This window comes from Perognathus longimembris, chromosome 6, assembly GCF_023159225.1.
Source record: "Perognathus longimembris pacificus isolate PPM17 chromosome 6, ASM2315922v1, whole genome shotgun sequence".
NCBI classification, from domain to species: Eukaryota; Metazoa; Chordata; class Mammalia; order Rodentia; family Heteromyidae; genus Perognathus; species Perognathus longimembris.
Window position 1 is genome coordinate 70852372 of NC_063166.1, and position 70685 is coordinate 70923056.

The 70685-nt window shown below is 48.8% G+C and overlaps 2 protein-coding genes and 1 long non-coding RNA gene across 7 annotated transcripts; 1 reads left to right on the forward strand and 2 right to left on the reverse strand.

Moving 5' to 3' along the window:
* Nucleotides 1-3192: 3192 nt before the first annotated feature.
* On the reverse strand, nucleotides 3193-20083 carry LOC125353463. 2 transcript variants are annotated; one of them, XR_007211330.1, is made up of 3 exons: nucleotides 19405-20083; nucleotides 4094-4633; nucleotides 3193-3361 (listed from the first exon to the last, which is right to left on the reverse strand). It is a non-coding gene; the product is annotated as an uncharacterized LOC125353463 (long non-coding RNA). The 2 variants fall into 2 exon arrangements; XR_007211329.1 differs by lacking the exon at nucleotides 19405-20083 and adding an exon at nucleotides 10472-10992 and having other exon boundaries at nucleotides 4094-6223.
* Nucleotides 20084-26399: 6316 nt separating this feature from the next.
* Nucleotides 26400-36875, reverse strand: LOC125353462 (BLCAP apoptosis inducing factor). Its single transcript, XM_048349165.1, has 2 exons — nucleotides 36778-36875; nucleotides 26400-28386 (listed from the first exon to the last, which is right to left on the reverse strand). The coding sequence occupies exon 2, from the start codon at nucleotides 28210-28212 to the stop codon at nucleotides 27949-27951; it is 264 nt and encodes an 87-aa protein (XP_048205122.1). The 5' UTR covers nucleotides 28213-28386; nucleotides 36778-36875; the 3' UTR covers nucleotides 26400-27948.
* On the forward strand, nucleotides 29909-32578 carry Nnat (neuronatin). 4 transcript variants are annotated; one of them, XM_048349162.1, is made up of 3 exons: nucleotides 29909-30405; nucleotides 31402-31477; nucleotides 31703-32578. In XM_048349162.1, the coding sequence occupies exons 1-3, from the start codon at nucleotides 30334-30336 to the stop codon at nucleotides 31930-31932; spliced, it is 378 nt and encodes a 125-aa protein (XP_048205119.1). In that variant the 5' UTR covers nucleotides 29909-30333; the 3' UTR covers nucleotides 31933-32578. The 4 variants fall into 4 exon arrangements, with proteins under 4 accessions (XP_048205119.1, XP_048205120.1, XP_048205117.1 ...); XM_048349163.1 differs by having other exon boundaries at nucleotides 31402-31482; nucleotides 31703-31939; XM_048349160.1 differs by having other exon boundaries at nucleotides 31402-32578.
* Nucleotides 36876-70685: the final 33810 nt, after the last annotated feature.

A 70685-nucleotide genomic window follows, 5' to 3' on the forward strand; every position in this document is an offset into this window, starting at 1 on the left:
CAGCCTTAAGGACCCCTTTTCAGGCACAGGAAGGGCACCATGGGTATTTTCCCCAGGCCTTTCTTTCTCCCCAGAGCCATCCAAAATCAGACCCATTTTCTTCCTTTTCAGCCTGCCTGAGCTGGTGTGTGTAGAGAGGGAGGGATCCCAGCTCACCTCCAGATCTTTCTTTTCATGCTCTCCCTCTCTTCCTGGTGTCCTCTTTCACGCCTAGAAAATTCTAGGGTTCAGTCTTGTTACCAAAAGCCCTCCCTTGATCACTCACATTTTTCTTGCTACCCACCACTTGAATCTTCCCTTGATTTTCTCCACCCATCCACTCTCTTCCTCCATTGCCTCTGATAGCTAGCTTTTAGCCCTTAGCCCCTCAAAACAGTTCTTGCCACAATAGTCCTCTGATTGCTAAATTCTAAGGATTTTGTTTGCTGCTTATTTTTCTGTGATTCAGGGCATATAGCTGTGTTGATTACTTTCTCCCTGAAACCCTTCACTACCTTGGTTACCATGGCAACTCCCTCTCCTAGTTGTTTGTTCCAGCTTTCAAGCCTTTCTTTTGTCTCCTACCCACACTTCCATCAGTCCCCAGTTTGTGAAATGTCTCTGTAACCCATTCTACCCTGGGCCCTCTCCCATCTTGTGCATGTTCTTCACGGTGATTGCAATCATTCCTGAGCTTCCTTCCCATTAACCTTTGCCCCCGAGTTGATCCTTCCGGCCAAGTCTCCCCCGCCCCCCCCCCCTGCACCCCATGGATCCGGGTGAGACACAGCTGCTTGCTGTGTCTTATCAGGATATGCCTCTTTCTCTTAGCTCTGCCTCTGTGGGACTGAACCCTCAAGCTCACTCCTGCTCCTTCTCACTTCCCAGGGCTTTGCTTGTGCTTCCTTTCCAAAGCCCTTCTGGTCCTCACCCGACTCATTCCAGAGCACTTTTAAGGTGTCCGACCAAGGACCACCTCTTCTGCAAAGTTCTATGCATACGGGTGTTCTGCTATACTTTCCACACCGCATCACGATGCCCCTTTAAGTTGTGTGTAGTAAAGTTCTGTTTTGTGTAGAATTTGAGGTGCTATTTCCTTGCCCAAACTTCAGCAGTGTGAAACCAGAATATTTCTCCTTGTTCTGGGGGCTGATGGGTCTCAGTTGCGTGGCTCTTATTTAAAGCTTCCCATGCATGCCCAGTCAATTGACAGCTGGGACTGGAGCCCTCTTTGCAGGCTCAAGGCCTCAATGCCCATCTGGAGGAGCAGAGCCTGGAGGCATGGGAGGGCAGCACCGACCATGCGTGTACTGTGTGGTCAGACCTCGCACCGCACACAGTCGGGCTGCAACACAGAAGATCCAAGACCAAGTGTGTCAACAGCGTGGGCAGAGCTGCAAGGCTTTGTACAACATGGTTCACAGACCCTAGAGTGTCACTAAAGCCACTAAACCCCCAGGGAGTGAATGACCCCTCCCTCTCCTTTGCAGACTAACTAGCATGGTCAATCTCTCCCAGTTCAGCCAGAGCTCTGGGAGGACTTGTGTGTTACAGCAGGAACACAATGTGAAAGACAGTCATTAGCTCCAGTCTCAGACAGGGTGTTTGCTGCAATTGCCAGGCTTTTGGAAGGAAGAAAGAATCTAAAGGACTCAGAACTTAAAATGGATGCCATTGACAGGAGATAGTGAAGATGGTAGATGCTGTCATTGTGTCTTGGAGGGGATAATAGCCTTACCAGCTCACAGGAGGAGAATCATGGAGAGATGTGCCGAGTGGGTTCTAGGTCTAACCTCTCAATACTTGGGGTGTCTTGGGGGCAGAGGATACAGTGGCCCCCTCAGGTGTTGCCTGGAGGTGAAAAGTTCCTACCACAGGTTGGGAGGTGGAGGTGTCCACCTAGCTTGGTGATGGAGCGTGTGTGGGGAGCAGAAGTGCCTGGAGTCAGGACTGGGGTTCAGCAGGGATGCCTCAGTTCAGGAGATGGCAGTGGGCTAGATGGTGGTGACCCAGCTGGGCACAGAGCCCTGGGACCTGGACAATGGCAGATCATAGAACAACCTTGAGGAGGGAAGGTGCAATGGGGCACAAAGAAGCTATATGTGTGTGTGTGCGTGCGCGCGTACGCGCGTAACTTGCTAGGCCTGGGGGCATGGACCAGATGGTAGAGTGGCAGCCTTAAAAAGTTCAGTGTCCGAAGTTCAAATCCCAATGTGTCCAAACACAGGAAGAAATAAAACCTCCATAGGAAAAGCCCATGTGACTGCATCACTCTTGATGTAAGTTTGTGCTGCTGAGCAGAAGGGACGTGGTGATCGCAGAGTACACACTTGAGGTCAGAGTGGCCTTTTGCAGGAGGTGCTGTAGCGGCAGTTTCTGGGCAGCCTCCGGGCTGACTTCCACTTTGCATTCTCTCTCTGCTGCACCGTTGTCCTGAGCTCCCTATTTCCACCCTCACCGACCTCTCTTCCTCCCCTCCTCTGCACTCCGCGCTGCGCTCAGACCTGCAAGCACTTCTCACCTGGACAACTCTGTGCCTGTGGGAATTCTCTTGCCTCTGGGATGTGGGCCCCATCGGAGCCCACAGTGAGATTAGGTATCCCACCTCATCGGCACCACTGATGGGCTGGGCTGGGCCCACACGGGCCTTCCCCCAGGCCTCTGAGCTTGGAACTGACACCGCAGAACACTCAGCAGGTGCTGGCTCCGGGCGGAGCATTTACTGGTGGTGGTTCCTTCAAGCCCACCATGCGCGGGCACCGTTCATCTCTCTGCCTCACAGTGAGCACAGAAACGCATAGACCAGGCAGTGGGTGGCAATCACACCCACCGGCGTGGACTCTGAATCACTGCCACCTCTCCGCTCATTAACTCTGTTTACTTAGAGTCAAGGTCTCTCCATGTTGTGCAGACTGGCCTCCAACTCGCACTCCTCCTGCCTTCCCAGCCTCCCGAGGGTTGGGATCACTGTGACATCTTTGTGGGATGTGAGACCTTGGCGGCCATGAATGCCAGTCTTGGGAGAAGCAGGACCCAGAGGTAGAAGGATGGCCAGACGTGGAAGGGAAAAGGGAAGATCTTCAAAGTTTTCCCTAATGTGCGTGTGTGTGAGCCATGCTCCCCAAAGTTGTTCCCCAGCTCCAAGACCCCCTCTTCCTCCCCATATGAAGAAGGTCAATTCTACCGGAATATAATGTGACACCTAAGAGAAGCTAAACAATAAAGAACATTTATTCATTTCAAGTAGGAAAAGTTCAGAAGTCAGCAGTTCCGGGTAGATGGGCTGAGTCAGCAGGGAGCTATGAGCCTTGCCTGTGGCCTTCTCCTTTCCTAACAGGGCAGTCACCAGAGCGTCAGCACCGGATTTTTCTCTCAGCACCATCTAGGTAGAAAGGAAAAGGAACAACCAAGCAACTGTACCAAGGGTGTCTCTGTGATCAGCACAGGAGGCACTTGCCCAAGCGGACTGAAAATGGTTCCTTAAGCCCCAAGTTGAAACTGGGCCATGACAATTGTCTAAGCAGCTGTCCCACAGGGGAGATATAGGGCTTTGGGTCACTTGGAAATTACTACCTCCATCTCCACATCTCCCAACACAGTTTTAAAGGACTTTTGTTGGTGGTAGTGGTGGTAGTGGTGGTCATGAGGCTTGAACTCGGGGCCTAGGAACTGTCCCTGAGCTCAAGGCTAGTGCTCTACCACTTTAAGACACAGCTCCACTTCCAGATTTCTGATGGTTAATTGGCGATAAAATCTCATGGACTGTCCTGCCCAGGCTGGCTTTGAACCACGATCCTCAGACCTCAGCCTCCTGAGTAGCTAGGATAACAGTCATGAGCCACCAGCCCCCGCTTAAAGGACTTACATTGGTTATATTTTTAAAATTAAGAAATTGACTTGCACTATCATGTGTCCACAGACACTCCTGTCTCCCCAGTACTGCCCCTGGCTTCAATACCCCCTTCTTAGTGCTACCCCCTGACTCCTGTATCTTCTCATCCACACCACAGTGGATAATAACCTAATATTCACACACCACAAAACTTCAGTATCAACATCAATCTGAGTGCCTATCTATGAATTTACAAACTTTAGAAAGCCCATCGGTGGCTACCTCTGGGGAGAAGGAAGGATACAGGATGGCAGCAAGCAGCCAGAAGGGACTCCAGCTCCAGCTGTAGTGTTGTGGTCTTTTAAAAAGGCGAATGTATTCATGTTTCGCTTCTGTCATTAAACTTTAATTTGAAAAAATTCCCATTCATTTTTGGCCAATTATGCCAGCTCTGTGTTTGGCCAAGCTCACGTGTTTGTGCCCAGAGAGGAAGAATCTTTACTTTGTATGTGTCTGTGAATGAAGTATGGTGATTAGAGAGTAGATTAAAAATAAATGTAGCAGGCAAATGCAAAAGAAGAAGGGGTTGGAAAGGTGCAGAAGAAACTCATTCACAACCATAACAGAGGCTAGAAAGAACGCCATTAGGAACGAATCAAGTTCTTCACGGAGTAAACTGCAGTATGTGAGGGAAGGACACGAGGTGATTGGTTTAGAGCTCTATTGGATTCACAGACTGAATGGCACAGTATTGTATTGATGTCAGTTTCCCTCAAATTAATCTCTGAATTCACCCAAGTTGACAAGCAGCTTTTAAAATTCCTGTGGAGGAGCGAGCGAGGACAGCTGAAGAGCAAAGACATGAAATGTGGCATTTCACTAACACATACAAGAGCTGGGGGAAAGCTATGGCAATTTAAAAAAAAAAGCATAAATAGACCAGTGAACCAAACAGGGGGTTCAGAGCCCTCTAGACCTGGGGCTCAGTGGGCAGGGGAACTTTAGTGAAGGCAAGCAGAGAATCTGTGAATCCTTAACCCATTGTGCTTTGATAACCACCTGTTCCTTTACAGAAAGGTAGGTCCTATCTCAATTCAAGCATCAAAGTACATTCCACACGCATTAAAGGACGAAATGCAGAGATTGTAAAATCAGTGGAAAAGATTAAAAAATATATTGAAACCTGAGGAAGAGAAGTACTTAAACACAACACATATTTAAAGAGGAAAGGAGGAGATTCATAAGTTTGATTGAATCAAAATTGGCAACTTTAACAAAGAGTTAAAGGTAATAGATAGGATGGAAGAAAATATTTGTCTCCAGTCACAAAAGATTAATATTCCGATTCTATTAGGACATTCCACGAGTCAATGAGCTAAAGACAAGCGAGTGTTTAAAATGGGTAAAAATAAACATGCAGTTCAGCAAAGAGAAAACATGTGTCCAGTACACACATGAAAATCCTCACTAGCTAACAGGAAAATACAAATTTAGAAAAAGGATTTAATATTTTTACCCCATCAGATTGGCAAATAGTTGAAACAAGTGCTTATGGTATTATGGTAGGGATTCAAATCTCTGCTTACCCTTGGGCTAGAAGCTGAAATGGTAGAGAGAGCTGTGGAGGACACTTTGGTAACCTCTGTCGGTTCAGACAGAAACGGTCAGACTTGAGACCCACCATTCTTTCCCCTCCTTAGTCAGTGTGGGAAGTAAGTGCAGAGACTGGTCGTTGGAGAAGAAAGAAGGAAGCGACTGAACGACTGAACATTCATGGAGCTTAGAGAAGATGAGATGTGGGACGTTGTGGCAATGGAAAGGATGGCCATTATTCAAGGGAAGAGCTTCATGTATTGATATTGATATGCTATAAAAATAAAAGATTAAATGGAAAAAATGAAGCTTTGACTAAATTCTCTAATGTGAAATGGTTCAGATTTCCTGTACCAATGCTAGGTCCTGTGGAGAGGGAGACATATACAATAGTTAAAGGGACGGGAAATGAGGCCTTCGGTGGCTGGCCTACTGAGAGACAGCGGCTGCCATACCCACACCACTCTACTTCTAAAGAGCAGAATGGATTCATGCTTCGCTCATTTAATTGAAGTATAATTTGAAAAGGTTCTAATTTGTTTGCAGGCAATTACGCCAGCTCTGTGTGTTTGGCCCTGCTCGCATGCTTGTGTCCAGGGACGGAGAGCATTTACTCGCATGTGTGCCTGCAAATCAAACCCTGTGATTAGTAAACAGGTTGAGCTGGGCTATGGAAAAACAAGGGACAAACAAGGAAGAGCAGAGGGGGACCAGACACGGTCAATAGCAGAACCTTTAGCACACCTGAGAATCTATCAAGTGACAGGCAGGACTTTAACCAGAGAAAACCATAAAACCCTAGAAGACATCAAAGATGACCTGAACTGAGAGAGCCGTGTGCTTTAGGAAGAAGACTGTTGATAAAGATGGCAATTTCCCCTCAGATTTAGCCACAAATCCAGTGCAATCCCAATTAAAAATCACAGCAAAAATTACTCTAAATTTTGATGGGCTGGCTCTAAAACTTAAGTGATGGGACAAATATACTATAGAGCTGAGACAATTCTACAAAATCAACAGACAGTTGGATGTTTTACTTTGAGCAAGGTAAAACCCTGGAGTAAACAGATGTGTGGAACAGAGACACCTCCAACTTTGACCTGCTAAATTCCTGCGATAGGATTTAGTGTCAGACAAAGGTAGCAATTTTAAGGTACTAGGGGAATGACAGACTAATAGGTTGTACTGAAAAACTTAATTGTCCATTTTGAAACATACTGAAATTAAACACCAGCATGACACTGAAAATAAGCATCCCATATTGTAAAGTCCTTAAATGTAAAAATTGAAACGTGATATCAAATATAAATACAAGGAAGAAAACTATGTTTTAGGAAAAACACAGGAAAGATGGCTGTAATTTTAGTATAGGAAAGGCAAGGTTCTAAATCTGACAGACTAAACACTTTCGGGCTGGGAATATGGCCCAGGGGTAGAGTGCTTGCCTCACACACATGAAGCCCTGGGTTCAATTCCTTAGCCCCACATATATAGGAAAAGCCAGAAGTGGCGCTGTGGCTCAAGTGGTAGAGGGCTAGCCTTGAGCGAAAAGAAGCCAGGGACAGTGCTCAGGTCTTGAGTTCAATCCCCAGGACTGGCAAAAATAATTTTTTTAAAAAGGAATAAAAACTTTTTTAGTGAAAGACACAAGACAGGTAAAAGACAAAGTTAAGAATGGAGAGGATCATGTGAAATATATATATATACACACACATATATGTATATACTACATATACTTGTGAGTTATATAAAGAATGTGTAAATAATTTTTATACTGTTTCTTAGAAAATGAATGGAGGGCTGGGGATATGGCCTAGTGGCAAGAGTGCTTGCCTTGTATAGATGAGGCCCTGGGTTCGATTCCCCAGCACCACATATACAGAAAATGGCCAGAAGTGGCGCTGTGGCTCAAGTGGCAGAGTGCTAGCCTTGAGCAAGAAGAAGCCAGGGACAGTGCTCAGGCCCTGAGTCCAAGCCCCAGGACTGGCCCCCCCCCCAAAAAAAAAAAAGAAAAGAAAATGAATGGAACTAGGAGTCATCACATTGGATGAAATAAGCCAGTCCCACAAATACTAATATGTTTTCTCCTGTTTGTGGAAGCTAAGGGAGAACAAAATGACAACAAACAAGGTCATAAAAATAAAATGGGGATTACAAGGGAGGTAGAAGAAGGAGAGAATGTGGGAGGAATAATGGGGGGGGGGTAAGAAAGTAATAGAATGCATATATACATGAATGCAAATGTCCTAATAAGGCCTTTTATTATGTATAATGTAATATATATCAATACTTTTTTTTTTTAAAGAGTCCCTTTGGATCAATAAGAAAAAGACAGCCCAGAAGAAAGAAAAAGGTCCGTCACAGATGATTCCAGTAGGAGTAAACCATGAGCAGACCACAGTGTGACCATTCACTTGGAAAGCAAAACTTGAAATCAAGCAGCAGCCAGATTGCTGCCTTCTAGATCTGGAAAGTTTAAAAGTTGTCAATGATCCCATAGAAGGAGGATTCCCATTTACTTGTGAAAATATTTGAAACAGATCCAGCCACCCAAGAAGAGCTTGGGAACTATCTGATAAGGATCCAGAACTATCTGATAAGGATGCAGAGTTTCTGCTCCACATAAGCTAGAGAAAGCTGCAGGAGGAGGCATAAGTGTAGGAGTTCCCTTCCTCACAGAAAGTACAAAAGTAAAGGTCTAGGGGTGATGCAGAAGAGGAAACACTGAACACTCTGAAAGGATCATGAGGGTGGTGAAAGGACCAAGCAAGAGCCAGCATATTCAAGGAGCTCAAGAAACTTACCCCCCACCCCACCAGGTTAATAACCCAATCAATAAATGGCCAAAGGAGTTAAAGAGAGGCCTCTCCGAAGAAGCAAGAATGGTCAATAAACACACGAGGAAATGCTCACATTCCTGGCCATAAAGGAAATGCAAATCAAAACAACTTTGAGATTCCAACTCACCCCATTATGATTGGCCAGCAAGGAGAATTTGAACAACAAATGCTGGTGGGGATGTAGGAGAAAAGGAACCTTATTGCACTGTTGGTGGAAATGTAAACAAGTACAACCACTCTGGGAAGTGGTTTGGAGATTCCTCAAAAAATGAAACAGAGGGCTGGGGATATAGCCTAGTGGCAAGAGTGCCTGCCTCGGATACATGAGGCCCTAGGTTCGGTTCCCCAGCACCACATATACAGAAAACGGCCAGAAGCGGCGCTGTGGCTCAAGTGGCAGAGTGCTAGCCTTGAGCGGGAAGAAGCCAGGGACAGTGCTCAGGCCCTGAGTCCAAGGCCCAGGACTGGCCAAAAAAAAAAAAAAAAAGAAAGAAACAGAACTTCCCTATGACCCAGCCATACCACCCTTGGGCATCTACCTAGAGTATTACAAATCAGGATATAGTAGAGACACCTGCAATCCACATTCACTGCTGCACTATTCACAATGGCCAAGCTGTGGAAACAGCTCAGATGCCCTACAACAGATGGGTGGATCAAGAAAGTGTGGTGTATATATACACGATGAAATCTGACTCATCCATTAGAAAGAATAAAATCATGTCATTTGCAGGGAAGTGTATGGAACTAGAATCATGTTAAGTGAAGTAAGCTAGGCTCAGATAGACAAAAACACATGCTCTCTCTCATATGTAGAAGCTAGATCTAAAATACAACTAGGCATGATATCATATACATGGCTCAGTGCAATTACACACAAACAGACTAAAGGAAGACATGTCTCAGAGAGGAAGCCGAAGGCATAACTCCTCGGAACAACTAAAGCACTGTTTATCAAAAACAATAAATACCTGGATATGGAGACACTTTTTTTGAGCATAGACAAAAAGGGGACACAAGAATGGAGGGAGGAAGGTTAAACAAATGTAGTCACTGTATTCAATATACACAATATAAAAAATGAAACTTGTGAGTAGGAACAGGAGGCAGGAAATGAAGGCAAGCAAAGCAAGGGATGACACTACCCAAGAAGCATTGTATTCATTATCTGACTATGGAGTTGTAACCCCTTTGTACAACTACTTAATAATAACAATTAAAAGATTTGTTTTGGGCTGGGGATATAGCCTAGTGGCAAGAGTGCCTGCCTCGGATACACGAGGCCCTAGGTTCGATTCCCCAGCACCACATATACAGAAAACGGCCAGAAGCGGCGCTGTGGCTCAAGTGGCAGAGTGCTAGCTAGCCTTGAGCGGGAAGAAGCCAGGGACAGTGCTCAGGCCCTGAGTCCAAGCCCCAGGACTGGCCAAAAAAAAAAAAAAGATTTGTTTTAGGGCTGGGACTGTGGCTTAGCAGTAGAGTGCTTGCCTAGCATACATGAGCCCTGGGTTTGATTCCTCAGCACCATCTAAACAGAAAAAGCCAGAAGGGAGGCTGTGGCTCAAGAGGTAGAAGCAAAAAGAAGCAAAAAGAAGCCAGGGACAGTGCTCAGGCCCTGAGTCCAAGGTCTAGGACTGGCAAAACAAAAACAAAAAAAAGAAAAGATTGGTTTTAAAGAGCAGCATTGTGAACTGACTGGAGTGGATTTCCTACATAGGAGATTAAGAGCACAGGACAAAGCGTAAAAGCAGTGATGGAGGGAGTATATTCTTCCTACATTTACTGTGTTCAGTCCCTTCCTCCGTGGAGGGGAAAGGGACTGGACCTCAGGTGGCTGATGGAGATGGCGGCTGCCATACCCACACCACTCTACTTCTAAAGAGCAGAATGGATTCATGCTTCGCTCATTTAATTGAAGTATAATTTGAAAAGGTTCTAATTTGTTTGCAGGCAATTACGCCAGCTCTGTGTGTTTGGCCCTGCTCGCATGCTTGTGTCCAGGGACGGAGAGCATTTACTCGCATGTGTGCCTGCAAATCAAACCCTGTGATTAGTAAACAGGTTGAGCTGGGCTATGGAAAAACAAGGGACAAACAAGGAAGAGCAGAGGGGGACCAGACACGGTCAATAGCAGAACCTTTAGCACACCTGAGAATCAATTTATCAAGTGACAGGCAGGACTTTAACCAGAGAAAACCATAAAACCCTAGAAGACATCAAAGATGACCTGAACTGAGGGAGAGCCGTGTGCTTTAGGAGGAAGACTGTGTGATAAAGATAGCAATTTTCCTCATACTCATCCACAAATCCAGTGTAACCTAACACAATTTTCTGGCACAAGCTTTCTTGAAACTTGACAGGCTAGTTTTAAAATTCATGTGGTAGGTCTAACATGCAAGAATGACCAAGCCAATTTTGGAAAAACAACAAAGAGAGGGAGATTTGTCCTGCCAGTTAGCAAAGCATATTATCCACCTCTGAAACAGACAAATAGATCAGTGGACCAGAAAGAGCCCTAACACAGACCAGCATTGGGATTTTGTGTCAGATGAAGGTATCAATTTTAAATCAGTGAGAAAATGATATATAGTTAAAAATGGTATTGGGACAGCTATCAATCCATTGTGAGATGGAATAACTGGATTCATGTTATGGAATTAAGCTTTCTTATATGTTATAAAGCTCTAAATATACATATAAGTAAACTATAAATATTAGAGAAGAAAATATAATAAAAATGCTAATGACCTTGATGTAGAATGGCTTTCTTTTTCAGATACCATTTTGATTTTAAATATAATTTTATTATTATTAAGGTGTTATACAAAGGGGTTATCATTTTGTAAGTCAAGTAACAAGTACATTTCTTTTTTGAACAATGTCATCCCTTCCTTTGCTTTGTTCTGCCCATAGCTTGCATCGCTTTTTCTACATAGTGTCTATTGAATAGCATGATTGCATTTGTTCACCTTTCCTCCCTCCCTTTCTGCACCCCTTCTTTGTTACCCTAAAAAGAAAAAAACCCTAAAGCAAAAACAAACACCACCACCATTGCTACCACCACCACCATCAGTAATAGTAACAAAAACAAACCCATGTTTCCATTTCCTGGAAATTGTTTCAATAAATAGTATTTTAAATGTTCAGGAGTTATACCTTTGGTTTCTTTCCCTAAGGGCATTCTCCTTTAGTCTGACAGTTTGTGTGTGGATGGAAAAGGCTTTTTTCTTAAGAGTGCCAAAAGAGGCATCAAAGATTGATATACTTGACTATACAGAAACTTATATAGTTTCTCTCAGACAAAAGGTGCCATTTAATGAAATGACAAAAATACAATGTAAAAAATATTTTCATTATCTCCAACAAAGGATTAGTATATAAAACACATGTAGAATCAAAATCAGCAAGCAAAGGGCAAAATACTTCATACAAAAAGAAATGAGGGGCTGGGAATGTTGCTTAGCAGTAGAGTGCTTGCCTAGCATGCACGAAGCCCTGGGTTTGATTCCTCAGCACCACATAAAGAGAAAAAGCTGGAAGTGGAGCTGTGGCTTAAGTGGTAGAGTGCTAGCCTTGAGTACAAAGAAGCCAGGGACAGTGCTCAGGCCCTGAGTCCAAGCCCCAGGACTGGCGAAAAGAAAAAAAAGAAGAAGAAATGAGCAGGGTGTGGTGGCACATACCTGTCATCCTAGCATTCAGGAGGCTGAGGTGGGCTGTAGAGAAAACTCTGTCTCAGAAAACCAAAATAAAATAAAGAGAATAAAGGAAGAAGCAGATAAAGGACATGGAAAGGCAATCCAGGAATATAAGTAGATAGTAAACACACAACAATGTTACCCTTGCTAGTAATTCAGGAAAATGCACATTAACACAAGACACTATTTCAGACTGATGAAAATGCAAAACTTGGAGATGTTCAGTCAGGATGCTGGGTTAGAAAGACATTCTGGAGGACATGTTAGCAGTGTCTATCAGAAGCTAAGGTGTGTCACCCTATGAACCATCTGTCCAAGTGTGTGTCCCAGAAGAACACTTGTACAAGAGCAAAAAGGCCATCTAATACAAAACTGTCCTTATGTTGAGGTTTGCCTTAATGGAAGGATGCTGGAAGCATTTTAATCCTCAATCAATAGGCAACAACTAAATAAAACATGGTATAATCTGTTATGGTGGTCAGTGGCCAGCCGCAAGGATCACTGGAGTGAGCCCAGATGCCAAAGTTCCAAAGGCCATGGGAGGAGGTTCGGTGAGCTCAGGAGCAGCACCTGTAATGTGCCCACCCCTCCAATCTGTGCAAACAGAAACAATAGAACAGGGGGCATAGGAACACAATGTGGACAAATAGCAACTGCCCCTGAGCGGGGACCCCCAGGCAGAGGTGCAAGAGGCCAGCAGAGACTTCTTTATCTGCAACACTCGGCTTCTATTGAAAAGAAAATGTATTCATGTGTTACTAATATAATTAAAGTTTAATTCAAAATTTGAATTCATTGGCAGCCAATTAGCTCTGATTTACATGTGTGCTGTGTTCTCATCTGTGTGTCTGGGGACAAAGCACATTTATGTTGTGTATGTCTGTGAATGAAGCATACTGATTAGTAAATTGAATAAAATCTGGAAAGTAAAACGCAAAAAAACAAAAAACCAACCAGGGAAAGTTTTTCCACTCATAAGGACAACAATACTAATGATGTACTCAGAAATGACCCCAGTAAGAAACGTGAAACATCTTGACCAAAGCCGCCAGCCTTTGTCAGGAGGCCTTACAAACAAAACAAGCCAGTGAGACTGATTTGCAAGAGACAGATACCGTATTTACAGATGGGAAAAACTAATGACACCCAAAAGATGTCATTTCCCCCTCCAATGCAACATGAATTTTGTCATGCAGCTTTGACAAGCAGATGATAAAAGTAGGAAAGTAAGGCCAGGTGCTAGTGGCTACCTGTAGTTCTAGCTATTTGGGAGGCCCAGATTGTTGGGATCATCATTTGAGGCCAGAGTAGGCAGAATCTTGATGGAGAGCTGGATATAGTGGTATACGCCTATTATCCCTGCCTAACATAAGTTGGATCTCATCTGGGAAGGAAGTGAGATCCTGTCTGAAAACTAATGAGCAAAAATCAGGGCTAAAAGCATGGCTCAGGTGAGAGGACCTGCTTAGCAAGCTCAGGGTCCTAAGTTCAAAAGGCCGGAATCACCAGAAAAGTAAACACCTACATAATCAAGGTAATTGTTCTTTAAAATTCAGTATAGGCCCAGGATAGACAAATGGGTCAACAAAACTGAAGACACCAGACACAAAGATTTGGAAAAAAGGTAGTTGGGGGACAGTAAGTGGTGCTTTGCAAACTGCATATCCATCTGGAAAGATCAGATTAGATATGTCACTCACATTCTACACAAATGCACATCTCAGAGAGGCTAAAGATTTAAACCCCATGATTTAGAGGTTGTAGCTGCAAATACAGGATGTCTCTACACTGTGGAGGGAGGGCCCTGTGTGCACAGTGCAATGGGGCACACTTTCTCGTGTGGCAGGGATCTCGGCAGAACTCACCATCCACTTTCTGAAAGGGCCAGCTGACCTGGACCTTCCAGCCTCCTCCTCCTCTCTCCAGCTCAATCTGGCTCTGCTACCCTGAGTGGATTGAGGCCAGCAGGCAGCTCCTGCCACTTGTGCTATGTTGGCATCTGGTACCCGCTTCCCTAGCTTCCATCCTTCCTCTATGAAATACTGTATTGCTCTGTGTCTTGTGGTGGGATGTGAAAGTTATGTAAGATGCTGAATGTGAACAGGGATAGAAGGCAGGGAGCTTATAAGGATGAGGGGCAGGCTCCTCTACTTTTCTTTCACGGGACCCCCACTAAATCCCTGCCACCCAAGACTTAAATACCCCAGTTCTTCTTTCTGGCATTGTAACTTCTGGAGAATTGTCATAGAGTTGTTGAATTTTTCAGCTGAAGGAAATTTTTCTGTTATTTGTGCTGGTATGGGGGCTTGAACTCAGGGATTGGGCACTGTCCTTTAGCTTTTTTGCTCATGGTTGGCACTCTACCACTTGAACCACAGTTACCAGCTTTTGGGTGGTTAATTGGAGATGAGAGTTTCATGGGGACTCTCCTGCCCAGGCTGGCTTTGAGCCTTGATACTCGGATCTCAGCCTCCTGATAGCTAGGATTATAGGTATGAGACACCAGTGTCCAGCATGATCAAGGGAAGTTTGTTCACTTTTGGTATTCTAAGGCAGAAAGTATTCACTTTAAATACTTAAAAAGCTCAGTTCCTGTTGCTAGGTATTAAGAAACACATAAAAAATAATAAGACAGGATTCTAGCCAGGAGACAGGATAGAACTGGGGCTAATTAGACATGTAGGCGGGACACAGGTCAGATAAAGGCTTCCGGAAGCACATGGAGATCATGTTGCTGTCTAAAAGGTAAATAATTTAATTTTGTCCCGTCAGTCAAACACACTTTACCTCAGACTAATTTATCTACCTCAGCACTTGATCTTAGCTCCTTTGGGAGCTCATTTCACTAATTGTCTCCATCCCTAACCGCTCAATTACCCAGCTCATCACCCTAATATTTACACACCAGCATTGCTCATTCTCTCAAGATTAAAATGAAGAGGGCTTAGACCTATCTCCTTGCTCCCATCTCTCTTTAATCGGCTCCCTCCTGGAACCATCTGACTCAACTTTCTCTTCCTCTCTCCTGAATGAAACCTTTTGCATAGGCACTTTCTTTCAATTTGCTCTGTCCAGTAAACTCCTTCCTCTCAGTCATAACTTGGTTTGAACATTACCTTCCCAGGGAAGCCTCTAGAGCCCATGGCAGGCTGTGAGGGCTGTCTGCCCTCACAGAAACCGTCAGTTTGGGACTGCGCACCAATGTGTGTGACTATCTGCTCCTGTCTTTCTCTGTCCCACAGCACAGAGATTCTGCCTATTTAACTCATTCCCCAAAGTAAAGGAAGTATGTGGAATGTATAAACTTTGCCATTCAAGCACAGTGGCTCTGAAGGGATGCCTGCTTACAAACGCTCATCTCTCCTAGAGTCCCTCCTCCACAGCTCTTTACATCTCCAGGGTCTTTTCTTCCAGACTCCTTGAAGGATATCTGTGACAGCTTTATGTCCTTCTCACATGTCAACGTTACTCCAGCTTATGTCCCTATCACTCCCCAAAGATACTCTTATTAGGGCCACTACAAGTCAACTAATCCTGAAATCCAAAGGGAAAATTCTGTCATGATTTGATTGGAATTTGCTGCTACATTTGACAGTGTTGATTACTTTCTCCTTGAAACCCTTCACTACCTTGGTTGCCATGGCAACCAGCTCTCCTAGTTGTCTGTGGCATCTCTCTCAAACCCTTCTTTTAGTTGCTGGCCCACACCTTGATTGGCTCCTCAAATGTCTCTGGAACTCCTGATTCTGCTCTAGACTCTCTCCTGTTCCCACCCTACTAAGCTCCCTCTTCTTCAGTCCTCATTGTGCTCTGAGTGGTGATAGCCCCTGGGCCAGTGCTTCCAGTTCTATTTTCTTCCTGAACTCTAAACTCCAGGACTCAAATGACTGCTGAGACCCACTTGGTTATATCCCTGCACCCTTAGCTGTATCCAAGCCACTGTCTTGAGCCTCGTGCTGGCTCTCCATCCTGTGTTCCCCATCTCAGGGGTCTTCTGACTACCTACCCAGGGTCCACTCAAGAAACCTGGGGGGCTGGGGATATGGCCTAGTGGCAAGAGTGCTTGCCTTGTATACATGAGGCCCTAGGTTCAATTCCCCAGCACCACATATACAGAAAATGGCCAGAAGTGGCGCTGTGGCTCAAGTGGCAGAGTGCTAGCCTTGAGCAAAAAGAAGCCAAGGACAGTGCTCAGGCCCTGAGTCCAAGGCCCAGGACTGGCCAAAAAAAACAAAAAACAACAAACACACACACACACACACACACACAACAACCTGGGAATCCTGATCTCAAGGAACCTTTGACCTACCCTCTCCCCTCTCTTACCAGCTGACTATCCCACCTTCTGACTTTCATCTACCATGAGTCTTTTCAAAATCAATGTCAACTCTACTTGTCTGTTGGGGGCCTCTCCTTCTCTTGTCTAGAGATCTCTTGGTTCTGGACTGGTGACTTAGGATGGAAATCTGGGGCCTGCAGCTTTCTTGAATCCCTTACTCCTCCTCTGAACAGCTCTGTATTACCCTTAGGGAGACATCCTGGTCTCCATTTTATGTGGTGTGGTAGGACTTGGGGTACTCTATCATGCAGTAGCTACACATACCCCTCCTCAGGTGCCTGTCCTGTCTGGTGACGATGAGGTCCAGCTAACTCAAGGCTTAGCCAGCTAAACCAAGGCTCTCCCTTCTGTCCAAACATGGAAGAAACAGAATTAGATGCTGAATGCAGGCTCTCTCAGATTGTGCTGGAGACTCGGTCTCCATCACTTTCACTGCTCACCTTGCCCTCCACCTTGTTCCCATCCCACTTCTCCAGGCCTGTTTCCTTTCTTGTGAAATAGGCCCAGTGGGGGCTTGTCTACCTCACTGGAGCAGATGATTGGGCCTGTGGTGCTAAGACAAGTGTATGGCCACAGCACCATGGGACAAACTATAAGGAGCTAGGCCCACACTGGAGAGCACTGTACATTTCCTGAGACCCGGACAACTTGACCATGACTTTAATTTCTTGATTGCCACAGAAGTTTGTTGGTGAAAAAAAAAATCTTTTTGAAACCACCATTTCAGACATTTATAATTAGGTAGAAAAGAATTATTCCTCAATGGCTGCCTGTTGCTAGGTGCCCAGAGGTACAAAGAATGCATAAGACTCAACCCCAGACACAGGGAGAAAAACATGGTTAATTAGAGCTGCAATGGGGACCAGAGGGCAGAGGAGGGCTCCCCGAGAGCCTGGGGTCAGGTTCCCTGCAAGGGGGACACAACTGGATTTTGCTCTTTCCATCAACACGACTAATCCCTTCACCTCAACATCAATCCTGCTGCCCTGGGCCCCTTCCCTGCCAGTGCCTGCTCTTCCAGCTCCCCCAGCCCTCCCCCATGGCCTTCTGGGTGGGTGGCTCCTGCAGGCCCCTTCTCCCTTTTCTCAAGTCAGATCCACCCTCCCCCCAAACCTAATGGGGCTCTGCTTCAGCCCTAGAAGTTATTTAGTGAAAGTCTCTGGGAGCCATGTCCTAGGCCTGGCCTGGCCTCCCCTGGGCATCTGACCCATCTATGTCCCCTCTTTTTTTTCCTAGAATCTCTTCCCTGGGCTTCTGGTACCCTCGATCTTTCAGTCTTCCCTTCTAATTTCTCCTTCTCAGTCCCTGTACAGGATTCATCCTGTATTCTTTCGCAAAGATTGGTAAGAGCAGTGTCTGTCCTTGTCCCTGTGAATCATGTACCCTCTCTTGCTAGCACATCTTCAGTTCTCCAGTCACCCTGTGGGGAGATGCCCACACCTCTCCTGCGAGTGCCAACAGAGGGAGTAGTTCTCTACTTGAGGGCAGCCCCAGTCACCAACGCATATTCTCCCTTCCAAACACCCTGTTCTTAGATCTGGCCTCTGATTCATTCTGACAGGACTGTGGGGGAGCTCTTTGGATCTATCCCATCTCGTCTTATCCTTATTTCATGCCAACTAGCTCAGAGAGGATTCCCTGGCCCAAACTGTTTCTCTTAGCAGTTTCTCCCAGGGAGGTGGCCATACTGCCTACCTTCCATTTTACTCTCACAAGAAACTGCTCAGGCTGAGGAGGTGGTAGCCCCCTAATCATTACCTCTCTTGGGTTCTCTGTGCTTACCTCACTGGCCTCTCTTCCAAAAAATAGTTCTTCAGGTGCCTTTTGCATCTCACTCTGACTTTTTGTTTTGTTTTTTGGCCAGTCCAGGGCCTTGAATTCAGGGCCTGAGCACTGTCCCTGGCTTCTTTTTGCTCAAGGCTAGCAGCACTCTGCCACTTGAGCCACAGCGCCACTTCTGGCTGTTTTCTATAGATGTGGTACTGAGGAATCAAACCCAGGGCTTCATGTGTACGAGGCAAGCACTCTTGCCACTAGGCCATGTTCCCAGCCCTCACTTGGACTTTTTTTTATCCTTGTAAGTTCCTCTTTCTCTCTGACCACTACTTAAGTGGGCTCAAGGCTCTTGTTTCTGGACCCCCTCTCTCTTCTGGACTAGCCTATTCTCCTAAGGCAGCTGACCAAAGCCCTTGTCACAATCACTTTCAGTTCCAACCCAAACCTATGGATTAGATCTGCTGGAATCCAGATCTTCTTCCTAGCTCCCTGCAGGCCACCTCTACCTCTACCTCAATGCCTACCTTAATTGGACTTGTCCAAAACCAGGCTTAACAATCCTATTCCAGCCCCTCAAACCTACTGTCTCCTGGATATTTTCCACTGTTGGGGATGGAACCCAGGGCTTCCTGCATGCTAGATAAATGCCATACCTCTGAGTTATACATCCTTACCCCTGAAAGAATTTTTTAAGTCAACCGTTCTTCTCTTGTGTTTAAGTGTGGTACAAGTTATCTGGTTTGCTTTTACTGTTAATGTTTTAGAAGAGTTCACTTACACATTATAGATACCATTTGGCTTTGAAAATATTTAGTTTTAAAGTAGCTGAATTGGACTTTGCCTTCTTCATGTCATTTTGTAACTTTTCAGTTTGAATGGACTCTTGTCTTTCAGGCTATATTCAATTCTTGTCTGCCTGACTTTAATAGTCATATCTCCTTTTGAACATATGTATATATATATATATGTGTGTGTGTGTGTATATAATTAGTTGAACACACATACACACACACATATATAGTTTTGACTTTAGATGTGTGCTCTTGACTGGGAGGTTGGGGCAATTCTTTCTTTCCAGTAAACAGTGGTTCAACATTCTGTGCTTCACTTTTGGACAAAATTTTCCCCCTTGCCTCTAGTTCTGAGTTCAGCTACTCTGAGCTGATTAGGATAGTCACAACCATGAGATTCTCATAGAACATGCCCCCAAGACAGGGAACTGGAAAGCTATGGGGAGGTGGGATTCTAGGCACAGTGACAATGAAACATGGAGGTATTTCATGTTGGGGGGAGCAGAAAACCTTTCAGGTAGTCCTGCCAGAATAGTGGGTGCAAAGATGGCTCACCTACTTTGCCAGTATGAAAGATGAGTGTATTTGGCATCCTTCAGTCCTGGAGGCATCCGATCCTGCAGAAAACATTACTCAGAGGTCACAAGAAAGAGACAGTCCCACCCAATTCCTTACCTGCACAGACTTACCTGGAGAGACACATGGTAGTTCAGCAGCAGCAAGGATTGTCACAGCCAGTCCTGCCAAGTTCACCATCCAGGGGCTGTGGCCATCAGGGTTCCTCCATGCTGTGTGACGTAGATGTGACCCAGAGCTCCGTGATCATTCCTGCTCTCAGGCATCTGAGGATGCGATGCTAGAGCCGGAAAGGCACTCGGGGAGTATCTGGTTCAAATACTTCATTTTACAGCTTGGGAAATTGAGGCCCAGTGAGTGGAGGTGGGTGACACAGTCACTCAGCAAGCCAGTAGAAAGCATCCTTGCTGAGAAAACCTGTATGAGGATTTTGCCCACCTAATTTTGGTTACAAAAATATTTGGATTCCAGAACTACCCAGCGAACATGTATGTTACTCAGAAAAGTGGCATAGAGTATGAAAGGGATGGAGAGCCTATGGTATGTGTATGTTCTCTCGCTGGTAAAATAGAAAGGTGATAGTGGCAAACTTACTCCACAGACTGGATGAGTCTATCTACAGGTCCTCAAACCTCAATAACATGACATATTACTACCATATTAATTCTTTTTTTTTTTTTGGGCCAGTCCTGGGCCTTGAACTCAGGGCCTGAGCACTGTCCCTGGCTTCCTTTTGCTCAAGGCTAGCACTCTGCCACTTGAGCCACAGCGCCACTTCTGGTCATTTTCTGTATATGTGGTGCTGGGGAATTGAACCCAGAGTCTCATGTATACAAGGCAAGCTCTCTTGCCACTAGGCCATATCCCCAGCCCCTACCATATTAATTCTAAATAACCCAGCTACACCAACAGCAAGGAATGGTATCCCACTTCCTTCTATGACCAGCAGTACTTAACACAAGTACTTTTCCTTTTCCTCAATTCAGATGTTTGCTTTGTATCAGCAAGTATTTATTCAGTACCTCTCTGCAATGGTTTGGGGACAAACAGGTCATGGGCCAAATGCAAACTCTCCCAGGTTTGGGCGGGCTAGTTGTTACACACTGCTGTCCAAGGCTAACCTTTACCTGCCCATCTTGTCCAATCTACTCCAGGCATCTTGTCTTTGTTTACTGTTGGTCTTTGTCTTCTTGATGTCATTCTATTGCTTTTTAGCTTAGATAGGTCCTTCATGGAGACACTTTTTTTTTTTTTTTTGCCAGTTCTGGGGCCTTGGACTCAGGGCCTGAGCACTGTCCCTGGATTCCTTTTTGCTCAAGGCTAGCACTCTACCTCTTGAGCCACAGAACCACTTGCGGCTTTTTCTGTTTATGTGGTGCGGAGGAATCGAACCCAGGGCTTCATGCATGCAAGGTGAGCACTCTACCGCTAAGCTATATTCCCAGCCACATGGAGACACTTGTTATGTCTACCCCTCCATGTTCCAGCCCTTAGAACTCTGCATATGCCTCCACAAACCCATGCCCTTCACCTCAGCTCTCCACCTCAGCAGCCCTCTGCCACCTTCTTCCATTTGGGGCTCTTGGGTATTGAAGGAGTGGTGAAGGCAAGGTTCTGGAGGCAAAGGAATGGGGAGCAGATCCTCACCGTGCCCCTCTTCCTGGGAAAGTGACTTCACCTGTGGAAGCTCTCCTCAATAGCAGACACAGCTGGGCCAACTTTACAAAATTCGATGAGGTTTGCAGGGAGGTCCTACTAGGAAAGTACTCAGCAGATCTGATCCAGATAAGCATTTGCCAAATATTAGCTAACTAAAACAAGAAGAGTCCAAATGGTCCACTTTCTATTTCTCCAAAGCTAAAAGAAGTAGTCTTTGCCTCCCCATTTCTCTTGGCAATACGGTATCTGCCTCTATTGCCCTGCTGACCCTAGGATGGACAAGACAAACAGACCTCCTAACTCATCCAGCGGCCTCTTCTTGATCATCTTGCAGGTGCTAGTAGCTACAGAAGACTTCTCATTCTTTCTCAGCATCACCCACTTGACATCTTCTCTTAAGCAATCTCCTGGGCACCTTCTCAGGGAGGATGGGTGGGCTCATCTGGCTGGCCCCTGAGCAGAGTAGGCTCATACAGGGGAAGACAGGTGCCAGACTGTGAACACTGCCTGCTCCATGATTACAGAGAGTACCATCTTTTAGGTGATAGAGAATGACAAAAGTTGAGCCTAAAACTACAGAACATGACCTAAAGGTAGCCAGATGACTGATGGGTGAAAAGGACTGGGTTAGAAGCAGTGAGACACCTGATGTAACTGACATACCAGAAATGACCAGATCCCACGTAAGAGGAGACAGACCCTGGAGAGACTGATAGGACTGAAGTGACGTGGTGCAGTCATGACCGGGGCCAGAGAGGCCCCAATTCCAAACAGAAATCACTCACTGCTGCACACTAGCCTGTGAGGTGAACCCACAGCCATGAGGGCTACTGCTTGCGATAGCTGTGGGGTGTGTGTGTGTGTGTGTGTGTGTGTGTGTGTGTGTGTGTGTGTGTGTGTGTGATGTCTGCAGGCTTCAGTTAATGAGAGACATTTTTACACTGGCAATTTGGTGTAGAATTGGAACCATATGGCACTCATAAAAATGGGAATAAAGACTAGTTCATATTTGACCAGTAAGTGAAAACAAACAAAACCAAAAACCAGCCCCCAAAGAGCAGTTCCCCTTGCAGACTAGCCTACCCAAGAGAAGCAGCCTAACTTGCACAGTAAGACAGCTAAGTCTATGGCTGCCTAAGGATGGGTTGTTCCTCAAAGTGGATTGAAGGCATGAGGCCAGTGGCTGACCTAACATCTGGGTGAGGTGCTCACAGGGCAAAACCTGTATAATGGCAGTGGAGTGAGGCAGAAAGGATGTTCATGATGTGCGTGAGGCAGGAGAGGATGGAAATGGAAGGTAAACAGTGAAGATGAGCTCAGGAATCAAAGGCCAGCCTGGCCTCGCTGTGAAACCATGTGCAAGTCAGCCTCTCACCCAAACTTAGTTGTGAAACAGAGTGGTGGCCTATGCTCTGCACACCTGCCAGCTCATCTGGCAGTGCTCATAAAAGCAGAAAAGCCTGGTGAGGGTATGAGAAGGATGCATCTACATCTGGGTCTTATATAGCATCTACCACACGCATGCAGACTACTGTCTCAGAGGTTATGCCAGGCTACAGTGCTGTCTTTTACAGGTTTCTTCTCACAAAGCCCAGTTCAAAACACTCATCTGGGAGGCTGGAGAATGATCTGTTGCTTCAGAGTTGTCAAGAGGAGACTTGGGAAGCAATATTCTTCCTTCTAGGAAAGGTCAACTGCCCAGATCCTTAGGGAGTGTAGCAACTGATTGATAGAGACATCCATCTATCCACCCATATGGCTTGCCAGCCAAGCCTAGCCTGGCAGGTTCTGGTCAAGGAACAAACACTGCCCCTATCCTCAAGGATTGCGAAGGGACTTACTGACCAAGCTGAGGAGCTGGGACCACAGTCAATAGGGCCTTGTCAGCTTTCCTCCTCTGCAGACCCATCCACATCTGCCCGGAATGTATGCAAACATTCTTGATAATCTTGTACCCAGGAGATTAAAAGTTTGTTCTTTAATGCAAAACCCTTTAATTAAATACTTAACATACTTTCTTTCAACTAACATCTCTAAGACTGAACAACGAGGATAAAGGTCACCAATGTCTCACAGAAAATGGCTTTGGAAATATTAACTTCCTGGTCCAGTCCCCTTCTCGAAGGGGAGAAACAGGCCTAGAGAAAAATAGGTAAAAGGAGATATGGTCACAAGTGAAGTGGGTGGGAACAAAGCCCCAAGCCTTATTTCTCTCCCGCGCCCTTGCCCTTCCTTGGAGGACTGCCATCATCAGTGTGGGACAGGGGATTGACAGGGGTGATGAGCTGTCCAAGCTCTCTACAAGTTACCCAGGAAAAGAGGTGAGAGGCCAGAATCACCCAGAGGGTTAGTCTTTGGAGAAGGGTCTTATTTACTCCCCATATGACAAAGCACTCACACACAGATCTGTTAAGACTGGAACCTCTGGAGGGGAGATGCCAGGAATAACTCTGAGGGAGTCCAGCCAGGCCTGCAGCACAGAGGGAATAGTACTGGGGAGGCAGATACTCAGCTGGGCTTTATGGTTTCCGTAAGAAAGAGAAAACCAAGGCTCACGGAATTGTAGTCATGAAGGCAAGGCTTAAGGCCTGGGCTCCTTGAAACCTCACATCAGGTTCTTAAGTCCTCCATACCCAACAAGCTCTTTTGTCTGAAACATTTAGGGGATGTGTGGCCAGCCTCTCCCTGTACATTGAGCCTCATTTGAATCAGTTTCTCTCCACACACTCAGCTCCGTCCCCTGAAGTTTGGCAGACCAAACTCTCTTCCAGCCTACCCACTAGCTTTAGACATGCTTCTCATTCCCAGGAATCCAGACAGGGCAGTGGACTTCCTGACAGCTCTGGTACTTACACTGCTCAGGTGCTGCGTTGTTCCCTGTCCAATGAACTCTTCCTTACACACTGCACTGGCTCATGGTCACTTGGAAATCACATTGAGTGTTGAGCCTGTTGCCAGCAGTTTAATGCACATACCCCCTCACACTTAAGATCCTGCGAATGGTTAGTGCTCTAGCTTTAAACAGTCTGACCTCTTTTCCCCCAAAGCCTTTGGGTACTGATTTAAAGGCAGCCAGATATACTGGTAGTTCTTTTTGCTTTCGGCCCGTTTTTTCTGTAAGCACAGAAATGCTTGATTAAATAGAAGAAAACATCTTTATTTCTTCACTGCTTACTTATACTTAATTTTCAGGTCTGGGTCTCAATGTCAGTCCTCCCAGACTGATATCACATCCTTCCTGAGACTCCTTCCCAGCACCTGCAACAGCCCCTAGTTACGTGTTTCTGAAATAATCTGCCCATTACCCTGTAGAACTTGCTGATGGAAGAGACTGTTCACTGAGGTTCCAAGTCCTTGTTCTGCATGAAATTTTGACAAATGCCAGTTGAATGAAATAAAAATGAAGGGCTCTTTTCAAGGCAGAAGAGGGCCTCATGGACCATGCCCTCCAGAAGTGGTGACTACAAAGGAGGAAGTATCCCTCACACTCCATGGAAGGCTAAGCAAAGTTCTCTAGGCTCCAGGGAGAAGTCCTGGGAAGCTTCCTGGCAGAGGCAATATCTATGGTCACATGATACACCAATCAAAGCCAACAGCACATATAGGCACTCTCCAAAGAGCCTTGCCACCTACTCAGAGCTCAGCCACCTTCCTCAAACAGGCCTAGGATGACCTTAGCAAAAAGAACCCCTGGGATATGAGGGGTGGAAAAACTGTCTTCACTCTACACACCACATTTTAACTCTAAGGGAACTGAGGCCCAGAGCAGGACACCTTTCTAGTGGTTGGTTTTTAGGTATCAGGTGAGCAGGCACCCATTCCACACTGGGAGCCACAGTGGACAATAGGATGCATGTTTGTTTTTTTTCCTAAGGCCTTGGTCCTACTTTTGCAGTAGAATTATCTACTGTTTTCTTTCCCGAAAGGCATTTCAGGAAGAGGGGTGGGTGCTGGGCAAGGTGGGAAATGTCACTGGGCAGTTAGAATGCTGACCTGGGAGGGATGGGGTAGGATATGGGCTCCATGTGAAAAGAACCACACATCTTTCAGAGGAAGGCCCGAGTGTGATTCTCAAGCAACCTGACCTAAAACAGAGAGCTGCTCTCTAAAGGAGAGCAAAATAAGCAATAATTTTGGCTTCATTTATTATCCAGGTGCCTCCACAGGAGAGTAGGGCCACAAAAGCCTTTGTTTGTTTGGTTTGTTTTTGGAATTTGCAATTGTCTATTTTGTTAAGTCTTTCCACTAAGCTAGAATTGTGAGGTCCCAGGGAGTCAGGCCTGGGTCTTGCCCTGAAATCCCCAGCAAGCTGGGTACAGGGTCTCAGTGTTTGTTGAACAAACCATCCTCTCTGTATGTACAAGTCCTCAGCTTGTCAAGCCTCTGCAAAACCACAAAGCTGATCTGGACAACCCAGAAAAGAATCAGATAGGGGAAAAATAAAACAAACAGCATCAAAAAACCCCAGCAGACATGATAGATAAAAGTTTGATTTCTGGAAAACATCTCCAAAACCAGACAAGTCTTGGATAACTTTTAATCAAGAAGCGAAAGCAGGGATCAGCAATGCTAGGAATGGGGAAGGGAGGAGCAGGAAGTAAGGGGGGAAGATGGGAAAGGAGCAAGAGAAAAGTGCATACAATGTTACAGCAATAACTAAACAGTGTAGGTAAGACAGGTGATGTCCCAAGAAATCACGTAACTTCTCACAAGAGCCCTGGGCCTCGATTTCACTTAACAGAGTGAGGAGGAACAATTCAGAGGCAGATGTCCTGCACAAGCCTTGCCAAGCTTCACCTTCCTGTCTCCCTGGGGCACGAGTGTGAGCAGGACACTCACGGCATGGAACCACACGCTTCTCCCACTCTGAGCCACGGCCTGGAGTCCTCTGGGTGGACAGACAGTCTTATTTATTTTTCCACTTTAAATGCCATGAGGGGTTTCCATTTTATTTTTGCTTCAAAAGCAGCACCATTAAAATCCTTGCTGATTAGAGCTCCAGCTGTCTTACGTTGTTTGTCAAGGGAACTGTTACTCAAATCTCCTATGGAGGGAAACAATTTCAGGCAGGAAGCCCTGGAAGCTGAGAAACCCAAGTGTCATCTCTGAAAACTTTCAGACTCCCTCTTGTGCACCGCCTGGCTTGCTCTGGTCTCCCCTCCCTCTCCCCCAATCCCACCATCTGCTCTCCAGAGAGCAGATCGAATTTTCAGGCTAAGGTACTCTGGCGCCAAGTCCTCAGTCCCCTGCCCCCTACCAACTAAGAAATCCAACACCACGCATGACCCAAATGGACTGCAGCCACATGAAATCACAAAGTAAAGTTTATAAAGCTTTATTAAACATTTCAAACAGCTGTGCAATGAACACACCAGAAATGAAAGCTCTAGAACAGCAGTCCACATGTTTCACAAGTGTGGCCTTTGCAGTCCCATTTCCTACATGGCCTGCCTCCAGTTCTGTCCTCTGCCAAGCCCACCTCCCTCCCTCCCAGACAACACTGAGGGATGGATCCAACTGGCAGGACAAGCATGCTGATCCCTGTTGGGCAGGGGCCAGGACAAAGTCTCTTTTGCCAACACTTGCTACCGAAGCGCAGAGAAAGGGAGAAAAAAAAAGCAAATGACAGTCACAAAGTCTTCCTGTGCATTCTCCATAAGGTACAATCCATGTGCACAGGAACGAGGAAGCTCCTGGCAGGAAGATGGAAGACGATGGCCACTGCTCCCCTGCGTCTTGTCTGAATGAACCACCATGAAGTTCACCGTGCTGGTCACTGCAATTCCCATGCTAAATAAAAACTGCAGCAGCACCTACTACAGCTACCTACTAGTAAACCTCAAAATCAGAACATGTTCGGTAAAGCTTCTTCAAAAGGAATATACACATGTACTTACACACATACATACAGTCACACACACACGCGCATACACGCATGCACAAACACACATACAGAGCACAGAGAAAAATATCCAAACACCAACCAAAGGGATCATGGCTGCTATGAAACACATAAATACTTTCCAATTCATTCTGCAGGGGACTGCTGAGTCTATGTGAGTACACCACACGTCCATCCTGCAGAGCATGCACAGGAGACACAGGGAGGCCCCCTTTAGGAAGGCTGAGAAAGGTAGGAGGAAGGGCAAAGGGAGTGAGGCCAGGCTGGAACACATGAGCCTGGACACCCAGGTGGAAGAGCAACACCTATCTGATGCTTCTTTCCTAAAAATGAAGCTGAGAAAATACTAGAGATTTGGGGACAACCAACAGTCAAGACATGTTTCTGTCTAGTCTGCTGAATAGGGAAAGGAGGACGAAAAAGCGAGGCTCTTGGGCATCAGCAATCTCTTCAAATTCGAGATAAGTGCAAAAACAAGCCCTGTCTTAGACAGGTACTCCCCCCAAAAAGGGACAGGAGAGAGGAAATAAGGGAAACCAGGAAAGGGACTGAGGAGTCAGCAACATTCTGAGAAGGAGGGGGGACCCTGACAAGGAGGGGTCACAGAGGTGACAGGAAGACTGAGATTTTATCTTCCCAGGTAACACCAGGGCAATTGGCCAGGATGGGTGTAGATAGACTCCTCGCAGCAATGAGGCGAGGGGGGTGGCCATCCCACCAGCCAGGACCCAGAGAGGGACAGAACACACACAACCACAAGATCACCCACAACTGTAAGACTCTACAATAAAAGCACCGGTCAGTGCCATTATTCACATTATAAGGATAAAACATCACAGGCCAAAGAGGCGCCATCAGGAATGTGGCACCCGCAGGTTGCGGGATTTGAAACTCCAATGCTTTATGACCTATGTCAGTGCCTCCCCTCCCGTCTTCTGCTTCCTTGGAAAGCTAGCAGGGTGGCTGTTAGGTGCCCACGACGCCGGGGTCATGTGACAATTCTGGAAGCGGGGAATCAGAGCAGTGGTACAGGAAACAGTTTCCCCAGCAACTATAGCAGATGAGGAACAGGGCTGCCAGGAAAACCAAGGCACAAATAGTGCAAGGCTTCCGCTCCAGGAGGAAGCTGAGCAGGTAGAAGCCCATGAACATGGAGTGGCTGAACCACAGGGCGGGGTTGAGGGGCTTGGGGATGAGGAGGACGGGCAGCAGCCACTGGAGGCAATACATGATCTCTGCCGGGCAGGGCCTTCGTCAAGGCTGCCAGGTACCGCTGCAGGAACCGACCTAATGGGAGCCAGTGGGTGCAGGTGGCTGCCCTCCACTTTCTTCAACCCTCTCTCCAGGAGCTGAGCCGCTGTGCTCTCTGGCTGTCAGCCTGGGATCACCAAGGCAGCAGGGATCCTGAAGAGAAAAGTCAACACAACAAACAAAGAACAGACAGACAGACAGACAAAAAAAAAAAAAAAAAGAACAGGAACAGAATGTATACTTATTTGGAAAAATGGATCATGATTAACAACAGCAAATGTGAATGCCCTTTGCCTCCCTACCCACCCATGAAGGTCTACTCTGCAGTCACCAGTTTGAGAAACCTCTTGGGGTATTTCCCCCGGGGCTTCTAACTGGGGGCTTCCTGAGGCTTCTAACTGAGGGCTCTGTGGCTGGGTCCTACAGTGGACCGGCTTTGCCAGGGGACCCTGCCCAGCAGAGATCACGTATCGCCTCCTGGGGCTGTAGTCCGTCCTCAAAGGCCCAGACCTCACAATACCGTCCTGTGGTTGCCACAGGACACCACCTGCTCTCTGCTATGCCCCCTTGTGGTGAAAAAGGGTTCTGCACTTAGTCTCTCAGCAGTAGGTGCTGGGATCAACAATGAGGCCGCAACAAGTCTAAAGAAGTCACCCCAGGCACTGCAGGCTGGAGATAGATGACAGACAGTGGATAGTGAATCCCCCCCGCCCGATGGCGGCGTGGGCCAGGCCTGCCTTTTTCAAACAGCTCAAACTGGTTAACTTCTTCGAAAGTCAATACAGGGAAGAAAAAAAAAATCACCGCTACTTCAAACCAAAATGATCGAATTGGCTTGGATCATTACAAATCCATCTCCCGCTGGCATTGTAGAGACCCTGACCTCTATGAGCTTTTAATCAAAATTAATTTCCTATCCACATAGGGGCAAACGCCAATTGGTCTCTGTGCCAAGCGGTCTGCAGCAAAAGCAGCGCTTTCGGCCCCTGATCGCCGCGGGGCTTTAGGTCTTCCCGCCCTACCGCCAGCAGGATACGCTCTCAGAAAGGGACCTGAAGAATGGCTGCTCTGAGAGGGGCTCCCAGCCTCTGCTCCGCTAGGGAGATCAGCGAGACTAACGCTCAGGGATAGCGACTCATTTCACCTTCACACCCGGCTGCGACAGTCCCACAGGCAGCCTGTGAATCCCTGTTCCAGCCCCAGTCGCCTGGCGCGGCCGGAGAACCACTCGGCCCACCTCTGAGGGTTGGGGAGAGTGAGCGGGAGACCGCGGAAAACTACCCAAGCACACACTTTGGCTACTTCTCCACGCTGAGCGTTCCTTTTCACACACACAAAAGGGCCCCGATCCTTCCCTCTGGTGCGACCACCCTGGCCCCTTGGAGGACGCGCAGCCGTTCCTGCCCCAGAGCGCAAGGTTTCCTGCGGAAGCCACGGACCCGCGGCGTGGACACACGCGGCCCACCGGCCAGGAATCGGGGAAGGGTTTCGCTCTGACAGCCCCCGGGCACGAAGCGGACAGGGCTTCATTAAAATCCCCCAGGATGCGGAAGGTGCTAAGCGGGAGGCCGGTGCCGCGCCCGGAAGGTGGTCCCGCGGCAACGAGGCTCCCTCCCCTAACTTCGGGTTTACGACTGTGCCGCGGCACCGGACACTGGGTTTGAACGTTCGGTTCAGGGCTTGAGGAGAGGGATGCCGCACTAAGAGTGTGCACCCCCTATTCGGCCCAGAGTCCTGACCCCTCAATTTCATATCAAAATTCAAAAGCGGGAAGGGCGGAATCTTCTGGAAAGGGGCTCAGATGGGACGCGGGACGGGGGGGCGGGGGGCGGTGAGGAAAGAGCAGATGGTGGATATTTTTTTTCTTGTTGTTTTTTTGTTTTTCTCTCTCCTGGTGAACGAGGGGCACCGCGGGCCACCCCTCCTCCTGAACGCCCCCCCAACTGCGCATGCGCACTCAGGTGGCGGGCGGGTACTTAAGGCGCGGCCACCGCGGCTGCGGCAGTGCGCCCATCAGCGGACTCCAGGAGACCAGCGGACTCCAGGAGACCAGCGGACCTCGGCGAACCCTCGCTCGACCCATCCACCACTCTCGGAACCATGGCGGCAGTGGCGGCGGCCTCAGCTGAACTGCTCATCATTGGCTGGTACATCTTTCGCGTGCTGCTGCAGGTAAGTGTGCCCGGGCTCTGGGTGGGAGACGATCCCCAATGCGTGCATCCCAAACTCGCGTCCCGATAGCCGCCTCCCGGACCCGTCCTGCCCCGTCCCGAGATTGCCGCGATCCCCGGGATCCCTGCCTGTCCTAGTGCCGCGGTGCTGTGCCGCCGCACATCCCCGAACTTCCTCCCGTTCCCCGCGGCCACCTCCCCGTGTAGACCCTCCCCGGTGCGCCCGCGCCCAGCCGGGAACAAAGACTTGGGGTGCGGCGGTTGCCCGCTGTGGACGATCGCCGAGACTTTTAGCGACCTAAGTGGTAAGAAAACCCCGCTACACACAGACTCGATCTCAGGAGGGAGGCGGGGCACTTGTGTGTGGCAAGACGGTAATGTTAGCTGAACAAAAAATTTCCTCCTTAAAAATTGCGCACTGCAGGGAAATTTTCTTTAAAACAATATATACACATTTAACATATAGCACTCGAGGGGTAGTATGGAAAAAAACTTAAAAGCCACTTCTTAATTTTAAAAACTTCACAGAAGAACCCTCCAAGTTTGAGAGAAAGTAGCCAAAAGGGGAAAAAATAGAGAAAAATACGCATTGCAGGAAAAGGATATCAGACCAAAAAAACCCAAACCAAAACAAACAAAACAAAACCACTTCGTAGAAAGAGTATTAGATAAAAGTCGCATTGCAGAAAAAAATAGACAAAGGAGCTAATAAAAACAAATGAATTGGACAAAAGCACTAAACAAAACAATTAGAGGGAAAAAAGCCCTTCACAAGAAAAAGAAAAATGGAAGGGGAGAAACGCGCTTCCAAAAATAAAAAAATAAAAATACATGACTTTATGAAAGAAAAAAAAATGTGGCAATAGTGCTTTGCATAAGACTAAATCAGAATAAAGCGCTTTGCCCACAAAACCATTTGCCCATGAAGCTCTCTTTGGCAGGGAGAATTCCCTGCTAAAGAAATCCTTTGCCAAAGGAATTGCCTATTTCCTTCAAGGTGTTCCTGGAATGCTGCATTTACTGGGTAGGATTCGCTTTTCGAAATCCTCCAGGGACACAGCCCATTGCAAGAAGTGAGGTATACCTAAGTGTGGCTCCAATCAGCTTGCCGCCACGCAGCCCTCAGCACAGCTGGAAAAGCTCCAGCTGCTCTGACTCGTGGACAAGCTGCGCCCCGGCCCGCCTCTCCAGCTCATGCTGGACAGGCGGGCGGGGCGGGGGGTGGGGCCGGGGTGGGCAGGGTAGCTCCTCGGACTGGCTACTGGTACGCTCCACTAAGGTCAGGTTTCTTGCCACAGGTGTTCAGGTACTCCCTGCAGAAGCTGGCCTACACGGTGTCGCGGACCGGGCGGCAGGTGCTGGGGGAGCGCCGGCAGCGGGCCCCCAACTGAGGGCCCACCTCCCAGCCCTGGGCGGCCGTGTCATCAGGTGCTCCTGTGCATCTCGTCCAGCACAGGAGCCAATGCCGCGCAGGAATGGGGGGTCCCCCGTGCTCCCTCGCCAGAGGGGCACTAGCCAAGGTCAGTGAGGGGCCGGTAGGCCCCTCGGAGAAGCGACAATGACGACGAAACCAGATCCCTTCCCGGTCCCTTTGCACCCGTCCCATTTGTGGGCGGGGCGGGAGGATGGGGGGGGATGAGGAGCAGACCCCCGTCTGGGCATAGGCACGACATTCTGATCTGGAGGAAGCCGGGACAGTGCCATCCCAGCCGGCAAGCCACGGGCCATACCAGCAGGCCCTACCATGGAAGTCCAACACATTCCAGCGGCCAGCAGAATGGACATTCTGACATCACCAGCCGAAAAGCCCTGAATCTCAAGTGCAGCAGAAAAAGCAACACCTCTGTGCCTGTGTGGCGGGACTGAGGGGGCGGGGCATGAGCATGGAGGGTGGAAGGAGGGGGTTAAGAAATTGAGCGGGGCCCTCTCACTGTCCCTTGCCTATGGCACCTGTATTCCATCCTTGCTGCCTCTGCCCCTCATTCCCCCTTTTCCCTACTGCCTCCCAAGCCCACTCCCCCTCCCCCAAATGTGTCACTTGATTCGGACCTGTTCAACCAGCAAATTAATCCCATCTCTACTAAAACACCTTCTCCGAAACCCCCCGCCCCTCACTGATCTTGCTTTCCCCAGTCTCATGCAATTGTGGTAGATGTAGTAAACGCTAATAGCATTAATCGTGTCGTGTGCATTAGTCGTGTTTCCCTGGCTAGACTGTAAGCTCCTAGAGGATAGAGACTGCCTCTGCAAGTAATAAAATAGTACCTCCCCCATCTCGCAGTATCCTAGGACCCTGTGGGGTGGTGGAGGAACACCAAAAGCTTGTGTCTTATAGCTTTTCTTGATTTCATTAGTCCCTGAATGAGGGACCACTTCCCCTCCCCAGATGGGTGGGGGCCTTCACTTATGGTCCTGGAAAAAGAGACCAATGGCAGATTGTCACTTTGGGAAAGATGTCAGGAGGGGAAAGAGGTTGGGAGGGAGGGAGGGCGTGGCGTAGCCCTCAAAGTAGGGTACAGAGTTGGGGAAGATGTAAGGAGGGAAAAGAGGGTGGGTGGGAGGGAAGGCATGGCCCTCAAAGTAGGGTACAGAATTGGGGAAGATGGGAGGAGGGGAAAGAGGGCGGGAGGGAGGGCGTGAGGGAGGGCGTGGCCCTCAAAGTAGGGTACAGAGTTGGGGAAGATGGGAGGAGGGGAAAGAGGGCGGGAGGGAGGGCGTGGCCCTCAAAGTAGGGTACTGAGTTGGGGAAGATGGGAGGAGGGGAAAGAGGGGGGGAGGGCGTGGCCTTCAAAGTGGGGTACTGAGGACCTACAGAGGTGGTTTCAGGACACAAGCCATATTCCAGGTCTCATCCAGAGACCTGGGGGGGGGGGGGGGGGGGAGAGAGACACACTAGGTTTTACAGTGAATATGGGATAGGTGTGGTGTGGTGCCCCCTTTTGGCCAACTTAATGCTCTAAGCCTCAAGGCCAGTCCAAAGCTGTCTGGCCTGGCCTTAAAATTCTCCAGCCTGGCCCCAACCTCCCTGGGTTTCTCACTCTACCTGCTGGAGCCTCCTCATCCCTAGGATCTTAACAGATCCTGCCAGGGCTCTCCCCATCGGCCATGAGTGGGAGGGTGGCTGCTCTGCTCCCTTCACTCCTCAGTGAGTCAGGGTTCTTTTTACATGGAGTCAGCTAACTCTCACCAAGTGACCCTACCACCTGTTCAATCTCATCTTTGGGTTTTGCTGTCCCTGTCACTACACATCTGTTCCTGGATCAGCACCAAAGGAGGGAGTTAGAAGGTCATAAATCCTTTTTTCTGCCATATCCTCAAATCGCTTAGGCACAGCTGTTTCAGTCAGGAGCACAAGTCATCTCACCCTTCTGAACCTGACCATGTTCCACTACCCTAAGCAAGCCCCTTAAATTTCTCAGCCCTATCACGGACACCTGTAAAGACACCATCTTCATTCAGCAGTAGAGGTAAATGGAGGCAAAGGATGCAGATTTCAGTTTGGTCTTGGCTTTGCTATGAATCAAGTCAGCCTCAACCACCTAGCAGATTCACTAGCCCCTCCCCCTTTTTTCTCCATCAAGATCCCAATGAACCCTCAGATACTAGGAATAGCCTATCAATGTGGCAGTCAGGACTCTTCAGGATTTCAGTGGGATGTGCAACCAGAGCCTCTCATCTTCCTTAGTGGGGTGGCTACAGCCAGAAGCCAAAGCAAGTCTCCTCTTGCCCCAGGGTGACTCATCAGCCTGCAATGCACACACTTCCTCCCTCCTAAAGCCTGTTTTGACAGACCTCAAAATGGGAAGTTTCTGAGATTTTCTATCCTAAATCACAGTCCATCCTTCAACCTGGGCTGTCAGTGAATGCCTGTGTTTCTCTTGGAGCTTTGAACAGGTGGGTACCATTCCCCACGGCCCCAGATGCTCTAGTCTCAGCCCAAGTCAGCCAACAGCTGAGTTCAGTAAGGCAGGCCAATGCACTAGTGAAGGGTTCAGCTGCTTGGGACACAGTACACCCTGTCATCTTTCTCCCATTGCTCACCACAAAAGGTAGGGGGCAGCCAGTAACCCCAGGGCTTTCCAGATGATCTTGGCAGCATTTTTCCCCCATCTATCCTCAGCAGAGTGCTAAGTGTAGGATGGTAAGATTACAGACTTTCAGGAAAGGGCTGCTCTTGTGGCTTGAACCCAACGGATGGCCTGATTTTGAGATACCCATTCCCTACTTTCAGCTCCTATCCCCAAACCCTCTTGCTTGGTCAGCAAACTAAATCCACTGGAGAAGACAGAAGGAATGCATTTCCTTTTCCTCTCCAGGCCATGCTACAAATCTGGTTCAAACACATCTTGTTTATACAATGCTTTCCACAAGCTACACCATTAAAACATTTTATTCTTGCAGAGAAATGAGATGTTTTGTTGTTTTATTGTAAAGCCTTAGTACACAGAGCTCTCTAAACCATTGCCACCCACACACATACAAGGTCAAGAATGGAACAGATGAAGTTTCAAGGGGATTGGAATGGTTTTGTGGGACCCCGGCAAGAGGTGACACTCTTGGGACTAATGCCTGAGAAAGTTTAGTTTCTTAGCCTAACCAGCTGAAGTTAAATTGGGGTGGGGGGGCGGTTATGTCACAAATTTCAGAAGACACAGATGGTCTCTTTCAACATTCACAGAGATATGAAGAGACACTGTTATCTCTGCCTATGGAGCGTGTGAACTGTGATGGGAGGAAAGGATGTTTGTTTGAGGGGTGGGGTGAGAACAAGTTTCTGGAGCTTTGGCTGCAGGGCCAGCCACAGCTGGAAGAGGAAGCAGGTGTGCTGTGAGCCATTTACTAGATACCTATTTTCAAACGGCATTCCCTCAGGAGTCAACAAACACACAAAAGGGAGATTCTTAATCTGTAGTTATTTCCATCTCTCTCTGGGATTCAATGTCTGTACACATAAAGACACATCAGTCTAACAAGTCTCTTTCCCTGGGGTGACCTCTGACTTCTTCCATATAATCCCAAAGCACATTATCACTGTATCCCTGGAAATGATCAGCTGTGGTCTCCCTCTCCTTCTCCTGCAGGGCTTGTACCCAGGCAAGAGTCAGATTCCTGAGAATCTCCAAGCAGGAAGTCAGAGAGCAAAGGCAATGGCTCTGGGGTAAATCACACTGTAACAGGCCTGAAATGGAATGCATGAGTTTCAAAGATAGGAGAGAGAGAGAGAAAAAAAAAATAGGTAGTTTAACCTACATTTCTTTTAAAAAAACAACATATGACTGATAAAAGGTTAAACTGGTCTTGGCAGCAACCCTTTTAAGACCACCAATTTCAGATACAGAATGGATCTGACCAGTGGAAATTGACCAGGCTTCCAGAAACCCTTTTTTCTGGTTTTTTCTTTCTTCTTCTTTTTTTTTTTTTAACAGATTTGCTTAACATTAACTCATCTCTGATTTAAAGCAACAAAGAAGCAGTTGGCATGAGCACAGAAGATGGAACTTTTTTTTTTTGTTTTTGGTCCCAGCTTTGGAGTTGCCATCCAGAAGGCTGACTCGATGGGTTGGATCGTGTCAGGCAGGGCAGGGACGCTGTCCCCAACACCTCAGTTCCCTAAAAGGGACAAAAGATGATGGGGAACCTACAAAGAGAAACGCTGTTTCTTTTCTAGGACAGCAGTCCCCCAACTTTCCTAATATGTATCGCTGAAAATGGACACAGAGGCCTGGAAGAAAACTTTAAAAAAAAAAAAAAAAAAAAAAGGAGGAAGGAAAAGGCAACTGTCTCTGTCCGTCCCCCCTCCCCCCCCCTCCCCCCCTCCCCCCGTGTGACAGGCGTTCCCGTTCCTCCGGCTGCCCTTCCAGGCCACTCCCCGCACACGAAGGAAAGGGCAGGAGTGTCCAGACTTGACGTACACTTTGCAGAGATTGAAAAGCACCCCGCGACCTGGAGCCACGCGCCGTCCCGGCACCCCAGCCACCAGCGTGGCGCCGAGGGGTGGCGTTCCTTCTCCCTTCTCCCTCACGTCCCGTCCCAGTGGCCGGGCGAGGGCCAGGCCTCCGGCATGCGGTCCCCCCGCACCGACCCCGCCGGTCCCATCCAGGGAGGGTGCTGACCTTGGAGGCCAGAGGGAGCCCCGAGGAGCCCCGAGACCCACCTTGGGGACGTCCCCCGCCCTCCGAGGCCCAGGCCGGGGCCGAGTAGGGCAACCATTCCCAGACGCCGGCCAGGGGCGCCCCCACCCCCGGCCGGAGCGCAGGGGAGGAAAGCCCGTGGGGGACCCCGCGACGCCTAAGGTGACCCGAAGGGACAACATGGCGGCGCGGCCGCCCCGAGGGCCTCTCACCCCGCTCCGAGAGGGCTGACGCCACGGTACCTGCGAGGCTCGCCATGGCGCCGCCGCCACTGTTGCCGCTCGCGGTCGCAGCCGGCCTCCACCTCAGCTCGCCGCCGACGCCGCCGGAGCCCGGGAGACGCCCCCTTCGTCTTCTAGTCCGGTCTGCCGAGGACCCTCGCCCGAGATCGGGCTGTCTACAGAGAACGCCTGATCCGATGGCCCGAAACAAGACCACGAAATAGCATTTATCCTTCTGTATCCGCCACTCACGACGTTTGAAAGGTTTCTCTGTGCTTCTGTGGAGTTGCAGAAGTCCAGAGTCTTCAAACACGAAGAATATCTAGTCAGGCATGATGTGGGCAGCCCCAAGCCCAGGGCCCCATGGTCCCCTCATGCATATGCAGCAGATTGTGATCTTTACTCCAGGTGAGCCGAGCCAGCGGAGCCCAACCTCTTGCAGGTGATCCGGAATCTGGCCTCTCGGGGCTCAAAGTTCGCCTTGGCCCTGGCCCTATCATCCAGGGGAAAGATCCAGGCTCAGAACCTGGGTCCTCCTCCTCCTTCCCTTTCCTGGCACCCCTCCTATCTGTAGGAGTGCCTGCCCCAGGGAGGTTGTGATCACTGGGTAAACCCACTGGCTAATTAAACACAAGTCATGCGCACCTAGATGTTTTAGCATAGAGCTAGTGGCCAGGAGGTCGGTTGCTGAACTCAAGGTGGGGCCAAGTCTAATGGATGAAGTGTCAGGGGAAGGGGGAGGAAAGACGTCATCCAGTAATCACTATATAGTAATCATTTTAATAAAATTCACACTTAACTATGGGTCACAGGAAGTGTTGTGAGAGGAAGTCAGGGTTGTGAGAAATTATTGGGGTCCTAGTTGGTGAGGGGTGAAAGATGAGATGGAATAACAGCAACAAAGGACAATTATGGAGTAGTGTCAGGCAAGAGGGAGTGGGCAGATCAGATACCTTGCCCCAGATGTAGAGGTGGGAAGGAAGGAGCGGAAGGAGAGTGAGAGGTTATGGAATAGGAATGGCATGGAATTTGGGTCGCTGCAAGGCCGGCCACACTGGTTGCCCAGCTTGGAAGGCATGGGGAGTAAGTGTCAGAGACCAGCTAGGAGGCAGGTGCAGCACCTCCCGCTCCAAGGAACTGTGACTGTGACTGGGTGGTGGCTAGGGGAGCTGGGGATGGAAGGGATGTAAAGTTGGTGTGAGTGGGCACCAAGGAAGGGATGAAAGAGTGGGAAAGACTGAAGAAAACACATGGAAGATCAGAAGTTTGGCTTTGAGAAAATTGTTTGTGCATCAGTGGAGGTTGAGATCTGAGGATCCAAAGCCAGCCCAGGCAGCAAAATCTGAAAGACTCTTCATCTCCAATTAACCAGCAAAAAGCTGGAAGTGGAAATGTGGCTCAAGTGGCAGAGCACCAGCCTTGAGCTGAAAAAGCTAAGTGAGTACATGAGCCCCTGAGTTCAAGCCCCAGTACCAGTACACACGTTTGAAATGCCCGGGCATTTCATCCCTGGGTGGGTAGCAAGGTGAATAGTCAGTCCTCTGTGAAATCAGCTCTGAAGGAAGGCTGAGGTGCCCCTAGCACATGGTACATCTTGGTGCCAGAGGGAATGTAGGTAGGAGAGTGGGCAGAGGAGGAAGAACCAGGAAATGAGGCCGAAGGTAGCAGGATCTGGTAGTCATGCATTCCCAGGGAAACAATGCTTGATGGACCTGACTGCTATGAAGGACAGAAATGACATTTGAGTTTGAGAGTGAGAAGGGCTTGTGACTCCTTTACAAAAAGAAAAGAAAGAAAAGCCAACACTAAATTAACTAGCTTAAAATATAAGTAGCCTGAGACTTGGTAGTAGGAGAAAAGAGTGGTTTGGCAGTGTTTTCAATGACCTACATCCTTCCCATCTCTGTCGTCCCTGTGCTGGACCCAAGATGGCCACCTCAGTTCATGGGGTGACATGCAAGTCAAAAGATGTCCCCCAGACCCCTGGCCAAGAGTCCCAACAGGCCTGGATGTGGCCCTCCACCATTCTACTATTGCTGGGGTCAGTGCCAGACATATCCAGTGTCTCACTCCGGAGGGAAAGAGGAGTCTTGTTGTGGAAGCTGAGCGCTGACAAGAAACCAGAGCATCTGAAGTTGCCACTGGCTGAGGACATTGGTACAACCACTTAGAGGAACTCTGTCTCACTAAATCTTAACCTACATCTGTGTTAGGAATTTCTGCTCCTAGGCACTGACCCAAGAGAAATGAGGGCCCATGTCCGCATAAAGACTTGTGCAAGAACGCTTGCAGCAAATTAATTCCTAGCTCAGCTGGCCTAGAAACAGAATGATTCAACAAATTGTGGTAGGTTCATCCAATGGAAAGATACAGTTGGCCCTTCACATATATCCACAGGTGAATTGATCAAAGTGGAAAGATTGATTTCATACAATCTCAAACGTATTGGGGAGGGGTTGGGGATACCTGTATCTGTACTGAACATGTCAGAACTTTTTCTTGTCATTGTTCCCTAGGGTATAAAAATGTTACATAGTGTTTACATAGTATTAGGTACTACATTGTAAACTATCTAGAGTTGATTTAAAGAACACAGAAGGATGCCTGTAGGTTATGCAAATACTACACCATTGTATGAAAGAGCATCTTTGGGTTTTGATATCTACAAGGGGTCTTGGAACCAACCTCCTCTGGATGTTGAGAGTCAAGAATGTTATATTTTACATACGAAAGAATAAACTGCTACTAGGCACTGGTAGCTCATTCTTGAAGTCCTTGCTCCTCAGGAGACTGGGACCTGAGGGTCAAGGTGTGGAGCCCACTTGGATAGACAAATCCTAAAGCTTTTATCTCCAATAAACCAGCAAAAAAAATCTGGAAATGAAGTATGGCTCAAGCTGGTAGAGTTCCATCCATGATCCAAAAAAGCTGAGTTCAAACACACACACACACACACACACACACACACACACACACACACACACACAACTACCAAGACATGCAACCCCTCTGGATTACTCTGACATACAGTATATAAGCCAAAATACAGCCAGAGCCCAGACCAGCACATGGCATATAATTCTGTTTGTTTGTGGCTCAAGGACAGGCAAGACTGGCCTGGCCTGGGCCAGGCAAAAGGTATGAAGGAGAAGGTGTGAGATACAGTTGGCTGGGAACCTGGAAAAAGGTGATATTAATATGATTGGTGACTGCATTGTAAAAACTCATCAAGCCGGGTGCCAGTGCCTGTAACTCTAACTACTCCAATAACTACTCAAAAAAGCCAGAAGTGGCTCTGTGGCTCAAGTGGTAGAACGCTCACCTTGAACGAACGAAGCTCAGAAGCAGCACCCAAGCCTAGAGTTTAAGCCCCAGGACTAGCAAAAATACAAATACAAAAGCAAACAAACAAACACACTCATCAAGCTATGAGCCCACAGTCAGGGTTATGCAGGTTACACCTCAAGAGAAAATAGGATAACAGAAAGGAAAGAGTACCACATGGGCCCCCTTCCCAGTGCCCATTCCACATGCTTTGGGGCAAGGATGGGTCTGGCTGGGGGACACCACCTTCTAGCACTTTCGTACCATATCTGAGCACTGCCTTGGCCTCCATGGGAAACCGTGGGGATCCAGAAAGTTGGAGAAGGGAGGGCGGAGCTTTTCCTTCCCAGGGAGCAGCTCCTGCTCTGCCAGCCCTTTCCTCTTTCTCCCCCAGGCCTGCCCTCCCCCTTCAAGCTCAGTTCCACGTGGGATTCAGAGACCATGGCGGGGCATGCAGAAAAAAAAAAAACACGTACCTAAAGTTTTGCCAAAATGGAGCCTAACTTCTTGTCCAAGCTTTCCTCTACTTCCTCCACTCACCCAACACTTCCCCCCAGGATGCCTGCCCTCCCTTGTTCCACATTCTTCAAGCCCTGTGCCTTTGTCCCCAGCCCCCTTCCAGCACGCTTGAGGCCTCTCAGGCCTGGACCTCCCTACCCTGGGACCTGACTGGCCTCCTCCTGGGTCTCATTGCTGCCTCTCCTCCTGCACCTCTGTCCTCCATACAGCAGGCTGGGCAAGCCTCCCCGAATGACCCAGTACTCCCCGCCTCTGCCTCACCTATGTACATCCTCCCCCCCAGTCTTCAAAGCCCCAGAGGAGAGACTAAAAGCCTGCCTCAGGCACTACAGCACCTGTCTATCAAACCCATGGCTCTGGGTTCAAACCTCAGTACCAATAAAACCAAACCAAACCCATAAACCCAGATCCAATGTCACCTCCTCCACGAAGCCTTCGCAGCCTACCGGCAAATACAGACGGAACATTCCAAATATGCCAGCCACTGTGCTAGGCACAGTGGGTAGCAAAAACAGATACCTTTCTGCAGCATGGACCCTCCTGTAGCCTGTACAGATGGGCCATGAAGCAAGGCAGTGGACAAGCTCTTCCTATGTCTGCGGACCCCCCAACCCCAACCTCAAGTAGCTTGAGAGTTCAACACTGGATCTGCCAGGAAGAGGAAAATGGTAATTATTGAACGAGTGAATAAATGAAAGGCCAAGTCCCCCCCTCCCACACACACCTTCTCTGCCAGTACTAGGCCTTGCGTTCTTGCTTAGCTTTTTCCAGTCATGACTGGTGTTCTATTACTTGAACCATACCTCCAGTTCTGGCTTTTGTGTGTATGTGTGTGCTGGTCCTAGGGCTTGAACTCGGGTTCTTGGCTCTGTCCCTAAGATTTTTTTTCCTCAACACTAGTGCTCTACTACTTGAGTCACACCTCCCCACTGCTGGCTCTTTGGTGTTTAATTGGAGATGGTCTCAAGATTTTGTCTGCCTAGTCTGGTTTTGAACTTTGGTCCTCAGATCTCAACCTCCTGAGTAGCTAGGATTATAGTCATGCCCACCCATGCCCAGCTTGTTTTTTGAGATGGGTTTGAGTTGTAGCTCCGGCTATCTGGTACTCACTGTGTAGCCCCAGGCTGGCTGAGAGTCACAATCCTACCTTAGCCAGGCATGCCCCAAACACACCCACACTCTCTTTTTCTTATTCTCAAAGCTTCTGACAGTCTGTTACAGTTTGTGGGATTCCATTGGAACTAGATGGCAAATTTGGGGCTAAATGGACAAAAATAAAAAAATAGTTATGAACAGGAAAACATTTTGTGGAATTACAGTATCTATTTTCCTGACAACAACTTTCTATATTAAAAAAAAAGTCAGGGCTGGGGATATAGCCTAGTGGCAAGAGTGCCTGCCTCGGATACACGAGGCCCTAGGTTCGATTCCCCAGCACCACATATGCAGAAAACGGCCAGAAGCGGCGCTGTGGCTCAAGTGGCAGAGTGCTAGCCTTGAGCGGGAAGAAGCCAGGGACAGTGCTCAGGCCCTGAGTCCAAGGCCCAGGACTGGCCAAAAAAAAAAAAAAAAAAAAAAAAAGTCAGTATTACCTTCTCACAAAAACCTAGATTCAGGAAATTCAATTCATAATGGAACAACAGTTAAAGCTATGTGATATCACTGGGGTGTTGTTGGCTCCTGCCCATAATCCTATTACTCAAGAGGTTGAGATCTGAGGATCACAGTTCAAAGCCAGCCTGGGCAATAAAGTCCATAGGACTCTTTTTTTTTTTTTTTTTGGCCAGTCCTGGGCCTTGGACTCAGGGCCTGAGCACTGTCCCTGGCTTCTTTCTGCTCAAGGCCAGCACTCTGCCCCTTGAGCCACAGCGCCCCTTCTGGCCGTTTTCTATATATGTGGTGCTGGGGAATTGAACCCAGGGCTTCATGTATACAAGGCAAGCACTCTTGCCACTAGGCCATATCCCCAGCCCCCTCCACAGGACTCTTATCTCCAATTAAGTACCCACCCAAAAAGCTGAAGTGAAACGTTGGCTCAAATGTTAGATGGGGGGTGGGGGGGGACTGGGGATATGGCCTAGTGGCAAGAGTGCTCGCCTCATATACAGTGAGGTCCTGGGTTCAATTCCCCAGCACCACATATACTGATAATGGCCAGAAGTGGCGCCTGTGGCTCAAGTGGCAGAGTGCTAGCCTTCAGCAAAAAGAAAGCAGGGACAGTGCTCAGGCCTGAGTCCAAGCCCCAGGACTGGCTAAACAACAACAACAACAAAAAACCCAAACAAACAAAAAACAAATGGTAGAGGGCTAGCTTGGAGTAAAAAGAAGCTCAGGGATAGTGCCCAAGGCCCTGAGCTTAAGCTCACACACACACACACACACACACACACACACACACACACACACAGAAGTAAAGCCAGACCTGAAGGTATGCACTAGGAGGCTGGTGGATCTGAGGCCAGCTGGGATATTTAGACTTGTCAAAACAAAATAAAAGGAGAAGGAGAAGGAGAAAGAGAAAAGGGAGGCAGAAGGAAGAGAATTCTGGAAAAGACCTCAGCAACAGCAGCTCTAGGGTAGCATAGATGACAGCCCCAATGCTGCAGTTTCTTCTAATATCACGTTTCCTAGCTGTGAATCCTCACCCAAGTGACTTAACCTTTTCCCCAGGTTTAAAATGAAAAAACGATTGGCCCCTAGGGGACAGAGCTCCCCTATTGGGATTCAAAGAGTGCTTATCATAGCACTGGTCCCAGAGCAATCACAGACACCTGTTCCTAAGTAGATTAAATGGATCATCCCAGGGGCTGGAAACACTGTGGGCTCCCAGGTCAGGAGTGCTCCCCTCCTCAACCAGTTGCTGCAACTACAACATAATTCCTGAGGCTAGATCATTTATAAAGGAAAGAAGTTTCTCTGACTCATAGATCCGGAGGCTGGAAGTTCCAGAGGTTTGAGTTGGCATCTATTTGGCCTCTGGGGAATGAGGGTTTTCTTACTGAAGACATCACGTGTAAAGACAGAGGCCAGCTCAGTTTCTCTTCCTCTGCCTGCAAAGCCACTGAGGCTGATAGGAGTGTCTCTCTACCCTGCCCTCCTCTGAACCCTGTTTAATGACTCCACAAACCATACCTCCAGATGTTGTTACTATAGGATGTGGAGATGAAGCTTCCCACACAAACACTTTTGGGAGACACGTTCAAACCATAAGAGCTCTTTCAGACCACATGGCCTTTCACAGGGCAGAGCAATGAAGTTCCACACCCCAGCCTGCACCCTTGGCCACTGCTTCTGCACTCCATAGGCAAGCTGCCTGTTTTAGCCAAGGCTGTGGTGACACCTAGTGGTCAGGTGGGGAGTGGCCTAATCTTTTACAATTATTAACCCCTGATACAAACAGTAATGATATTAAAGCTTTCCCAGAAAACTGTTGCATGAAATGATTCAGCTCATTTGCAGCACAATCCTGTGAAGTACTAAGTGTTATTCTACTTAATTGACAGAAGATGAAATGAAGATGCTGGAAGATGAAGTCCAAGCAGGGACTGATGGTACTTGCCTATAATCCCAGTGACTCAGAACCAGGTATCTGGAGAAGAGAGAGAGAGAGAGAGAGAGATAGAGAGAGAGAGAGAGAGAGAGAGAGAGAGAGAGAGAGAGAGAGGAGAGAGAGAGAGAGAGAGAGAGAGAGAGAGAGAGAGGAGAGAGAGTGAGAGAGAGAGAGGAGAGAGAGAGAGAGAGAGAGAGAGAGAGAGAGAGAGAGAGAGAGAGAGAGAGAGAGAGAGAGAGAGAGAGAGAGAGAGAGAGAGAGAGAGAGAGAGAGAGAGAGAGAGAGAGAGAGAGAGAGAGAGAGAGAGAGAGAGAGAGAGAGAGAGAGAGAGAGAGAGAGGAGGAGAGAGAGAGAGAGAGAGAGAGAGAGAGGAGAGAGAGAGAGAGAGAGAGAGAGAGAGAGGAGAGAGAGAGAGAGAGAGAGAGAGAGATTACCCTGCTTTGGAGGGGGGCTTGTCTTTGAACTTTTTTTGGGGGGGGCAGTCATGGGGTTTTTGAACTCAGGGCCTGGGTGCTGTCCCTGAGTTCTTTTGCTCAAGACTAATGCTCTAACCACTTTGAGCCATAGCTCCACTTCCTGTTTTCTGGTGGTTAATTGGAGATAAGAGTCTCATGGACTTTCCGACTGGGATGGCTTTGAACTTTGAAATCTTCAGATTTCAATTTTTTTTTTTTTTTTTGGCCAGTCCTGGGCCTTGGACTCAGGGCCTGAGCACTGTCCCTGGCTTCCTTTTTGCTCAAGGCTAGCACTCTGCCCACTTGAGCCACAGCGCCGCTTCTGGCCGTTTTCTGTATATGTGGTGCTGGGAATCGAACCTAGGGCCTCGGTATCCGAGGCAGGCACTCTTGCCACTAGGCTATATCCCCAGCCCCAAATTTCAATTTTTGAGTAGCTAGAATTACCGTCTGAGCCACCAGTGCCCAGCTTCTGAACGTCTTCAATTTGTGATTTTTGCTGATTTAAAGAAACCATTCTCAATTATTCTTTTCTAATATTCTCCTCTGGTCTCTCTCTTCTCTTCTTCTGGAACCCTGATTAGATGTATATTGGTTTCTTGGCTATTGTCCCCTAGCTTTTGGTTGTTCTATGTTTAATCTTATTGCATGTGTATGCTGGTTCTAGGACTTGAACTCAGGTTCTAGGCACTATCCCTGAACTTCCTTTGCTCAAGGCTAATGTTCTACCTACCACTTGAGCCACAGCACCATTTCCAGCTTTTTCTGAGTAGTTTAGTGGAGATAGGAGTCTCACAGACTTTCCTGTCCGGTTGGCTTCAACCATGATCCTCAGATCTCAGCCTCCTAAGTAGCTAGGATTTACAGGCATGAGCCACCATTGCCTGACTCCATGTTGACTTGTTTAGTGTTCTTTGTTCTCTTTAATCTGGGCCTTGATATTGACTTGTCCTGAAACTAGATGTTTCTTTCCTCAGCAATGCTCAGTCTGAAGTCTGTCTCATACATCACATATTATTTTTCTGAGCATTTTGATTTGACACTTTTCAGAGCTTCCTCTTTCCTGCTGAGATATCCTGTCCACCTTGCCAGTCATTTGCCTTCCACTAGATCCTTAGTATATCACCCAGTGTTGATGAGTTCTCTGGTAGGGCACACACATGGATCTCTGTGAGTTGTGTTGTTACTGTTTCTTTTTTTTAAAAAAAAATAAAACCAATACCAGGGTTTGAATTCAGGGCCTCACAGCTCTCACTGGTCTTGCTTGCTTGTGTGTTCTTAGATCAGTCTAGTTCTCCCTCTTTTCTTGCTTGCAAAGTTCACAAGTGTCACTGCTGTGAAATGTCCAGAGGATGTGACATACAGAGATAAGGAGGAGCTACCTTAGAAACAGGAAGTTCCACTGTTACCCATAGCCCCCTGGCCACAAAGCCTGGGTCCAAACATTTGCCTGCAGTAAGAGAAAAATTATATATATATAATACATATATATACATATACATATAACATACATATATACATATATAATATACATATATACGTATATAATATACACATATATGTATATTATATATAATACATATATATGGAAAACATGAATTCCTTCATAGTTTTGGTCAAAACTGGGGCAAGGGAATTTCTTAGCCTGTCTCCGCCTTGTCTGTAGCAGTGCCATCATGTGCAGAAGATAAAAGCCAGGAATCATATGTCTGGAGTCTTTCTTCTGGTGGTGGGGACCATATTGGTGCCCAGTCTGCACCACAGTGTGGATTTCTCCTAACTGTAGGCCCCATTGCACTATCACCCTAAGTGCAGTAGGTCACATTACCCCTAGGGTATAAAAATCAGAGGTGGAAGAGAGAGGGAGGAAGGGAGGGAGGGAGAGAGGGAGGGAGAGGGAGATCGAGAACTACTTTTCAGGGTGAGTGCAATGCAAGCAGATAAGACTCCATTGGTCCTGGTCACTTTCCTGAGCCTTACAGGACAAGCTCATCCTGGGCCCTGGGCTTCTACCATAACTGGAATCCTAGGCTTGAGGTCCAACTCTTGAGTGTCAACATGTCAGGTCCAGCCACCTGCTCCAAAGCAGTAAATGAGGAAAAGACAGGAAGGCATTTTTCATCAAACTGCCCATGGTGGGAAGAGCGAAAGTGAGCATTTCAGCCTGTCTTGGGGAGCTGACAGGAGCTTTAGGTGAGAGTGGAAGAGGGGTAGGAGCCAGGGCAGGAGCTGACCAGAGTGGAACCCTCTGGGTCACAGCTTGCTCACTGACTCAGTTCTGGTCCTGCAAGGTGGCCAGAAGAAGTCCTTATTGCTAGAGGAGACATTCCTGTCCTCATAATTGCTCCAGGTTTAGGAGTGGGGTGGTGATCTGCCTGAAAGGCCTTTTCTGATGTCTAGGGGACAACGGGTTCTGGTACCTTTAGCGGGGGGCTCTGGAATGGGCTATTATAGAAGTTGATGGTTAAAATGCTCTAGCTAGACAGTAATCCTTAATGTCAGGGAGAGTAATTCCTCCCACTTCACTCTTCTGGGCTTGTGACTTACTAGATAAATTTTAGAATAAGCTTGTCTGTTTCCAAAAAAAAAAAAAACCAAAAAAAACCCTTTCTGGGATTTTTACAGAATAATACTGAAAGTATAGATCACTCTTGAGCTGTGCCTTTAGTGGTGAGGGGCTGAGATCTTGCCAGTGATTAGGGGAAGTGTGAAATATCACAAACAGCTGTCAGCCATTTTCAGACAGTTGCTTCCTGCCATGACCTCTGGAAGTTGAGCAGGAGTCTGGCTCAAGGTAAGGAAGACATATGCAAAATACAGGCAGAGACTGGCTTTGTCCTGCCAGGATTTTTGCCCTGCCTGCCCTGGCAAGGGGTTATAGAGGTTTTTGTTTTAGAAAAGCAGTCTGTACATACCTGGTCATCTCAGTGCCCCTAGTGCCTGTCTGCCAGTCACAAGTCACGTCGTGTCATTTGTGCATGTACTCCTGTACTGTTCAAACTGGCCTGGGGCCAGGGGAACCTGTTTTGTGGTAGACCCCATCTCATCCTGAAGGGAACCGCTAACCCCCTTAGAGTGGGTTCATGTGGGACCATGTGTGCCAATGGCTCACATTATAGTTACGGTTTTGTAGGTGAATTCTTTTTCTTACGGCCAAGGTAAGCACCATGTTCTCTTAAGGCTTTCTATAGGAGGAATAGCAGGAAGAGAATCCCACATGAATACTCTTTTCGGGGCGGGGGGCAGTTCTGGGTTTTAATTCAGCCTTGCCCTTTCTGTACATGATGATTTACCACTGGATGCTCTACCTCCAGCCATTTTTGCTTTTGCTATATAATAAACTAGGACCTCAAAAATTATACTAAGTGAAGTGAGCCAGACCCAAAGAAACATGGACTCTATGGTCACCCTCCTAGGGAATAATTAGCACAGGTTTAGGCTAGTGACAGCAGAGGATCACAAGAGCCTAATAGCTATGCCCTTATGAATGCATAAGATAATGCTAAGTGAAATGAACTCCATGTTATGGAAATGACTGTTATATCACTGTTGTAGTTACTTTCAACACGGCATGTGAAACTGTAGCTTCTATTGTTGATGATCCTCTTGTATCCCCTTCCTGTGGTTGTACCCGCACTATCACTGTATCTTATCTGAGTACATTGGAAACTGTATATACTGGTATTAGAACTAGGAAAGTGAAAGGGATTATAATAATCGAGAGACAAAGGATAAAAAGACAAACGACTCCAAAAGCAATACTTGCAAAACCATTTGGTGTAAACCAACTGAACAACTCATGGGGGGGAGAGGGAAAGGGAGAGGGGGGAGGGGGAATGAGGGAAGAAGTAACAAACAGTACAAGAAATGTACCCAAGGCCTAACGTATGAAACTGTAACCTCTCTGTACATCACTTTGACAATAAATAAGAAAAATAAATAAATAGAATGTAATTATATAGTACAACAACAAAAAATAAAATAAAAATAAAATAGGACCTCGCTTTTATGACCAGCGCCAGTTTAGACCAGGATCCGTGATGTCTGCCTCCTGCATACCTAGGGCGGCATTTGTGCACTACTTCACCCGGCTTTTTACTGCTTGCGCTGAGGGCCTACAAGTTTTTATTCGCCTGCGCTGGCCTGTCACCATGTTCCTCCTGAGCTCTGCCTCCCAGATAGCCAGGATTACAGGCATAAGCTACCATGTCCAGCTTACAAGACATTTCTAAAGATCAAACACTTCTTCTATTTACTAGCAACACACGTGAGTCCCAAATCAAGACAATATCACTTACAGTATCCCCAGAGAAAATGAGAGACAAGTTTCAAATGTGCAAAATATCTACAGAACCCAAGCCCCCCAAAACAGCAAAATGCCAATGAGCAAAATTAAGGAAGATCTCAGTGGATGAATGCCCTGTGTTCAAGAATTAAAAAGACTTCAAATTGGTCTATATTTTCAGGGTCATTCCTGTAAAAAAATCCCAGAAAGGTTTTGTTTTGGTAGACAGACAAACTTATTCTAAAATTATTCTAGAATGTTCTAAAATTATCTAGACTAATAAAGCCCAGAAGAGTGAAATGGGAAGAATTACTCTCCCTGATATTAAGGATTACTGTCTAGCTACAGAAATTGAGACAATTTGATATGGGCAGAAAGGTAGACTCACAGAGGCAGGGAATGGATGTAGCTCCATGGGACAGTACTTGCCTAGCTCAAGGCCCTAGGTTCCGACTCTGGAAGACACAAGGAGAGTCCGGAAACTGCACAAGGAACGCTGTTGAAATGGCTTTAAGAAAACAGGGTGGGGGAGGGGAGGTGGGGAGCTGGGCACCAATGGCTCATGCCTGTAATCCTAGCAGTTCAGGAGGCTGAGATTTGAGGATCTCCATTCAAAGCCATCCCAGCCAGGAAACTCGGTGAGACTCTCATCTCCAATAAGCCACTCAAAAAAGCTGGAAGTGGAGATGTGGGCTCAAGGGGTAGAGTGCAAACCTTGAGCAAAAGAAGCTTAGGGACAGCGCCTAGACCCAGCGTTCAAGCCCCAGGACCAGTTAAAAGAAAAAGAAAAGAAAAGAAATGGGTTGGAGGGGATTAGAGAGAGAGAGAAGGGGTACCGTTGATGGGGTATATTGTATATGTGTATGGAGATGTCACAATGAAACCCCTGTGTACAACTAACATAGGTTAATTTCTTAAAAAGTGAGAAAGAGAAAGAGAGAGAGCGGGAGAGGGAGAGAGAGATTGAGAGACTATAGAAACTCAAAGTAGACATACATGCACTTTTGTTTTGTTTTTCAAACTGGGGTTTGAACTCTGAGCCTTGTGCTCTGGCTCAGCTTTCTTGCTCATGCCTGGTGTTCCACCATTTAAACCACCCCTCCGGCCCTCCAGTCTGGCATTCTTCTGGGTATTTTGGAGATGAAGACTCGTAGACTTTTCTACTGGGGCTAGAATAGATCTGTCATAGATCTCAGCCTTCCAAGTAGCTAGGATTACAGGCATGAGCCACTGACTCCCACTGATGACTGACTGACTGTGTGTGTGTATGTGTGTGTGTGTGTGTGTGTGTGTGTGTGTGTGTGTGTGTGTGTTATACTGGGGCTTAAACCAACAGCTTTGTGTATACTAGGCAAGTGTTCTACTACTAAGCTATCTCCCAGCTCTCATCTGTTTTTTGGTGTGTGGGTTTTTTTTTTGTTGTTGTTGTTGTTGTTTTTTGTTTTTTGCCAGTCCTGGGCCTTGGACTCAGGGCCTGAGCACTGTCCCTGGCTTCTTTTTGCCCAAGGCTAGCACTCTACCACTTGGGCAACAGCGCCACTTCCAGCTTTTTTTGTGTATGTGGTGCTAAGGAATTGAACCCAGGGCTTCATGCGTGCTAGGCAAGCACTCTCATCTGATTTTCAGTACTATAGTCTGAACTCTGAACCTCATGTTTGCCAACCAGACACTTTACCACTTGAGTCACACTGCTGCCCTTTTTGCTTTCATTCTCTTTTAAAGATAGGGTCTTATATTTTTGCCTAGGCCAGCCTCAGACCACGATCTTCTTGCCTATGCCTCTCACCCAGCTGGGATGACAAGTGAACACCACCATGCCTGGCTTGTTGATGGAGACTGAGTCTCACTGGCTTTTTGCCCAGGCTGTCCTTGAACTAGGTATCTTGATCTCTATTTTCCAAGTAGCTGAGATTAGAGGAATGAATCACCGCACTCAGCTTCCTCAACTGATGTTTGACAGATACAGAAGCCATTCTGTATCTTTGGACTGAAAGCAATGGACTAAAGGTAGTTGCTCTAAGGATAGAGTGAAACTGGACATTCATAGGGAAACATGTGCACACACACACACACACAGAGAGAGAGAGAGAGAGAGAGAGGAAAACCAGGAAATCCAGAAAACCAACCAACATCATTAATTTCAACCTTGTCATGAATTTTTTTCATGCAAGATCACCATGTTGGGGGCTGGGAATATGGCCTAGTGGCAAGAGTGCTCACCTCGTACACATGAAGCCCTTGGTTCGATTCCTCAGCACCACATATATAGAAAACGGCCAGAAGTGGCGCTGTGACTCAAGTGGTAGAGCGCTAGCCTTGAACAAAAAGAAGCCAGGGACAAAGCTCAGGCCCTGAGTCCAAGGCCCAGGACTGGCAACAAAAACAAAACAAAACACCATGTCAAGGGGACACAAAGACAAGCTACAGCCAGGTGCCACTGGCTCACACCTGTAATCCTAGCTACTCAGGAGGCTGAGATCTGAAGGGTCAGCCTGGGCAGGAACGGCCCTGAGATTCTTATCTCCACTCAACCACCAGAAAACTGGTGGTGGCACTGTAGGGTACTAGCCTTGGGTGAAAAAGCTCAGGGACAGCACCCAGGCCCTGAGTTCAAACCTCATCTTACACACATACACACACACACACACACACACACACACACACACACACAAAGATGAGCTACAGACTGACTGCAAATACATAACAAGGGACTAGAAAATATTAAGAATGTGTAAAGCTCAAGAGTAAAAAGGTAATCCATTCAGTTAGAAAATGGGTGAAAGACATGAACAGACATTTCACCCAAGAGGACTCACAGATGGCCAAGAAACACACAAAGAGATGTAGGATGCAGGAAAGAAATGCCGACAGAAGCCACGAGTCATGGCTCTGGCAGGATGCCTTGCATGAAAAGCAGCCATCCCACCAAAGCCTGGAGAGAACACAGGCGAGAGAAAGCTCATCCGGGCATTGCTGGTGAGTGAGCAACACAACGCAGCCATTCTGGAAAACAGCTTGGCCAATTTCTTTAAAAATTAAGCACGCAATTGCCTTAAAGCCCAACAGTTGGACGGCTGCCTCCTGTCATAGGGCAAATGAAAATGTATGTCCATATCGGCGCTGGTATGGAACAGCTTAACTTGTACTAAGCCCAAACCGGAAATGATCCAGATGCCTAGGAATGGGTTAGTGGGTGAAGAAAGGGAGCCATGCAATTAAAAAAATAAATAAATAAACCCACGCAGCAATTTGGATGGATCTCCAGAGAACGATGCTGAGCGAGGGAAACAAAAAAAGCAGTCCTCAAAGGTTATATCCTGTATGATTTATTTATGTAGCCTTTTAAAATGACAAAATTATGGTAATGGAGAACAGATCACTGGTTGCTGGGCATTAAGCATGGGGTGGAGGATGGGGAGGGAGATATGGCACGAGTGACATTAAGGAAGCGAAGGAGGAGACCCAGAAGCAGGGAAATGCTATCACACAGATCAACACCAACACACACTTGTGTGCACACCTGTGCGCACTAGGACATGCTGCAGTGTGTAAATGGATACTTTGTATCCCTCGTCCCTTGGCCTCTATTCTGTTCTGAGAACACAGGCTTTGCTCCGCTCAGGGCCTTTGCCTGGGCTGCTGTTCCCAGGCTTTGCGTCCCGTCTCATTTCTTTCCACCCTTCAGCCCCCAATTCAAATGTCACCTGTGTCCCTAAACCTTCTCTCCTTATCCAAACTATTTTAATAATTTCCCTTTGAAGATCAATGCAACAAAATCAAACAGGCAAGTCAACTTGAAGACACATATTAAGAAAATAATAAATGCTAGGGAGGCCAGGGCGGAAATGAGGTGTGTGGGAGCTAAAGCAAGGCCAGAGGGAGGGAGGGTGCTGGGTCTGAAGGCGCTCACACCGCGTTCAGCGGGACGGCGCTCAGCTGGACTGACAGGAGTGCTGGGCGGAGGCCCAGAAGCAAGGCCTATGAGCAAGGAGGAATGACGCAGCCCCAGACACGGGAAGGGGGATGACTTACTCTATGGGAGTGAACTGTGACGGACCTGGGGTTTGGAGGGACCAGGAGGCATAATGAAAGAACTCTGCAGACATACGTGGAGTCCTCAGTCATCTGCTGCAGGGCCACAGAAACCCCCAGACGACAGCCTTCCGACTGCTCCTACTTACATTCTCCGGCTGGATCCAACTCATCCTGAGTGCCAGGCGGCCAGGAGGCAGCGGGAAGAGGTCCCTCGGGACCCGCCCTGCACCGTGGGAGACAAGAGATGGGTCTTTGTGCTCAGGGAAGCCTCTGGAAAGTCCACACCGAGGAAACAAAAGCCCAACCTCCAAATGGAAGAGGTTCCAGCCAGCGAGGCCCTGTCCTCCGTGTTCCTGCCCTGCCCCTCTGCAGGCTGAAGTCCATGGGGAGCCTGAGGGAGAGAAAGCACAACCTCACCGTGTGTGTGTGTGTGTGTGTGTGTGTGTGTGTGTGTGTCCTACATCTTGGTGTCTGGGGGATGCTGGGATGGGCTTATGGTCTCCAGCCCCTGCCCAGCCCTCCTCTCTTCTTTCTCATCCATGGGATCCTCCTGGATGAAGTCCCTCCCCACATGCCCAATATCTGGCTAGACTTCTAACAGCTGCCCTTTGCTTCCTGGCCCTCTGAGGTGATGGGAAGGGCTCGAGGTTGCCTAGGGTAAAAAATGGGTGGCGCTGTGCGCGCGTTTTAGGGTGGTCTGCATCTCTGAGGCCCGTGGATGGGTGTGTTTCTGCGACCCTCATGCCATCTGCCATTCCAGGCCAGGCGTCGCCCCACCTTGCTCTAGCCTTTGACAGACTGTGGCAGGTGGAGAGTCTGGCCTGTGCCTGCCATCTTCCAGCAGGGGGTGCCCACGCTCCATGGAGAGCCTGCACTCAGGCCTAGTGATGTTTTTACAGAGGGAAAAATGAGGTCCAGGAAAGAGCAGGAAGGAAGGAAGGCTGCTCAAGTCTGAATCCCAAATCTTAACTGATCAAGTTAGAGGTCCTGAGTTCAAAGCATAGAGCTGCCAAAAAGAAAGAAAGAAATATATATATCAGATTTTTTTTTTCCCCCAGGACTGTCTGGGTGGTGGGCTGGCAGGGCATGACCAGAAACCAGATCAGAGAGGAAGCGGCTGCCATAATTGAGAGGAAGAGTCCTGGCGGCTCAAACCAGGGGCCAGCTCTGGAGGTGGCGGCTCGGGAAGGGCTTTGCATCAGGGTTGACAGTTCTGGCTATCACACGTAAGATGGGGGTGGGCATCAATACAGAATGGGGTCTGGAAATTTTAGCTAGGTGGCTGTGCCATGACCGGTAGGCTAGGTGGAGGAAGTGATGAACAGCTGGCAGGAATGCAGGCTTCCCCAGACAGGGGTTCGCCCCTTCTCCCTACTCCTCGGCCCCAGGGGGGGTGGGCTGTGTCTCTGACCTTGAGCATCTGACCTTGGGCCCATCCTGGTCCATCTGGGAAAGCCATTGGCCCACATCTATCTCAGAAGTTTTCAAGGCTGTGCCAATTCAGCTCTTCTGGCTCAACGGAGGCCTGAGCTAGAGCTCAGGATTTCTATCCTCACTAAAACTTGGGGTGACTGATCTCATTTAAAAAAATTTTTTTTTTCTTTTTCTTTTTGGTCATGGGGCTTGAACTTGCAGCCTGGGCACTATCCCTAAGCCCTTTCACTCAAGGCTAGTGCTCTATCACTTTGTGCCACAGCGCCACTTCCAGTTTTCCGGTGGTTAATTGGAGACAAGAATCTCACAGACTATCCTGCCTGGGCTGACTTTGAACCACGATCCTCAGATCTCAGCCTCCTGCGTAGCTAGCATTATAGGCGTGAGCTACCAATGCCCGACTTGATCCCACTTCTAAATTATCCCAGCTAGGGAGGAAAACGTCTTTTGCCTGCTAGGAGTCAGCAGCAAAGCACCCTGTAGGCACTGACGAGCAGAACTGGGCAAAGAGGCTGCGATCGCCCCTTATGGAGAAGGGACGCTGCAGGCCTGAGGACACTCGGAGCCGAGTCTACAGCCTTACGCTGCAGACCCAACTGTGGACTTACCACACGGTCTCACGTGGCTAAAATGTCCCTTGCCCTGCAGACTTGGGAGGCACAGAGAACATTCTCGCTCCCTGACCATCCTCACCTGGAGTCAGCCTTCTTCTTGTCTCAGTACGAGCACGTCTCCACGCACAGGTGAGTCCCATTCAGCCCTCTCCTGACCCCTGGGGCCCCGCTCACCTGTATGCCTCACCTTTGATGGCCAGGGCATGTCTGCCAGCTTCACGTGCTGGTAAGCCCATTCAGGGGCAGGCAGTGCGGGCAGCTTGCCCAAGGCCACACAGCCCGCACGTGGCCCTGAGCATCCAAGGCCGAAGCCTTTGCAGGCAGCGTTGGCCCCAAGTCCTTGGTGGTAGCAGAACACCGCCAAACAACAGAAAGCCACGGATGCCCCAAAGGGTCAGATGAATTATCTCAGAAGGGTCAAGAAAGCACCAAAGGGGGATGGGACCAGAGGTGAGTTAGGAAATATGTTTTAGACCCCCCACTCTGCCCTGCACCAGGGCCTGGGAGGTCCCCCTCACCTGAATGGACCCCTCTTTTCCCCCTCGAATCAGCTGCTTCTCCGTCCCAGAGATGCTTCTGAAATGTCAACGGTGGGCCCCTCCCTCCTCTTGTGAGTACAGCTCAAATATATTATACATATTAAAAGAATATATTCTCTGGCAGCCCTGAAGGGGATAATGAAACCTATATATATATATATCTATATATTTATACACAATGGATTGGCTCGAAATGCTCTGAATATCCCTCCAGCTGTGACAACCCTTTGAAATATGACACGGGAACAACGCCTCCCCCACTGGTGGCTGGTGAGAGACATTAAAGATTAAGAAAAAAAATAGAGAGAAGGAAAGAAGCAGAGGAAGGAGAAGAAAAAGGAGGCAGCTGCTTTTTGCCTGTGGCTGTGTAGCGGCAAACTGTGTTTAAATATTAAAACCACCCATCACTCGGCCCAGCTGTCCGCCCCCTTGGCTGGCCTAGGTCCGCGCCAGGGCCCCTGTGGCTCCGGCTCAGAATGGCTGGGGGTTGACTAGCAGTTTCAAGCCCCAGCTCTGGTGGTGAGGGGGTGGGCTTTGAGGTGGGGGGGGTCTGCTTCAGATCTCAGACTTCAGGCTTAGCTGGGGAAGGGGGTCTGCTGTAGAAGTGGTGGAGGTGGGGAGGGACTGCTGTGTTGGAGGGAGGATGCAGAGGTTTGCATCCTGGCTCTGATGCTTTGGCTTTGGTGTCTTATGACCTTGACCTTGGAAAAGTTTGACCTTGGACACCTTTCTTTTCCAGCTCAAGGTGCCACTTTCTCACTTTCATAAGGAGAGATTTGGGCCAGATGATGGAATCTGGGGGATCTGGGAACCCTGGCAGCAGTGTGTGGGGGGGGGGTGTCTGGGTGTGTGCGGGTACATCTCAGGGCAGAGTGGTTTGTCTCAATACTGGCATGTTGGGGTCCTAGGTCTGACTCCCTTGTGTCCAGAGTTCCTGCAAACACGCTGTGTACAGGTTTGTTATTGGGGGAGGGGGAGGGTGTTCACCTTGTCCCAACAAGAGAATTCAAGCGACCTGGGTGGTCTCTCAAGGGACAGAATTCCCAGAGGCCAAATGCAGGGGAGAGGTCAGCATTTAGGATGTGGCTGTGGGCTTCCTTCCAACACCCCTGCTCCATGATTTTAATTTCCTCTGATTGAAGGGTATATATAGAAGAACTTCAGCTATGACTGGGGAGAGGGAGGAGGGAGCAGTGTGCCAGTACTTGATCGGCGTGTAAAATGCTCGCAGGCCCATTGCTTTTCCTCCCAGGTTCTCCCCCTGGTGAGTGTGGGCATCCTGCCATCTTGAGTGAATTCCGGCAATGAAAATGCCAACCCCCCAGCATTCACACCGCATACTTCATCTGCACAAGTGGAAGGCTGATTCGCCCTTCCCTGGAGGTGACTGTCCCCAGCACGGCGGCGACAGTGAGCTGGCCCCTGGGTGGGGGACCGGTGAATGTGAAGGCTGCGTGGGTGTGTGCACTCAGGCCCATGCATGCTTGTGCCGGGGTGTATAGCATTCCTGCGAGGGACCAGTTCTGGGGCCACTTCCCAGTCACCAGTGCATCCCACCCTTGCTTCTCCCCTGGCTTAGTTATTTACCCCAAATAGAGAGAAGGGAACTCAAAATGGGGGATTTCACAGTGGCCAAGGGACTTCACTGTGTTATTTCATCGGAGAGGAACAGTGGTATCTGACTACCAGTCTCCCAATCCGCACACGTGTGTGTGTGTGTGTGTGTGTGTGTGTGTGTGTGACTTTCTTCCCTGGTGTCTGTGAATTCTTGACCTTCCTCCTTCACTCGAGTGTGGCATCGATCTGTGTGGCAGGCGGGGCATGGGGTGACTCAGGAGACAGAGTAGAACCTGGTGGCTAGATGTTGACTGTCTAACGGCTCTCTACCTCATCCCTGCTGCTCTTCCTGGAGACTCCCCATGAGAGCAGCACCTTGGGCGACCTGGGCTGGGCTGGGGTGGGTGGGGGGAAGCACCCTGCAGAGCTGGATTGGAGCTGTGTAGAAGTCAGTCGATAGGGGAGGGGACAGTGGGGAAGGGCTTGCGTTCCAGTGAGGGAACTGCGTGTGCCCAGACCCAGGGGCGGGGAGGTGGGGTGCCTGGGGGAGGGGTGTGGAATGTCTTGGCTGCTCTGATGAGAGGCATGGACTGAGGACCCTGGAGGTGGGGGACAGGGGCTCTGGGCTGAGTCTCTGCCATGGCTCTGAGGCGGGCTGGGGGAGGCTTCCAGGGTGTCCGGAGGGGCCAGGCTGGCAGAGGCAGGAATGGTGGATGGAGCTGGGTGGATGAGCACCTAGGACAGAGCCAGCCCTTGGTCCTTCCTCCATGCCTGGCTCTGCGCAGTGGTGCCTTGAGGTGCAGGCCCCAGCACGATGGAGCTGACCACACCCTCCACCACCTTACACTCGAGGCCCGGGGAGGCCAAGGTCAGCACTGTCCAGCCAGTCACTGACGACTTCGAGCTTAGGCCTGAGGCCCACTGAGGCCTCCTGGGCCACCAATTCTGGGTTACCAGTGGTGGGTCCCAGTCTGGTCCAGAAGGACGAGACTGACAGGTGAGAGGCCATCTGGGGTCCTGGGATCCCCAGCCATAATTACCTCAACATCTACAGTGACACTGGCTTCCTCACCAGACCGGGAGCCCATCAGCCAGGGGAGCCCAGGGCCAGCAAGCAGCACTGCCACCCATCTGTCCTCTCTCTACCATCCTACGTCGCTCTCTTAGCTATGTCAAGATTTCTTTTTTTTTTTTTTTTTGGCCAGTACTGGGGCTTGAACTCAGGGCCTGAGCACTGTTCCTGGCTTCTTTTTGCTCAAGACTAGCACTCTGCCACTTGAGCCACAGTGCCACTTCTGGCCACTTTCTATATATGTGGTGCTGGGGAACTGAACCCAGGGCTTCATGTATACGAGGCAAGCACTCTTGCCCCTAGGCCATATCCCCAGCCTATGTCAAGATTTCTGATGCATGGTCTGGGATGTAGCTCAGTGGCAAAGTGCTTGCCTAACAAGTGCAACATCCTGGGTTTGAGCCCCAGTACCAAAAAAGAAAAGAAAAAAAATATATACACACACACATACACACACACACACACACACACACACATACACACACACACACCATTAGATGGGCGCCAGTGGCTTACACCAGTCATCCTAGCTATTCAGGAGGCTGAGATCTGAGGATCGTGGTTCAAAGCCAGCCCAGGCAGAAAAGTCCCCGTGAGACTCTTATCCCCAATGAACCGCTCAAGAACCGAAAATGGTGCTGTGGCTCAAGAGCACCAAGAGGCTCAAGGACAATGCCCAGGCTCTGAGTTCAAGCACCACACTAATCTAAAAAACAAAAAAGTTTCAGATGCTCTTTTTTTTTGAGTCCAGGATGAGGGGATATGAGCGGGCCGCTCAGTGGAACAGTTCCCTGGAGAAGGAGGGCCCTGAAATCAGGCTGGGTCCTGGGACTTGTCTCGAGGAGCCCAAACCTGGAAGGAATGAAGCACTCCAGCAAAGAGCCTAAGAAGGAAGAGGAAGGAGCCGGTAAACCTAGAGCCAGAGCAAACACCCTATTAACAAACACCTTAGTGGATGTCTGTCGGAATCCCCTAGTTTTACCAGCCATTGTTTATTGCTAAGTGTTGACACCCTAGTTAACGGTAAACACCCAACTTCACAAAACCTAGGCTTTGTTGTTCAACACCCTAGGAATCAGCGAATGCTAGAGCAGCAAACAGCTCCTTAACTAGTTAACACCCCCAGCAATCTGCAAACGCGCGCTTCTCCATAAACAGCTTCCTTGACAGAGCCATCAGTGGCCACGCCCTCATTCTGCGGTTAACACCTCCATTCACAGCTAACATCTTAGCAGCAACCAGGGCCCTCATTGACAGCCAACCCTCTGGCAGGAGTTAGGTTGCAGCTAAAAGCTGGGACGAGGCGGGGACTGGGAAGGAAGGAGGCTCCTGCCTCACTGTCCTGCTGTTCTGGCCAGCGGGATCCACCTCCACCTAGGTCCCTCCTCCAGTTCTCCCTGCCTGCCCCTGGTGCCTGCCTCTCCCCGGTGCCAGTGCCCCAGCTGCAAGCTTGCGAAAGGCGGGATGAAACAACCTAGGAGTGTGAAATGCATTATTCAGCTTGCAGCTTGCCTGCACACCCCAACTTCCCTGGAGGGATCCAGTTTCTCTTTTGTGTGAAAGATGAAAGTCGAGGCAGGAGTGTGTGGGAGCTGGGAGTCCCCGCTTATGGGCTCCCTTCCTTCTGACTCTTTCCTCTTGGTTTAGCATCTCTCTTTCCTGCCCCTATTTCATTTCTCCTGGCCCTCCCCTGTGTGTCTGTCTGTCTGAATCTGGATCAGTTCTCTCCTCTTTCCCTCTTAATTCTGTCATTTCTGGATCCTTCTTGAACTCCCCCCCCGCCCCCCCCCCCCCCCCGTGGCTTTGGTGCTTGAAATCTAGGCCTGGGCACTGTCCCTCCGCTTTTTCTGCTCAAGGCTGGTGCTCCACCACTTAATCACTTTCTACTTCTTTTTTTTTTTTTTTTTCTTTTGCCAGTCTTGGGCCTTGGACTCAGGGCCTGAGCACTGTCCCTGGCTTCTTTTTGCTCAAGGCTAGCACTCTGCCACTTGAGCCACAGTGCCACTTCTGGCCATTTTCTATATATGTGGTGCTGGAGAATCGAACCCAGGGCTTCATGTATATGAGGCAAGCACTCATGCCACTAGGCCATATTCCCAGCCCCTCTACTTCTTTTTTTAAACTGTGGTAGCTACTCAGAATCTCATAGTCTTTTCTGCCCCGGTTGACTTTTAACCTCAGTCTTCAGACCACAGTGTCCTGGGTAGGTAGGGTTAGCATGAGCCATTGGTACCCAGCTTTTTCCTGAACTCTTTCCTCTGCCCATCCCACACCCCAGCTCCCTTTCCTCCTCCCTTACCCTCTCTGATTCTCTCCCCAATTCCTCTGTCATCCTCCAATCTCAGGCTAAGCACCACTTCCTTCAGGAAGCCCTGCCTGAGACTTCCCCATACATTCCATCAATGTCCCTCTGGCTTGGAACCAATGATTTCACATTAAGACTGTGACTTAACATCTTCCCCCACCCCCCACTCCCAACCCCCCCTCAGAATGTATGTTCCCTGTGTCTTCTTCACTGCTGGGCTCCTGGTAAACAGTAGCTCTTAATAGATCATTCTGGTGCAATGGCTTTTCTCCTCTGCCTTGTTCTTGTTGCCTATTCTCAGCTTGTTCTCACTGTCCTGGTCCCCAGATCCTGGGGGCCTAAGGAGGGCCTTCACGCTCAGCCTGCTGATCAGGGCTCCCACAGCGGGTGTCAGTGCCTTGATGAGGTGCTGGCTTAGGACGGTGTTACAGAAACAAATGATCAGAAGAGAAAGGCACTGGCATCCCATTCCCAGGCAGCCGGCTCCACACATCTGTGGCCCCAGAGCAAGGCCCGCCTCTTCTGAGCTTCTCTGTCTCCACTGGAGAAATTGATAGGAGACCATCCAATGAGGATGGTGAGGGGCTGGGAATATGGCTAGTGGTAGAGTGCTCACCTCGTATACATGAAGCCCTGGGTTCGATTCCTCAGCACCACATATATAGATAAAAGCCAGAAGTGGCGCTGTGGCTCAAGTGGCAGAGTGCTAGCCTTGAGCAAAAAGAAGCCAGGGACAGTGCTCAGGCCCTGAGTCCAAGCCCCAGGACTGGCAACAAAAACAAAACAAATAAACCAATGAGGATGGTGAGAAGGGGACACTTTAAAGCAGCCTGTGGGTGGCTGTGACTGACAGGTGTAATCCCACCCCCAGCTCCATGGCTGGACATTAAAGGGATGGGGGTTCAGTCTGAGGCTCCTAGGGAGGGGAATGCTAGAGCTCTTCAACAAGGAGACAAGCTGATAATTAAAACTAAACCCAGCCTGGTGCCAGTGGCTCACACCTATAATCCTAGCTACTCAAGAGGCTGAGATCTAAGGATCGAGGTTCAATACTAGCCCAAAGAGGAAAGTCTAGCTTTGAGCAAAAAGCCGAGACAATGCCCAAGCCTTGAGTTCAAGGCCTGGGACTTGCACATGCACGCCCACACCCCTTTCACACACCCCTAAGTCCATTCCTGTGTGGATTATCCAGTACCTGTAGGGCTCCATCATAAACAAAGCAGAATTCTGCTCCATGCCCCAGGGACTGGACCCTCTTCTGCATGGGTTTAGCAGCTAAGGGCTGAGCACCTATTGTTTATGTGCCCTGCCCACTGCCTTCACCTGCCTGCACATATTCAGACTGGTTTTGTTTCTCTGATGAGGAAACTGCAGGGCAGGGCACTTGCCCAACATCATGGGCACTAGAAAGTGGAAGGGCTGGGTCAAAACCCCTAGCCAGGAGCTAGTAGCTCACACCTGTAATCTTATACTCGGGAGACTTGAGATCTGAGGATTGAGGTTCAAAGCCAGCTGGGGCAGAAAAGCCCATGAGTCTCTTGTCTCTAATTAATCTCCAAAAAGCAACAAGTGGAGCTGTGGATCAAATGGTAGAGCAGTAGCCTTGAGGAAAAAAGACGCTCAGGAACAGTGCCCAGACCTTGAGCTACTCAGGAACTACTCAGGAGGCTGAGATCTGAGGATCACGGCTCAAAGCCAGCCAGAGCAGGAAAGCCTGTGAGACTCTTATCTCCAATTAACCACCAGAAAACCAGAGGTGACACTGGATGAGCACAAAAGAAAAGAAAAGAAAAATCTGTATACTACAGGGCCCTCGTTCTCTGGGGTCTTGGTTCTGTGGTTCTCTCTGAGGCTCAGTTTCCCCTGTCTGTCCTTGAGTGTCTGACCTTGGAGGCTGTCCAGCAAAGTGGGTCAGTGAAGAGGCACCGGGGACAGGGAAGGTCAGGAACAGGTGATCAGATTAACATTCTCTCCTGGGCCAGGCCAGCTCAGCAGCACAACTTTCTTTGCCTCCGAGTCTGGCAGTGGTTTTTCTTATTATTGGCTCCAAATGACTTTTGCATCCATTTATTTGCTGTAGTTTGATTTTGCATTCAATTTCCGGTCCATTCATGGCATCTGTGCTACCTGGGGGATGTGAAATGAAGGCAGCCAGGAGCAGTTTGGACACGCCTGATAGGTCTCGCACCTTGGAGGGCCCAGCAGTGCATGTGGAGGGTGGAGGGGGGTATGGTGGGGGCTCGAGGCTGCCCAGACCCACCCCCACTCCAGACCCCAAACTGGATTCCCCGACAGCTACAAGCGCAACTTGCTCACCTGAGACAGTGAGACAGCTGTGGGGACCTAGCCAGTACTGGGGGTCTTCAGGTAAGAGTTGCTCACTGCTTGCTGGATCCTGGGCTCCTGGTATACAGCAGGCACTTCATAGATGATTCTGATATAGTTGCTTTTCAAAAGAATGTGAAGTCCTGCTGGAATGTGCAGGGAGCAGAGTGGCCAGGGTTTGAGCCCCAGCGTAACCCTTCCAACCTTTCTCTTCTTTTCCTTGGTTTTGCTTTGTTTTTCTTTTCTTTCTTTTGCTTTGCTTTCCTCTCCTCTCCTCTCCTCTCCCCTCCCCTTCCCAACCCTCACTTCCTCCCTCCCTCCCTTTCTCTCTCCCTCCCTTCCTTCCTTCATCAAGATCAGTCATGGGGCTTGAACTCAGCCTGGGTTGCTTCCCTGAGCATTTTCGCTCAAGGCTAGCCCTTTGCCACTTTGAGCCACAGTGCCATTTCTGGTTTTCTGGTGGTTCATTGGAGATAAGAGTTTCATAGGCTTTTCCTGCTCCGCTGGCTTTGAACCATGATCCTCAGATCTCAGCCTCCTGAGTAGCTAGGATGACAGGCATGAGCCACTGGTGACTGGTGACTCTTCCAGCCTTTCTTTTTCTGTCATGCTCAGTGGAGTCTTCTGACCTTGCCACTTTCCTGCTCAATCCTTCTGTGACTCCCTGTGCCCCTCAGGCTGGAGCACATGGATACAGGAGCCTCCTCTCCCAGTACCTCCATGGCTCCAGCCTCCCCCATGGCTGCTGCTTTCCCACACCCACACCAGCTCTCAGGCTGTTTGTTCTTCTGCCCAAACCATTTACTCTACCTTGTCCTTTAGGACACTCACTTCAACTAGAACAGTCAAGAAGAAAGCCATCTTGCAGATCTTCAGATCTGTAAGGACGTCAGCTCACCCTGCCACAGGGGCTCAACTTAACAGGTACTAGTCCTTATTCAGTGATCACAGGGCTGTCTACTTCCAGAGCTCTGGAAGGCAGCCGAGCTCAGGGAAGTCAAGTAAGCTTCCCACGGCCACATAGCAGGAAGGGTATCAGTGTGGGCAGCCCAACACCAGAGCCCATTGTCCTAACCTCAGAGCCTTTGAATCCAGCTAGAGACCACCTTCTCTGTAGAGACCTCAACCTCTCTCTCTCTCCCTCCTTCCCCCCTCTCTCTCTCATACACACACACACACACACACACACACACACACACACACACACTCCACCTCCAGCCAGCAGAGCAGTTTCTCTTTCCTCTGCAGTCCTGTGTGCCCAGGAGGAAGTGGACGACTGCATCTGTGCACCAACTTTATTTTTTGCGTGTCTGGCTCTGCTCTGAGCTGCTAGGGCTGGGGGAGGAACTTGGCATCCAGTGTATAGAAAGTAAAATCACTCTTATCAGTCGACCCACAGACATGTCAGGAAGAAGACAAGGAGGAGGAGCTGTAACCGACTTGGATGGCCTCTGGGAGAGGGGACTTGTCGGGACCCCCAGACATGCACACGTTTCCCGAGGCTTCACCGTGGTGATGGAATGTCTACATTCTCCAGCCACGCAGGGCCCTGATCCTGCACTGCATCACTCCATTTCCTGACGTCAGCCTTGGGGTAGCTGGGGAAGGTGGGTCTCATGGAGGCCATAGATCAAGAGTGGCAGGCAAGGCCAAGAGATGGAAGTGATTTTTCTTCATGATTTGCAGACAAATAAGGTGGAGAGAAAAACGGATGGAGAACTTCGGCAGTGAGAGGCCCGGGCCAGGGGCAGCTGGCTGCAGTCACTGAGGCTGCAGTCCTTTGCAGGGAAACGAGGCAGAGCAGGCGGGGACCCGGAAAGGCAGGAGCACCAGTGTTGTGCCAAGTTGCAAGACCACCCCCAAGAAGACCACCGAGATTCAGACACTCCGAAATGCAAAAGCAAGGCAAGGCAAGGCTTTATTTAACGAGCTGCCAACTCGGGCCTCGTCCTACCCACCGACACAGCGGAGGTTAGGAGGAAGCCCCGAGCTGTGATTACACAGGGCTTATAAAGGCAAAGAACAAGGTTACAACAATCAGCTGTGCAAGCAAGATTAGAACACAGGTACAAATCTGATTGGCTCAGGGTTCGATTCTAAAATGGGGTTCACGTGGTGGGGCCTAACTTCAAAGTCTGGCACCTCATTTCCCCCTTTTTCTTTTTGGTACCTTGGGAGCCAATCATGGCTCCATTCTGTCCATTTCAATGGCTTGCGTGTCTAGGGGATGATATAGAGGTAAGGCATGGGCCAGTACAAGAATAGTCTCTGTACCTCTGTTTTGCATACCTCTAGTTTATCCTGCCTCATCTTCCCAAAAACAACTCTGGTCCCTTGATTTTAAAGGGGGGCTGATGGGTGAAGATCATCCATCTTCTGTAACTTCTTCAGGCTGACTCAGGGGCGTAGACCTTACCTAGCCAGGAACCTATAACCTTAGTCTCAGTCTAACTTTCTTTTCTTGAGGCGAAGGTAAAGCGGCTGAGTTGGGTGCTTGGAGACCTCCCATGTTCCATCACGGTAAATGCGGGGGATGAGATTTTAATCTATCCTCTCATTTGACAAACTTACCCTTACTAACCACTATCACAGATGACTGGCAAATTCCTGCCCAGTAGACAGACATGGGCATTGGAAAGGCATGCTTATGAACTATTCTTCTAGGACTTCCCGGCTTTAACTTTTGAAAGGCCAACAGTAGTGACTCTAGGATCTGACACCATCTCTGCCATCCAAGCAGTGGCTTACTGCCTCTGGATGCTCCATCACTTTTGTCCCAGGAGGAGTGACTTTCGACTTGGACTCAGGGCCTGAGTGCTGTCCCTCAGCTCTCCAGCTCAAGACTAGCACCGTACCACTTTTGAGCTCCGCACCACTCCGTTCCCAGCACTCTGCTGGCTGATTAGAGACAAGTCTCTCACAGGGACCTTTCTTTGCCCGGGCTGGCTTCGAACCGCAGATTCAGATCAATGAGTCTTATAAGGGGCCACTTTACTCCAATTATAAGCAACAAGGTGGTCCACACAGAAGTAGTTTTTAAGCATGCTCTCTTACCTGGAACTTATTAAGGGTCAGTATTAGATCTTGACAAACTTGTAGGAATCACCTGTGCTTCTCTGTGGGCCTGCTGGAAACTGTTACAAAAAAACCTACAAAGAAGCTGGAATGGCAATTAAACATTTTGGTAGCCATAATTCTCCTTTTCTCACTTTGCAATAATTATTTAGGACAATTTTACTTCCAAATTTCTTCCAAAAGGCTACAAAAACAAAACAATTAATACAAAAGGAGGAAAACACACAGGCCTAAGAAAAGTTACGAGTTGGAGATCTCCCAAGCTGGCCCACAACCTCCTACAAGGGTGCAGAAGGAATGGACCCGAGTTGGCCCACAACCTCCTGTAAGAAGGAGTGGACCCGAGTTGGCCCACAACCTCCTGCAAGGGTGCAGAAGGAGTGGACCCGAGTTACGAGTTGGAGATCTCCCAAGTTGGCCCACAACCTCCTGCCAGGGTACGGGAGGAGTGGACCCAAGTTGGCCCACAACCTCCTGCCAGATAAGCAGAAGGAGCAGACCCAAGTACAAGGTGGGCGGGTTGAGTCTCGTTTAGGAGGTCCTCCTGGTCAGTTCCGGCCAAAAACCAAACTGACTCGCGCCCTACAAGCAAAAGCAAAACAGACAAATTACAGGACAAGACAAATGAACAGTGCTGTTTTCTTACCTTCGGAGTCTGGGATCTCGGGGTCTCTGGGGCTATCCCGGACGAAACCCCAAATGTTGTGCCAAGTTGCAAGACCACCCCCAAGAAGACCACCGAGATTCAGACACTCCGAAATGCAAAAGCAAGGCAAGGCAAGGCTTTATTTAACGAGCTGCCAACTCGGGCCTCGTCCTACCCACCGACACAGCGGAGGTTAGGAGGAAGCCCCGAGCTGTGATTACACAGGGCTTATAAAGGCAAAGAACAAGGTTACAACAATCAGCTGTGCAAGCAAGATTAGAACACAGGTACAAATCTGATTGGCTCAGGGTTCGATTCTAAAATGGGGTTCACGTGGTGGGGCCTAACTTCAAAGTCTGGCACCTCACCAGGAAGGACCGTATGTGGCAGGTGGATTGGCTGTTTCACTGACTGAGCATCACAGAGCGAGGATCTCCCCAGGCCTCAGTTTCTCCGCTGGTTCAGTTGGTGATTACAGACACCCCAAGGGAAGTGTTTGAGTTTCAACTGATCCTTGCCTCATCCAGGACTGAGAACTTGGGGGGCAGGGGATGGGAGGGGCTTCCCAGCCAGAACTCTTCACTACTTAGCTGTCTGTCCTGTTGGGGGAGGGGGGGACGGAGCACCTGGAAAGTGGCCCCAAACCTGATGGAACCAGGTACTAATTCAATCGTCCTAGAACCTGAGATATGGGGAGCTTAGTATCTAGAATGTTTGTACCCAGCTTCCTCCTGACTGCTGGGGTCTCCATTTTGCACCCACAGCCAGGACTCTAACTTCCAGCTAGGTGCTGGTGGCTCACACCTACAATCCTAGCTACTCAGGAGGCTGAGATCTGAGGATCGCGGTTCAAAGCCAGCCCAGGCAGGAAAGTCTGTGAGACTCTTTTCTCCAATTAACCACCAGAAAGCTGGAAGTGGCACTGTGACTTAAGTGGTAGAGCGCTAGCTTTGAGCTGAAGAGCTCAGGGACAGTGTCCAGGCCCATGACTTTAACTTCCTTGGCTTGCTTTTGTCTCACTGTGTTTTGTTGTTGTTTTCTTTGCAGTGCTGGTGGTAGAACCCAGAGCCTTGTATGTGTAGGCAAGTGCTCTACTACTGAGCCACCCCCAGCCCACTTCCTTGGTTCTTGAAATTTTTAATGGAGTTTCCATTGCAGAGTGGAGGAAAAGTACAGAGTCTGGCCCTCTCTTTTTTTCTGGGGGAGAGGGGGGTTGGATGACATATGACATTTCAGGGCCTGTCACCAAACGTGAGAAGGACAGTTGATTCCTAGTTGTCACCTGAACATTGAGATTTACTTCCCCATGTAGCTCTTTGTGGCTGGTTGCTGCTGTCCGTGAGGCCCCTCTGGCCTGAACAGTCTCTCTGATGTCTCCAGACTGAAATGAAGCCCAGGCCACTGTTACAGGCAGGTCCTCCACACTGGGCTATGGGTCTGTCATCGCCCTCAGTCTCCGAGATGAGCTGACACTCTTTTCTCAGTCCTCTGGCTTTAAGAGGTCTCAGTTTCCCCTGTAGCTCTCTTCCTGAAGCCCAGCTGTGGGGACAGTGTCCTGGATGGCAGGAGTGCAGGGAAAGCCCGGTCATTCCTGTTAAAGTAAAGGCTATCCAGTGGCTCCTGTTACCCACACTAAGGCAGACTTCACTTGGATCATTGTTGTAAGTGTAGAGACAGCTGTGATGGGGGTTTGTAAAGGAGGTGGACGATCAGCCTCCACTAAGTTGCCAGGGCAACTGGGAGATGCAAGGCACAGCAGGGGGCCAGGGGGAAATAGGACTAACTACTAAAAAGGAGGCAGGGTGGGGGAAAAGGTAGGACTCTGGCTCAGCCAACCCCTAGAGCTAGGGCTGAGGCCCAGCAGAGCTCTGCCTCCTCAGGGGGCATGGGGAAAAGAGGGACTTTGGCTGCATACCAAGTGGGATGGACCAGGTGCTTGCCAAACTGTCCTAATTGGCATAGATGGCCCCGGGGGGAAGGTTCTAGGACCTCACTGGAGTTTGGTGAAACCAAGAACCTTCTTGGTTCCTCCCAAAGTGCTATCCCCTCCCCCTCTGCTCTCTGTCCCCCAATCCTTCCCTCCTCTAAGGGCTATGGCTCCACAATCCAGGGGCCTGAGGACATCCGCTGGAGGAGACCCTAGCTGGACCAGAGGGAGGAGAAAATAGACGGTCCTAATTCACATGAATCATGCAAGCAAGAGGATCTTAGGATTTCAACATCACAGGCGGAGTATCCCTTCATCAGATAAACAACGGGTGGTAAATTAATAAACTGAAACCACCAGTCACAGGTGATAAACTCATTGATGTAGGTCTGCCTCAAAAGGTAGGTGGTGAGAGGGGGTCAGGGAAGATAATTGTGGAAGGATCTAGATGGATTTGAATTCATTGATGTAAACATCAAAAACCTCCCAGCAGTATAGAGACACTCAGAGCAGCTCAAATATAAAATCATGGCAGGTGGCAAGGCTGACATCTATTCCCTGGAAGTTTTGCCTATGTGGGGGTCAGGGAAAAAGAGACAGAATCTGATGTGGAGAGGAGTCTGCAGAGGGCCTGGTATTGGGTCAGACCTGTAAGGTTTTTTTGTTTTGTTTTGTTTTTCTCCTTACAAAGGGAATAAAAGACAGATGCGCTGAGCAGACAGGACTGGCAGGTAGATATACTCTAAGTGGGTGTGTTCCTTATGTAAGTTGGTTGTGGAGTTTCTTGCGTTTGATTTTTTTTTTTTTTTAGCAGCATGGAAGATTGCTTCTTTCATTGCCTATCCCCTTGCTACAATTCATGCCTGTTGTGGCCTGTTGCTTGTGGCACCGCGGATGCTAGGAGATGCCGGTTGCAGAGCCTCTCAGACGCTGCTGGTGGAGCACAAATTCATCCCGGAAAACAGTTTGACAGACTGGCATGAAGCGGAGTATTCTGCAATTCTATGCCTATGTGGATCCCCAGGAGACTCTCTAGCCCCCCGCCCTGCCCTGCACGGGTGCGCGCACGCGCGCGTCACCCCCTCCTCCCACAGATGTGACTGGAATGTGTAAACAGCTCTGCCCACAGAAGCAAAACCACTGCGAGCAGATGATTACGTTTACTTGCTGACACAATAGATTTTCTAAAAAAAAAAAAAATTAATAAAAGGTAAAAACTGAAACGGGTCAGGTATAATTTTAATACAAGTTAAATCTGCATAGTGGATGGACTGGTCTTCCTTATATTCTTCTTTCAATGTTTAGAATAGCTCATGATAAGAAAAAAGTTAAAAAAATTTTTGTGCCAATACTGGGACTTGAACTCAGGGCCTCTTGATCTTGCATGGCTTCTTTTTCTCTCTCTCTTTCTCTCAAGATTGGCACTCTACTAACAGGCCACACATCTACTTCTAATTAATTGGAAATAAGAGTCTCATAGACTTTTCTTCCCTAGCTGGCTCTGAACTGTGATCCTTTGAGCTCAGTCTCCCGAATATCTAGGATTGAGGACGTAAGTCATCCATGCTTGGCAAGAAATTGTATTTTCTTTTTTGTTGGTCCTAAGGCTTGAACTCAGGGCCTGGGCACGATCCCTGAGTTTTTCTGCTCAAGGCTAGCATTCTGAGCCAAGCACCACTTCCAGTTTTCTGGTGGTTAATTAGAGATAAGAATCTCATAAACTTTCTTGCCTGGGCTGGCTTTGAACCATGATTCTCACATCTCAGTCAGCCTCCTGAGTAGCTAGGATTACAGATATTACCCACTCCTGGCTAAGAAATTATATTTTTAACAATTCTGAATTGCAGTGCCTTGGACTTGAGAGACCTGCAGCCACTTTTGGTGCGAGCACAGGGTGGGTGGGGGCTGCTTAGGCTTTCCCCCACCTCCCCTGCCTTTGCTTCCTTGCTCCCTGCAGTGAGTAGCCCAGAGAGGAAACTGAATTGTCTCTAGGGGCAAATACAGGTCGAGATACGAACAGAACCTTTATTGGCAGATCAGGAAGAGGACACCAGGAGGGCTGGTACTAAGTCAGGGGGACAGGGACAGGTGGGGAATCTGCATATCCTATTTCCTGAAAGCATTTCTCAAGGCGGTGCCCACGCCTCTTCCTGGGAGCAGCAGGATAGGCCTGGATAGCCAGAAGAGGGTGCTGGAGCCGAGGGTGGCATCTGAGTCCATCCTGAACGGAGGAGGCTGGCATCTTAAGGCATCAGGCCAGAAAACTG

What these genes read in the sequence shown, in the direction of transcription:
- Nnat (XM_048349160.1), top strand. Translation starts at nt 30,334, where the DNA reads ATGGCGGCAGTGGCGGCGGCCTCAGCTGAACTGCTCATCATTGGCTGG. An exon ending in TCTTTCGCGTGCTGCTGCAG is followed by an intron (nt 30,406 to 31,401) that starts GTAAGTGTGCCC and finishes ATTTCCTTCAAG; the next exon opens with GTGTTCCTGGAATGCTGCAT.
- LOC125353462 (XM_048349165.1), bottom strand. Translation starts at nt 28,212, where the DNA reads ATGTATTGCCTCCAGTGGCTGCTGCCCGTCCTCCTCATCCCCAAGCCC.